Source organism: Trematomus bernacchii, unplaced genomic scaffold, assembly GCF_902827165.1.
Source record: "Trematomus bernacchii unplaced genomic scaffold, fTreBer1.1, whole genome shotgun sequence".
In the NCBI taxonomy this organism is placed as follows: Eukaryota; Metazoa; Chordata; class Actinopteri; order Perciformes; family Nototheniidae; genus Trematomus; species Trematomus bernacchii.
In genome coordinates, this window is record NW_022987581.1 from 504,722 (window position 1) to 576,810 (window position 72,089).

The window sequence follows — 72,089 nt, forward strand, 5'->3', positions numbered from 1 at the left end:
AATAACATTTAGCCTCGTTATAACAGAAGGATAGCAAACAGAGACATAACCTTACACCTATATTAATACATACAGAAACATAGTATTAATTTAAATGATATTTAACAACTTTGTAATCTGTCATGCCCACATCAACATGTTATCTCCATTATAATATGTGCTTAAGTGGCTCTTACACACGTTATTTTAAGTGTCTTCTTTACTTCACTGCACGAGCCAATATGGTTTAGCCTCTGACTCGACTGAAATGTTATCTTATTATTTGTTTGTCTTGTGCCCAAAGGTCGAAGCACTTTGAGCTGCATCCTGTGTATAATAAGTGCTATACAAATAAAGCTTAGTTATACTAGTGTGTTAATGGAAAAGGTGCGAACATGGCAGCAAAACAGCTAAACAAAAGGTCCAAAAGTCGACCCTGTAATTGTGACTAAGAGCCCGCTGAGAACGTAGTGATGAAAGAATGCTGGTTTCCTATGAAGGCGGATTAAAGCTGTGATGAGAGACGGCACTATTCAGGGAAGAGGTGACATCCCTGCAGGACTATAACTATGATGATGAGGATGATGATGATGATGGTGACCTTTCTCATGCTGTCAGCAGCTCTGACTCATGCCTCTGTTCCCAGGCTGTGTGTGTGTGTGTGTGTGTGTGTGTGTGTGTGTGTGTGTGTGTGTGTGTGTGTGTGTGTGTGTGTGTGTGTGTGTTCACACTCTGCCGGGTACATCACAATGCAGTGGTGGAATGTATAGGTACATTTACTCAAGTATTTAAGGCCAAATTTGAGGTGTTTCTTCATTAACTGGTTATTTCTTAGTTCATTTCTAAAGGGGAATATTTTACTCCAACATATTATTTTATCTTTTCCTATTTAACATAGAAAATCTGAGCAATTAAACTACAAACAGTGTGTAGAGTGGTCAATCTTGACTCCTGACAATGTTAAAATAACAGGGAAGAGACCATAAAGGTTTTTATAGCGTAAAAAAACACAACTTACAATATGTTAATCGTGGAAATCTTCACATAAGTGACTTGAAACAGCTTATAGATTATTGTAGAGAAGTGCAGATGTAAGAAAGAACAGACTCACGGTGTGGCTATTTAAAATAATGATTTATGATAACTTTATTTAGGGTTGTTTGACTAGGGTGGACTCAGGTGTTCGCGATCTAACAGGTGAGCGCTTTGTTTTCTACTACCTTTCTAAAAATATTAGTCACATGATTTAATAAAAATACTTGTATCTTAACTAAGTATATGACAAAGGGATTCCAGCGTGTTTTAGTGCGATTTTAGCTGCTTTTTAAGCATATTTAGATGATTATCGGGAAAATGTCGCACTTATTTTGACTAGGATAACCTCGAAATACCTACTCAGAATGCGGCTAACATTCTATAAATAAAAAAGAATAACCTAATGCTAGAATAAACAATTATATAACCCTGACGACTGCATATTGTTAAAATGATGTATTTACTTTTACATTAGTGACATTTTGAATGCAAGCCAAGTACTTTCTCCATGTAGTATAATACTTAAAGGGGACCTATCATGCAAAATGCACTTTTGTACGTCTTTTATACATGAATATGTGTCCCCGGTGTTCCAGGGAACTCACCAAGTGTCAGAAAACACAACCCTCTCTATTTTCCTCCATACCCAAATCTCTAAAAAAGGGGCTGCAACGGATCTGATAAAAACTGATCCAGATTTGAACACTGTCCTGACGTCAGGACGGTGGCGCTACGGCTATTGGGCCAACTCCACCAATCAGGAGGAGACAGCCACGGCCATTGCCGCTCGAAAGCGCTGGAGATGCTGTAGTACATATGCCAGGCCTGTAAGTGGCGCTGTAGTCTGCCACAAAAGCAGCGAAGAAGACTTCCCGCCCATAGTTACCATGGTTACCCTTCTGTTTATTCTCCACTGTGGCTTTTTTTCTCCCTCCCCGAGCCAAGCGTTTGCTCCCGCTGCAATGCAATCCCTCCCCGTCGAGGCAAGCACTGTAATTCTCTCCGGTTAGTCCACCAGCAGATGACAAACACCCACCTCTCCGCCTCTTCCAAGGAACGAGGGGACCGTGCGGCAGAGTTTCAGTTTCAGTTTGTTTCGCCGGTCAAGATGTCCGTTAAAGTTGAAATCTTCCGGACAAAATTAGAAAAGTGCCGGTCAAAGGTCTTCTTTGTTATTTATTGAGCTTTGAAACTAATGAATAACGACTCTATATAATAAAACACGGAGGACAGAGATCTCTTTTTCTCCCCCTCTTCTGACAGCCCAGCAGCTGATCAGAGCACGTCTCCCCTCTCCTGCAGGGGGGCGTGGTCAGCAGAATCAGACCCGTAGACAGCAAACAGCACATAGAGCGAAATGAGGCATGGCTAAAATGCATGATCTGTTTGGTATTTTGAAAACAGAAACGTATAAATATACCTTATATAGGTATGGCCCTACAATATATCATTTAAATATAGCATGATAGGTCCACTTTAAGTAAAGGGAAATCTAAGTGCTTCTTCACTTCTGATCCTGTGTCGCTCACTCACGCAGTTAGTAAGTTAATTAGCCAACAAATTGTCCATTTAATTTGACAAATGAAGCTTTAATAATCTCTTAAAATCTGTAATATCTTCACATGCATCTTGACTCTTAACACCAACAAGATCCTTGTCAGAAACGTCCAAAACGCTCACATTTCTTCATGTGTCAGCCAGTCTGATTTCTTACTACCAAGTAAAAATGTAACAGTTTTGCAATACCTGTCAAACCTCACCCCCCCTCCCCCCGCTCTCGCTGCTCCTTCACAAGCACTCATATTATTTGGCCACTAAAACCTACTTTCCCCTCCAAAACAATCACTTCCCTCACCGTGTGATCTATCACCATAAGTGTGTGTAAAAAGCTGTTTCCAAAGCAAGCACTAAACCTGGACTCACACTGGAATGAGATGCCTAAACACATCACATCACAGCCGGTTTAATAACTCTAAGGGGCAAATAAAAATATCTAAATGAAGGAAACACTCAGCACATTTTTAGAACGTTTTAATGAGTTAGCATTAGCAGCATTAGCAACAACAAGCTTATATTTATCCAGCAATATGCCATAATGTCTCCTTATATGGACCTAAATATGTTATTAACCACCATTCGACCAATAACCAAACTGATTAGATTTATTTTTAACTAACACTATCTTTAGGTGACTCTGATTTAGGAATAAATAATAAAAATAGTGCCATAGAGGAACAACATGAGCACAACTAGCTTATTCAGGGACATCCCATAATGTCTCCATATATGGACCTAAATATATCATATTAACCACCATTTGACCATAAACGTGTTTTTTAACTATTTATCTAATGTAAAAGTGAGTTTTATTCAGGAATAAATAATAAAATAGTGCCATAGAGGAACAACATGACCACAACTTGCTTGTATTTATCCAAAACATCCCATAATGTCTCCATATATGGACCTAAATATATAATATTAATCACCATTTGACCATAAACGTATATTTTAACTATTTATCTAATCTAAAAGTGAGTTTTATTCAGGAATAAATAATAAAATAGTGCCATAGAGGGACAACATGACCACAACTAGCTTGTTTTTATCCAAAATGATCCTATAATCGTCCATATATGGACATAAATATATCATATTAACAACCATTTAACCAAAAACTTATATTTGAACTATTTATCTAATGTAAAAGTTAGTTTTACTAAGGAACTAATATTGAAATAGTGCCATAGAGGGACAACATGACCACAACTTGCTTGTATTTATCCAAAATGATCCTATAAATGTCCATATATGGACCTAAATATGTCATATTAACCACCATTTGACTAAAAACGTATTTTAAAACTATTTATCTAATGTAAAAGTTAGTTTTATTCAGGGTTACATATTGAAAGAGTGACATTGAGGAACAACATAACCACAACTAGCTTGTCCAAAATCATCCTATAAATGTCCATATATGGACCTAAATATGTCTTATTAACCACCATTTGACCAAAAACGTATTTTTTTAACTATTTATCTAATCTAAAAGTTAGCTTTGCTCAGGATTAAATATTTAAATAGTGCAGTAGTGGGACTGTTTACAATGTACGTCATCACACTGACCCTTGACCGGTTCACTTGATGTATCAATGCGCCATCATCAAAACCAATATTCAGGTAAATATAGTCCGTTTATAATAAAAATACACTTAATTAAAGTAAAATAAAGTAAACCTACCTTACTCTTGACCTCTGCAGAAAGACCGAAAGCAGGTCCGCTCCTGAAATGTGTTGTCATCCTGTCGTTTTCTTTTTTTGGGGTCTATTTACAGTAGAAATAAGTGCTTTAAAAAGAGGAGAAGCAGGAGGGACACACAGGGAAAGTCCCGAACAAATCCGAGGGTATTATTACTTCACTTCTAATTATTGTTTTTATCGTCGGAGCGGATCTTGGAGCTGCTTCTTTGGAGGATTTCCGACAACTTTCCGACACTTTTCTGAATCTTTTTTAAACTCTTCCCATGTGTGTGCGCGCTGATTGGTCGAGCCCGCCGTCCAATCAGCGCGCAGCATCCTCAGAGTGATGTCATCGCTTGGGTATTAGATTTAATCAGTGTCACTTTTTCCACTTTTCACTCGATGTTCACATCAGGGTTCAGATCTGCTGCTGCTCTGATGTCACTGTCATGTTTAATGAATGTATCTGAGTTATCAGTCATAGCCCTAACATGCATTTCATGATAACTAATGATAACCTTAATATATATAATGTTATATATTGTAGTACAATCTTTATATATGCAGTCTATTAGTATAATGTGCACATGCTGAACTGTCACAAAACCCATTTTCTACAAGGATACATAATAACAATAAATAAATATAACATTATATCAGATTATATTAGATGTCCGATTTTGATCCTAAATTGGGATATACAGTAGTTTTGTTACAGCTGCATGTTTACAAGGCACACTTTAATCAAATAAAAGGAAGAATCAACCGTAGAAAGACGTATGAAATATATATAACACACCATATAAATACAATATACAATGTACTTCTTCCATCACTTTTCTTTATGTATACATCCATACATATCTGTGGGATTACGCAGCATATCTGACATCTGTTCCTCTGCTGACGTCACAGCAGTGAGTCGGTGTTCCTCTTTTACTCCAGAGCTGATCCTCCAGGGAGAGGAATGTGTGTGGTGTGTGTGTGTGTGTGTGTGTGTGTGTGTGTGTGTGTGTGTGTGTGTGTGTGTGTGTGTGTGTGTGTGTGTGTGTGTGTGTGTGTGTGTGTGTGTGTGTGCGTGTGTGTGTGTGTGTGTGTGTGTGCGTGTGTGTGTGTGTGTGTGTGTGTGTGTGTGTGTGTGTGTGTGTGTGTGTGTGTGTGTGTGTGCGTGTGTGTGTGTGTGTGTGTGTGTGTGTATGTGTGTGTGTGTGTGACTACCAGACACATGTCGTTGGAGGAAAGGAACGCCAGAGAGGAACATTATGGAAAAACCAGGGACAGATGAAAGGGTGCGAATAAGTGAGAATAAAAATACCATTGCTAGTGCTGAATATCGAATATTAATGGGTATAACATTAGCTGGTATGTCAGTTACTGGCTATGTTAGCCTTTGAACATTCATTTGTAATTTTCTACTTTGGCAATCCTTATTATTTTACTCATTTTACATTTTCATCATTTTTTGTTTAACTGTAAACTAGGCTACTGAGTATTTTAGCCTAATGCCTCTGCATTTGTCATTTTTCAATAGTTATCATAATTCTTGCTTTGTTTCTACTTTTGTATTCTATTGACAGGTATTGCAAAACTGTTATATATTTACTTGGTAGTAAAAAATCAGACTGGCTGAAACATGAAGAAATGTGAGCGTTTTGGACGTTTCTGACAAGGATCTTGTTGATGTTAGGAGTCAAGATGCATATGAAGATATTACAGATTTTAAGAGATTATTAAAGCTTCATTTGTCAAATTAAATGGACAATTTGTTGGTTAATTAACTTACTAACTGCGTGAGTGAGCGACACAGGGTCAGTATTGAAGAAGCACTTACATTTATAGTATTATACTACATGGAAAAAGTACTTGGCTTGCATTCAAAATGTCACTAATTTAACAATATGCAGTCGTCAGGGTTATATAATTGTTTATTCTAGCATTAGGTTATTCTTTTTTATTTATAGAATGTTAGCCGCATTCTGAGTAGGTACTCAAAATGAGTGCGACATTATCCCGATAATCATCTAAATATGCTTAAAAAGCAGCTAAAATCGCACTAAAACACACTGGAATCCCTTTGTCATATAGTAAACGGATGTATTGGAGTACATGGACAAAGGACAGTAAGGATGGCAATGGAATAAATACTTCATCGTAAATGATGTACTTTCCTGACGCAAAGGGCCTTCAATGATAACGAAAACAAGTAGTGGCGTCAACTTTTCCCAGTTTGATTCCTTTCATTTTCGTCTTTCAGGAGTTTTCCTTTACCGGAAGACAAATTATCTCCTCCCTCTCTCCAAAACAAACAGACCCAATGATTAGACCAGCAAAATGTGTGTTTTCCTGGTAGAGAGGATACTTCTAGAAAGGCCGAGGATGAATGAAAGAGTGACACATCGAGCTGACTCCTGGTATGGATTTATGAAAGTGTGCAAATGCAAGATTACTGGACACACACTGTTACCCAGCAACTATGCAAAGGGCTTCAATGGATTTACCCTCGCACGCACGCACGCACGCACGCACGCACACACACACACACACACACACACACACACACAGCTTAAAGTAATTACCGCAGAGCAATGGTCTGCATGAGAGACTCCGCTGAACGCTATGTTCACAATGTGATGTTTCTCTCCATACTAATTAAAATGCCAGCGCACTGAACAATACAACATATACATTATAATTTGTGCAGGAAATATAGAAACGTTTTCAGGAGTCCAGCACCTGATTTATAATGATCCTACAGCATCACATGCATTCTGTAGCATGATGGATTCATCTGATAAGTCATGTAAATTGGTTTATAAAAAGATATATGATATCTAATCCCATCTTTAGGGGCTAATCGTGGGTAACTGAGCAGCCTGGTGAATCTTACGTACCCTTACAACCAAACAGGATTGTCAATGAGATGTTTTATCTGGGGCTGTGTTTGTTTTTTACGGATCACAAATATGTTTTAATCAAATTCTGCGCAAATCCACACATGGAGTATAGGTCAGGGTGTTTGTATCGAGTGAGAAATGAAAAGCTAACATTGACTTATTTAAACCTGCGTACTGTACGTAACTTATGGAACAAACATACTTATTTTAGGACAAACCATGGTCGTTTACTAAAACCTATAACGTAATTATTTTTGGTATTTGGCTATTTTTGTTTTGTTCGACGATTCTCAATATTACAATTCGGTCCATAAACCAGGAAAATTAGGTTTAGTTGTTTGGGAACGTAACTTATAAGAGACATGAGGGCTAGTGATCTTAAACCTGTATAGTCAGAGTCAGTATTTTTTTTTTTTTATAAGAAAGGACACCTAATTGTGACGTCTGTAGTCAACACACTTTAAAAGACTACAACTCCCACGGCGCCTCCTCTAAAGTGACAGTGATGGGCAGCAACCTGCCAGAAAGACACCGTAGAGGAACAGTTTTTAACCGTTCAATTACCCTTTAAGTTATTAAGTTATATAAGCCTTATCAAGAAAGAAAGAATACCTAAGTTGTTTGTTATTTTATTTTGAGCCAACACATCGCATAATATCATCCAAACCATCGGAGGCCAAGCAACTCTTCAACTGTAAGTAATATAAAGGAAAGAAAACAAGTTAAAAATGTCTGTTTGAAGGCGTCTAGTGGCTTGAAAGAAAAAGAAGGAAGGAAGGAAGCCACGACATGTATAGTTCATAAAAGGTCCCATTACACCGAAAGCCCGGAAAGTAATTGAAATGTTCAATGATAGTGATGTGACGTTCGCGAACGATCCGATTCTTTTGAACGGCTCTTTGGTACGAACGAAGGGAACCGAGTCGTACTTGGTGAGAGCCGTTCATTTTATCGTTGGTTCACTGCCTGCCATAAATCCACTCGCCTTTACAGGAACTTGCTTTCCTGAATGCAAAATGTTCCGTAGATGATGGCATAACGCATGCTGCTTGCGTAGTAGTTGGGCTGGCTGAGAGATGTAGCAAGTTATACATTTTTTCTGTGAGTAAAAGTAGATTTCTGGCAATACAGTCAATCATTATCCTGGTGATTATTTTGCAGATAAACCTAGTAACCCCGCCCCCTTGAAAAAAAAACGGCTCTTTTGAACGGCTCTCGGAAAGGAACGGAGCCATAAGATCCGGCTCCCTTCAAAGAGCCGTAAATCCCATCACTATTCAATGATGCTGTAAATACACAGGGTGCGTCTCACTTCGGTTATTTTTCATTTCCTCGCTCCTCGGGCTCGGTATCACCGGAAGTTGATTTGTCTGCGCCATCTTGAGTAGCGTCCCAGTGGCCTTATTTTTGCCGGAGGATCGAGGATCGAGGAGTGATAACGGAGGAACTACCAGACCATCCTCCGGTGAAATCCTCAGACACTCGCCCCGCCCCCTTACTGTGTATCGCTCACTGATTGGACGATGCAGCGCATGCACTGATCTGGCTGCTGTCGGACAATCAGCTGTGCGGCGTCATCACAAACGGACGTCGCTTCACGTAACGCTCCGGAGGAAACGACGTCCCATTGCTCTTAAAACTAATTTCCCTGCTTCCCGTGGTTTCCTTGCGTCTCTCCATGCTTCCCTGGTGGGAGGGACTAGTCGCAGGGAAACCACGCAAGTGAGGGACGCAAGGAATCCATTTAACCGAAGTGAGACGCAGCTCCAGTTGAAGCATTAGTTGGTATGTAAGCACTTGAATCGTGCTCATGCTGTTGTAACACATGGTGGGTTTTGAAGGTAGATTTAGGCCTATAGCTTTACTCAGAGAAAAGCAAACGTGTTCTTAGGATGTTTGCAAGTTTAACCAACTCTGAATCGACACTAGCCCCAAAACAAAACTTTAACAGAACTTGCTTTGGTGTAAAAGAGTGCAAAGACAAATGCTATTTCTCTCAATAGTTAAACTCGCCATATGACTTGGATCCGCTGCTAAATGTATTTGGTTCTTCCTCGGGGAACGCTCCACCCTTTCATCAAGTTTCTTGGAAATCGCACCTTTAGTTTTTCCTTAATCCTGCTCACATACAAACAAACCAAAACAAAGACAAAACCCGATAAAGAGATTTAGCGTTAATCCACCAGATCTCCTGGCAGATAATTGAAAGGTTAAACGTTTGAAGAAAAATCAAGAACACCTGTCCTGAGTGTTGGACACATGATGTCAGTATTTTATAGTCCCAATGATCTCAGTACACCAATAACCAGATAATCAAGTTAAACAAATACAGGAACAACGTAATTGACCTCATAAAAAACTTTTATTTTATTTGTAATGTTTCTGAGATGAATCAAGAGGTTATTAAAGTACAGCAGATTACCATAAACAGCCTCTTGGAATAAATAACCCTGCATTCAAAAATGTGCAGAAAGTGAACTCGATTATGCACAGTCGCATTCCCTACACACATACACACTGAACACATACACACACACACACACAAAGCGAGGGTCTTATAAACATTTCACGGAGAGCAGAAGAAGAAGCACACACTTGGAATTCGGACACTTTATTTGGGCATGATGGGAGAAGGGAAGGGAGGGAGAGATGTAACGTCTGGAGGAAGAGGAATCCCTCACACTGAGAATCAGAGCTCCAGGCTTCACATATTCACTGCGTGGATCTCACTTCATTTTAAACTCTGGCTAACAGGATCCTTCTGGGTTCATTTATTGAGTTGCAAAATGTCTGCTGCTGAATAAAGAAACCTTGTTTGAGGAAAAGACAGTAGTTGTGACACAGCTTCATCAACTGGAGGGAGTGAATGTGTGATAAAGTGTGTTTTATATAGAATATTCTAACTTTAAATATATGATTTATGAGCTACGGTTGGATGGCAAGACCGTAAGCAGTCCAAACAAAGGATCGCTATGAATGAATTCTTAATAATTCAAAGGATTAAAATACTTTATCAGATGTACAATAGCTAGAGCGCAGATTTGGCAATAAGAAATCTTAAATCCTAGGCTCTGAAAATAGTGCAATTAAATACACAAGGGAGCCATAAAGTGGTGGAAATAAGAAAGTATGTAATATAGAATAAGATAAAACAGAGTAAATAATTAAATACTGCACTAAGATTAGGACTGTATGTCATAATATATATGTAGAAATGTGAAATGTATGATGATTTGAAATGTCTTATTTTAATGGGACTAAAACATACACAGGAGCACATTTAAAGGTGGGGTAGGTAAGTTTGAGAAACCGGCTCGAGATCGCTAGAATTTGAAAATACACAACCGGAGAAAATCTGCCACTTCCTTACAGAGCCCCTCCTCCAACACACACGAACGCGCACATGACCAATGAGGGCACGAGATAAGTTTGTGCACAGATGGAAGGCTGACAGGCAGGTAGGCCATCCAGTTATTTTAGCGGGGCCGGCTCAGATGATTGGTCGTACTTTTTACAGTATTACGGCTTCCACAGATGACATTTTTTTATGGATTTTTTGTCAAAGCACTTAAGATATTCATTGCTATCGGGATGTTAAGAGCATTCCATGGAATATAAAAAGTGTATCTCGAGCCGGTTTCTCAAACTTACCTACCCCACCTTTAATGTAATTTATATATAGAGTGAAGCAACACAGAAGTCGTTCTGAATCATTATTTAAATGTGTATCCATGAATCCGTCTTATTGCTCTGTAGACATAGTGCATACAACAAATATATTTAACATAAAATATTTACAATTTACAATTTCTTTTAAAGAAAAAGGTGTTTGCTACCAAATTCGTCTTCATTTTTCCGAGTCCAGTCTTAATCATCATACAGATTTTATCATGACTTGTTTTTTCATAGTATGTATTTAGATTTAATTTTAATATCTATTTGTTCTTCATGAGACAGCGTTTCTCAAGAGCATTTTAGGGATTGCAAGATCGTTGGAAATCTAAACAAAGGAACGGTATTCGTTTGATGATTTGCAATTTGCTATTTGAATGACACTGAAACGCACACTATGACACAGAGAAAGTAGTTGAGAAAGGAAAGCTACATCATCATCATCAGACAAACTCAATGTCAAACACGTCTAGGAAGCATGAGTCAGGATGAAAAGACAAATTGCAGACGGAGAATTTCAAGGTCTAAAACTCCTTCGGAAGAAAGATTTTTTTTAAAACACAGAGATGGAAGTAAAGGGGGGGAGATGGAGGGGGAGATAAGTGCTGTTTCAGAAACCCAGAAGGGCATTTCTACAGTAAGCCGTCTCCCTCTCCTCACTTCACTCCGTCTGGCTATTTATGGAAGAAGTCCTCAGAGGAGTTTCTGCAGACTGAGTTCATGGCATCGTAACTCCAACCTGTCGCTGCAGTGGGACAGGAAGCTCCAAACAAACCTGCATTTGGTCAATAAAACCACCGGCGTCAGCTCAAGCTACTCAGTCACAGTTGGTGTGCCTGTATTGGGTGATTTGTGTTCATTATATTGATTTATACCTCTGATTTAATCTAGTTTGTTACTGCTGAATCAACCAAAAACACACGCTGACCTGTGATATAATGGCAAATATATCACAGGTCCAGAGCTGGGAGAAGTACTCAGATCTTGTACTTGAGTAAAAGTAGAAGTACTCAGATTTTGTACTTAAGTAAAAGTAGAAGTACTCAGAGTGTAGGAATACTCTGTTACAGTCAAAGTCCTGCATTCAAAATGTTCCTCAAGTTAAAGTATAAAAGTATTCTCATCAAAATATAGTTAAAGTAGCGACAGTGAAAGTAGTGATTGTGCAGATTGGTCCATTTCAGAATAATATATATGATATGTTTTATAATGATTGATCATGAAAGTGTTCTCAAAGCTGGTAAAGGTGCAGCTAGTTTGAATGACTTTGTATACTGCAGGGTAGCTTGTGAATTTACTCCAGGTGGAACTAAAGTCTGATTTAACACTTGATTATATTTCACATCATTCATCCACATCTGTAACTAAAGTTATTGGAGTAAAAGTACACAATTTACCTCTGAACTGTAGTGGAGTCGAAGTACAAAGTAACATAAAATGGAACTACTCAAGTACGCTACCCCAAAAACTGTACTTGAGTAAATGTACTTAGTTACTTCCCACCTCTGCTCAGGTCTAAAAATGTAACTCTTCTTTCAGCGCTTAAACTTCGCTACTGCTACTTTGATAGCATCACAAATTGTACCAAAGTAAAGTTGAATTACTTATGCACCTGGTTTACAAAGCTAACTAGTAGCGCTATGATGTTCGCTGGTAACTAGCGTTTCTTCCCAGCTCCATCTTCTCATAGAAAATGGTAATTTCTGCCTCCAAAACACAAGAAGCTAAAATGCCAAACTTGATTACGGATGCTACTGGTTTACCAAGCTGGCTAAGTAGCGCTAGCATTTGGGGATAACTTAGCCTTTCTTCCCAGTTCCTATTTCTAATTGAAATATGGTTGTGGCTCCAAAAAAAAAGATGGCAAAAGCTAAAAGGCCCAACTTACTCAATGCTTCAAATTTGCAGTCCACTAAACTACTTATGTTATATAGTTTATGACTTTAACTGCTACTTTCATTTCTTTGGGTAATAGTATTTTCATCGGCCATCTCTAATGTTTTCTACCACAGTTAAAGGTGGGGTAGGTAAGTTTGAGAAACCGGCTCGAGATACACTTTTTGTTATATTCCATGGAATGCTCTTAACATCCCGATAGCAATGAATATCTGAAGTGCTTTGACAAAAAATACATAACAAAATGTCATCTGTGGAAGCCATAGTACTGTAAAAAGCACGACCAATCATCTGAGCCGGCCCGGCTAAAATAACTGGATGGCCTACCTGCCTGTCAGCCTTCCATCTGTGCACAAACTTATCTCGTGCCCTCATTGGTCATGTGTGCGTTCGTGTGTGTTGGAGGAGGGGCTCTGTAAGGAAGTCTGAAGGAAGTGGCAGATTTTTTCCGGTTGTGTATTTTCAAATTCTAGCGCACTCGAGCTGGTTTCTCCAAAATTACCTACCCCACCTTTAAGGTAAATTACAGATGCCACTGGCTTAGCCTAACAAGCTAGCTATGTAGCATTAGCATTTGTTAGTAACAACCACTTAAATGCCAAACTTGAGGCTTCAAAATGGTAACCCACAAACCAATGAATGACACATGCCTGTAAGTTACTGCTTTCATTTGTTTTGGGAAATAGTATTTGATCCACTGTTTTCTATTTTAAAAGCGCACAAATGTACATTTTCAACTGACGCCAGCCTTTTCTACTTAAAATTACCTTGAAACGTGATAAATCATCTCTACCTCGTGCCACCAGAGGAGTGGAAATGCAGGAACTGTCCAAAGCTTTCAGACATTTTCACACCTCTGTATCTTGGCTGTTTCTCAGGCTCATGACATCTCTGGCTGAGAAAGGTGGTAACAGTTTGGTGCTGCTTGTTAACAAACTGGGTAAGAAGTCATTCAGGCAGCTTCAGCCAAGGCTTTAAGTACCTTGTAAAATCCGCTCCGTTTATAGCTTCTCCAAAGTCTGGATAGGAATGTTGATTTTATTCGGTGTGTTTTTGTTTCCCCACGTCTGGGAAGGGTCTACGGCATAAATTCCTCCTGAAATAGGCATATCACTAAAATCTATTTATTTTTACATAACTGTTACTTTCTCAATATGGTGACTCATGAGAAAAAATACAGAGAAATTGGAGGGAAAGAGGATAGCTTCATAAACGTGAATTAATCAAGTCGAAATGTCTTGAAAACACACACATTTTTTTAAGGTAGGTAGCTAAGAAGGTAGGAAGGAAGGAAGGTAGGTAGGAAGGAAGGAAGGTAGGTAGGTAGGTAGGTAGGTAGGTAGGTAGGAAGGTAGGTAGGTGGGTAGGTGGGTAGGTGGGTAGGTGGGTAGGTGGGTAGGTGGGTGGGTAGGTGGGTAGGTGGGTAGGTAGGTAGGTAGGAAGATAGGTAGGAAGGAAGGTAGGAAGGAAGAAAGGTAGGTAGATAGGTAGGAAGGAAGGAAGGTAGGTAGGTAGGTAGGTAGGAAGGAAGGATGGATGAATACAGTAGATGGATACTTTATTTATCCCAAGTTGGGAAATTGTTTTGTCACGGGAGCATTTTCACAGTCAGTGTACAAGAATTACAAAGTGTCTTAAAAATAGAATAAAATAAACAAAAAACCTAAGACAGTTTTGTGAAATTTGTTGACAAAATACACTTAATTAAAGTCAACATTTCCATTTTTTCAGTGTATATGCATCAGTAACTCGAGGGAAAACAGCTGAAATCCGGATGTAAACTGCATACTTCTCCATGTTGGTAATGCGGTAGTGATTGTGTTGAATAAAGTGACGACAGACGGTGTGTTTTTGTAACATGCAGGTGTGTTTTAGTGTCAACAGCCGACATGCAGGTGATGATTTTTCCTCCTGTGTGTGAGTGAGGTTCACATTGTGTGTGTGTGCTGTAGTAGCGAGAGGAGATTTCATTGAGTCTCTGTTATGTGACCATGTTTGGTAAAGCTCTTCAGGCAGTCTGACCAAACCCCTTGACCGATTGGCGCGCACACACACTTACACACACACACTGAGAGGAGATGGTTTCACTCACAAACCCACTGTAGCTCAGAGTCAGACCTCCCCCTCCTTCTTATATAAATCTCTCACTTTTCCACGCTTCCTTCACATCCCTCGCTTCGTCTAATCCTCTCGTTGCACCCTTTCATCTCGTTCTGAAAGTCTCCGTCTGTGCTTCACCTTTGCTCTTTGAATATCTCACATAATTCAAAAGAAAAGATACACATCCAGCCACCACGATCAGTGCTGGACTAGTTTAATAAGCTTCTGTCTGGATGATTTGCACTGAATAATGCAGGTTATCCCCATTGCTGACTTCATTGATATGAATAGACGGCTGCAGGTATCTAAAAAGCCCAGAAATGAGTCAGCGTTTTAGCATTTCTGTTAGCTTGTCTCAAAGTCAATGGGGTTTTGTTAGAAGTCTGAAGTAAGGTATGTGGTTAACACACGTTTAAGAGACTTCTATGTTTTGTTATACAACATAAAATACGTCAGTAAATACCCCACTTGTGAATGTCTGAAGGTTTTACGTGTCTTAATAACAGCAGATGCTAACAAGTGTCTAAACATCATCACTGGGTGGAAAAATCCTATTAGCTTTTTGTCGAGGGAGGCCTTGTGATTCCCAGGATGACCAACAAAAATACGTCATCCCTGCTCCAAGCTATACTGTAGGAGCAAAAGTAAAAACTGGCATTGTAAGAATGAACATTTAAACGCACAACAGGTCATTTTTTTTACGTGGGATAATATCATGGGGATTGTTGACTTTACCACCATTGCTGTCCATTTCTCCCGGTTAACGTTGGTTAAGTAATTGTTGTTCAGAGGTTTTTTACTGAAGCCAAATTATCCACAGAGGTCTCCTCCTCTTCAAAACAAATGGACCAGGTGATTAAAACTGATGAAAACACAGAATAAAGCAGTTTTACGTTAAAAAAAATATATGGTGTTTTACTGGTGGAGATAGGACACTGGGCCTACTAGCTAACCGCTAAAGTTAGCTTAGCTTGTTTCTGTAAGAACTTCTGTCCAAGACGTGCAATGACATATATTTTGTCTGGTTAACATATATAGTTAAATAACAACCAAGATCTAAAAGTATAGCTTACAAATGTAGCTTGAAATCAGATAAAAAGTCAATTTGTGATAGCTTCTAGAAGATACCAATGCTAATACATACAGGAAGATTTCGCTAGGTTTACAAATTGGTCAAAACATTTGGGATGATTGAAGTAGGCAACTCAACAAAATATCTAACATAGGTGCAGGGCCGTCCCTGGCCAACATGAGGCCCCACGCAGTTATATGATGAGGCCCTCTGTTTCGCGAGCGTCGACCGGACGGGACGGGGCGGGGTGCTAGTGGAGCCTTGCAACGGCGAAACCACACTAATTGCAGCGCATAGGTGCGCCGCATTTTCGGCTCAGTTGAGGCCCCCTCCGCAAGATGAGGCCCCACGCAGTCTGCATGATCGGCCTGTAAGGAGGGACGGCCCTGCATAGGTGTAGTAGTATTTTAGATATTTAAAATGCAGAATGTTATATATTTAACCTGTAAGTGTAGAGTAAGAATGAAAGAGCCAGGCAACCGTTTTCTCTTGGTCTTCAACTTTATTGAAGAGCAACACTTTCAAGTAAGTCTCAACTTCCAGCACTACAGTTACATGATCATTAGTAGTGGTCATTGTAGACGACGCTCAGACGAGGCCTGCGTGTAGTGTAGGCTGTTTCACATTAAAATCTCCAGAACACAAAGAAATGAAAGAGATTGCATTAAAAGACAAAAATAAAAACAAGTCAAAGAGGGGGAAACAACAGAAGCCACACTGGCAAGTCAATCAAAAGAAAAATCATATTTGCTGTCAATTTATCCGCAATTTTTCCAGTCATTTTCAATCATTATACAATTCTTAATCCGTTTTATTTAATAGAATCAAACTTGACATCAAAACTGCCCAAGTACCAGGTGTAAGATTTACTGTTTGAGTACCAGATTCTGATGCAGCTCTGTTTTAATGTACCTAAGAAAGAAGAGAAATTAAAAACACTCAAAATTCGTTTAATTGGTACAGTGTGCATCAGTGTTCAATACTTTGATATATACAGGTTTGTATATACCTTAATAATATATATATCTTTAAATATATTCATTATTTGACATAATGAACGTTGGCCTCCCCAAAAAAAGAACGAAAAGGCAAATGTGGTTGTTCTAACCTGATACGATTCAGATCCCGGCCTTTACAATAGCAGCCTTTTTTATTTTTTTAATCCATCAATTCGTTCTGTCCGAACATCCCCAGGGTGCGAGACACATATATCAGGTGTTGAAATATATTCTGTAGAAAACCCTGAAACATACAAAAACTCTCTCCGGTACATTGCAATTCTCGTGAGTGTCGTTTTACTCTGTGCACGAGCAGTTTAAAAAAACAAACACAAAACAAAAAGAAGAAGTGCACCTGCTTCTCGGCTCATTCCCCACAGTGTACTCTGATTATTATAGTTTTGATATTACAGTTTCTTTCTACAACTATTCACAGCTTCGAGATTAGGAGGCTGGAGAAATGAGATGTTAGCCTCCCCGTTTACTAACCTGTCGTAAAGTGAAAAAATATAATTTCCATTCTGACCGCCTCGGGACACTGAGCGCATCATCACTAAATAACTAAATCACAACATTCATAGAGACACACCTCCCTGTATTTCAGGAGAAAAACACAAAACTCCCCGAGAAAAGGGATCAGCTTTGGATTATAATACTTGGCCGGATTAATCATTGTGCAGGCAAGAGGTTATAAAAATATATACAAAGAGTATACATGTGGAGTACAGAGGAGATAATCACTGGGTATTACATTAGAAAGTCATGCTAATCCAAAACCTGGCTGCATCACATCCACCGTTAGTGTTAAAAAAGGCACAAGATACTGTAGCCCCTCCTCTGTGGTGATGACAGACAGACAGGAGGTCGTCTCCATAGCAACACAGTGAGATATTCTCCATTATCTGTTCCAATTAAATGCGTAAAGGGGAACTCCACCGATTGGACACAGGATCTGTTTTCACGTCTTGGGAAGTGCCACTACATAGGTTTAAAAAAAAAAAAAAAAAAAATGGGTTTGTTTAGTACAACTATATGTGTAATATACAAATAAATATAATTGGGCAGTATGAGCTGCTACTTCCTGTTTTTATGTGCTTTGTAAATTGGCAAAAACAAATAAAACCTGACTGACAAAAAAAGGCAGAATGAGCCACCATTAGAACACCTGAATCGCTAGAATGAAGTGTTGCATTATGGGTAATGTAGTACCAAGTTGTGGAATAAAGTGTTACATTTTTTTTTTTTTTTTTTTTTTAAATATGTTTTAATTGGCATTTTACTTTTGTGAAATAAGAAAACCTGACTGGAAAAATTTGAAATAAACAAAAACGGCATAATTAGCGGCTACACACCTGAATTGAACTGTTGCATTATGGGCAATGTAGGCAAAAGGTTTAAGTCAAAGAAAAAAAAAAGTTAAATAAAACACTAAGTGTGTATCTGTTTTAATACACATCTTAAAATTGCAAATCAAATTGGAAAACACGGATACATTTTTATTTAAAAGTGTGTCACAGTGACGTCCCTGAAATGCATTTACTCTACATTGAAAAGTTAATAAATAGTGACAGAGAAAATAAAAATAAAAGTCACCTTCATACAAATAGCAATATCGCTTTTCCATTATTGTTTTATTGACGTCACTTTGACACACCCTCTTTTTTCTCCTTATATTAACGTGAAATTCTTGCAGATTTTTTTTAAGCTGTAGTTTTGGTTAACTTCATTCAGATGGAAACTTGACGAAAATCGGCATCGTTTTTGAAACCGCGATTTCCCCATTTTTAAATCGGTGGAGTTCTCCTATAAGCAACAATGACATTTATACATTTCTTGTAGTGTGACAAAAGCCTGATCTGAACCCCGCTCTTGTATCTCTGTCCGTCATCATATCAGCGATGTAGTCTTAGTGTACAACGAGTAGAGTTCATGAATTTGTAAAAAAAAAAAAAACTGCCACACAGAGAATGTGGTTAATGATTAGTGAGTCGGCCATACAGCGCTACTGTATGAGAATTAACTGTACAGACATGCAGCGAGGAGGAAAGTAAAGAACATGCATTCAGTCTGCTCCGAGAGGCGAGACATTTTGGAAGACAAACCCCTTCGGATTAACGCAGTTTCATATCTAGATGTTATTCATCTATCATGACTAGTCGCTAAGGCATCACAGAAATATGTTACCATGCTCTGAAGTGATTTACAGTTTATACAGAAAAGAAAAATAAACAACATGCAGATTGCCATAAATTGATACATCCAAATTATGTAGAAGCGTTTGGAAAGAAATTGTCGTATTGCTAGCATTCCTACTGCTGACATTCTGCAAGAAAAAAAGAGCACCATGTCAGTGTTTCTGAAGGGCTTCAATTATATCGTTCGCACGCTATGATTGTGCCAACTTGTGGAAAGGAAGTGGGGGGGAAAAAAAAGTCCAAATGTTTGTGGACTTTTCCCTTTCCCTTGTAAGATTAGATTCTCAAGAGTCACGGAGAACAAAAAAACGTGATCAGAGGAAATATAAAGACTTCCATTGGGGGTGAGGGTTCTTTAGAAAGACACACTTGACTGCATTGGCTGGGTCGAAGAAGTCCCTCTGAATCAGTGATATCACAACAGATAACATATCAAAGGCTAAAATCACTAGGTACAGTAGAAAGAACGACAAAAAAAAAAAAAAGTTGATTTGTCTCATGACGACGGGAGGTCTTTGTAAGGCGGGGGGGAGAGGTAGAACAAAACCAAAAGCTGGACAGTGGAGTATCCAGTGAGGCAGAGGGTTGCGATGGGTGTCAAATGAATTGGATGTAACTTCAGGGCGGGTAAAATAAAAATACAGCGGGGCAATGCCGACAATGAATACTGAAAAGGCAAAGAATTGTCCTGTGAGAAGCCCGTGTCCACAGAGCGGCTTGTTCTCTCTTTCTGTCTCTTTCTAAAAAGCTCTACACCCATCGTCTTATTTCTAAAAAAGCTCACCCTCTGTTTTCTGTGTGGCCGCTACAAACGCTCCGAGTTGATATTCACTTGACTGACTTTTCAGAAATTGACGTGACTCTTGAAATTGAAGGAGAAGCTTGATTGTGTTATTCAGAAAGAAGCAATTATATAACAGAGACGAAAAAAAAGCGAATTTGTTGTACATGAATGTTGCTGCCAGTGAGCGTTTCACTCTCACATGCGGATCGCCCTCCGTAGGATGAGGACAATCACGTGTTTGACCGGGTCTTTCAAAATCGGAAACGATCATTACAAAACCCATAAAGCGAATTTGTTGCACACGGATGTTTTTCCGACGGTGAATGTTTTCTCGGCAGAACTTTTGTTTCCATACACGGATCACTCTCCGTACGTGGAGGAGAAGCTTGTTTGTGACCAAGTCTTTCGGCCATTGAAAACCCCCAAAAGCTCATTTGTTTTGAATGGATGTTTTTCTACGGTGAGCGTTTAATCTGTAGAACTTTTATCTCCATCTCTTTATCGTAGATTTCCCCCCCGTACGTGGAGGAGAAGCTCGTTATTGACAAAAACCGAAAAGCTTATTTGTTGTACATGGATCAGCTATTGTCAAACTGTTATCATATCACACAGACCACCCTACGTATGTGGAGGAGAAGCTCGCTTTAGACCGTGTTTCTCAATTATCAAAAAGACAGAAAAGCGTATTTGGGTGTCTCGCGAATGCCCTCCGTACAAAGACGAGAAGTTTTTGTTTTTTTTACCATGGAAACAGCTATAACTAAACCAAAAAAGCTCATCTGATGTACATTGATGTTTTCTCCGGTGAGCGTTGATCTGTACGCGGATCGCCCTACTTTCACGGATCTTCCAGTTGATGTCAAATGGGAAAAAAACTCAAAAGTTGTGGAGATATCATCCCAGAAACATTGAACACTGCTCAGTGCAGAAAAAGACCTACTATGTGGACCTACAGGGTGTTAGAGAGTGTGTCTAGTCTGTCCTGCATGCATATTCTTAATATTTTAATATATATATATATAATCCGAATTGTTCAGGGGGCGTTGGAGGGGCATGGCTGGTGATAATAGGCAGGTGCCACTTTCTTACAAGGAGGCCACAGCAGGTGATACTGTAGAAGAGGCATTATGGTGTTTTTCTGTCTCTTTCTGTATATCGTGAGGTCTGATGAGTTTTAAGACGAGAGCCCTGTAGATTCACGAACACTGTACACGGGAGCGTCTCCTCGAGCGTGGACGGAGTAGATGAAATGATGTTCGGGGGGGGGGGGAGAAAAAAAAAATCAGCGAGAGATGGTCGTCTTCTGAAGGCTCTGTCAGACTTTGCGATCCTGCAAAAAAAATCCTGTCTTTCGCAGGCGCCTTCAGAGGCCGAAGGAGGGGACATGTGACGGGTAAAAGGACGAACGAAAAGGTGACAGACGGAGTTAAAAGTGTGCTTTCTGCCTCGGTCCCAACACTGAGCTGCAAAGGCTGGAGCTCGAGAGTCTCTTTGTCTCGTGTCGGGACTTAAAGGACCATCACGTGGGTCTGTGAGGATTTCCCCCTTCCTCCTCACTTCGTGTTTCTACATTTCCTTTCGCTCTCTTCAGTCCGTGTGGCTGTTGACGTGCTTCCCGTCTTTTTTCTCCACCTCCTTCTCCGTTACCACCTCCTTCTTCTTCTCCGATACCACCTCCTCCTCCTCCTTTCCTTTCCTCGCCCCCCGTCTTCCTTTGATCACCTTGTAGCAGCCGCGGGCGATCTTGTACATCCAGATGACGTTCAGGATGTCCAGCGCGATGCAGGAGGAGATCCACGCCACTTGAGCGGCGAGGCCCAGCCTAGCGAAGGCCTCCGTGCCGAAAGTGGCAAAGACGCTGGACCAATAGGACGGCATGACGGCGCAGCGGACCAGGAAGAAGACGACCGCCATGGCGACGCCGTTTATAACGACGAGGCGGTGAGAGCGAGGGTACTTTAACGCCTCGAAGAACCACCTGCAGGGAGGAAGAGGATTTTGTCAATTTGTCAATTAAAAATGTTTTGCATTCTTCTTTTCTATCTTTATCCGTTCATTGTGTCTTTAGATTAATTTAAAAATAGATAAAAAAAAGTTTATATGATTATATTTGTTACTTTTTGATTAAAGTGATTAGTTATTCTAAAATGGAGCAATATTCACTAAGTTGAATTGAAGTAAATCAAGTATTTTGATCCCAATTACTTTCCCTCAATTTCCGCTGCAGGACTTTCCGTATTGACAGACAGAGATAGAACACGTGTTGCTATGCATTCTGGGATATGTTGACAGATAGAGGGTAAAGTGATGCTGACTCACCTTTGGTTCACAAACGGTGTGGACAGCTCTGAAATGAGGCGGAAGTTTGCAAAGTAGGGAAGCACGCCTCGAGTCTGCAATCAAATCAAACTTTATTTATAGACAACTTCTCAAACAAACACGGTAACTCAAAGTGCTTCACAAACCGAACACAGAGACAATTTACAAAACATAAACAACAACAACACTATCTCCCCCTTCCCAGGGAGTAACCAGAGTAGCTTTGTGATTATGACCTTACACAAAGAGAGAGGAACAATTAAACATTTGGACATAGGAATAGTGCCATGTCTCCAATTGCTATCTAAGTCAATACAATGGTCAGAGGTGTAAAGTAACTAAGTACATTTACTTAAGTACAATTTAGAGGTACTTGTACTTTACTTGAGTATTTCAATGTTTTGCTACGTTGTACTTCTACTCCACTACAATTCAGAGGTACATGGTGTACTTTTACTCCACTACATGTATTTAATCCCTTTAGTTACTTTACAGATGTGGATGAATGATGTGAAATCTAATCAAGTGTTAAATCAGACTTTAGTTCCACCTGGAGTAAATTCACAAGCTACCCTGCAGTATACAAAGTCATTCAAACTAGCTGCACCTTTACCAGCTTTGAGAACACTTTCATGATCAATCATTATAAAACATATCATATATATTATTCTGAAATGGACCAATCTGCACAATGACTACTTTTACTGTCACTACTTTAACTATATTTTGATGAGAATACTTTTCTACTTTTACTTGAGGAACATTTTGAATGCAGGACTATTACTGTAACAGAGTATTCCTACACTCTGGTACTTCTACTTTTACTCAAGTACAAGATCTGAGTACTTCTCCTTTAACTCAAGTACAAGATCTGAGTACTTCTACTTTTACTCAAGTACAAGATCTGAGTACTTCTACTTTTACTCAAGTACAAGATCTGAGTACTTCTACTTTTACTCAAGCACAAGGTCTGAGTATTTCTACTTTTACTCAAGCACAAGGTCTGAGTACTTCTACTTTTACTCAAGCACAAGGTCTGAGTATTTCTACTTTTACTCAAGCACAAGGTCTGAGTACTTCTTCCACCTCTGACAATGGTAATACATTTACTGAAATAAAGCTGGTACTTTTCACTGTGTAGCTGAAGATTGAAGAAGAAACTATTATACAGTCAATTGAACCGAACGCTCCGTCTACCCCTGAGTTTTTACACCCTAAATCTGAAGAGTGATCTACTCACCAGAACATATCCGTATGCATACAGCGCCGCCAAGTGGTGGCAGACGAAGAAGCCGTCGCCCATCGTGCTCCAGTTAGTGGCCAACAGCACGAGGTCTGAGGACAGAGGGACAGAGAGCCAGTCAACACCATGAAACCACTGTTTTATAAACATGACTGCCTTTAAAACAGGTGGAAACAGTGGAACACATGTAAAGCTGACATGTTATAAGACATCTGAAGTGTGGTCGTGACCTTTCGAGCAGCGCTTCTCAAAACATTTTCAGTAGTGTACCCCCTTTGAAACATTTTCTCAGCCAAGTACCCCCTGACCTACCCCGAACATTTTTGATAGAAAAAGCCTATTTAAATAATTACAATATAGTGATGTTCCATCAGTGTGTGATTGATGAACTCCTTCATGCATGAATTACAACAAACTAAGGATATTTTCATCTTTATGCATGAAAAAAAAGCGAGTTTTTTCAATTGAAGTAATATATGTTTAACAAACCAATGAACAAAATGATATATTATTAAAACTATAAAATACAATACACACATTTGACATGTTTATATGAGGACCCCCTTGGTGGTTCTAGGAATATTTTATATAAAATGTTTTCTATTTAACTTATTGTACTAAGATTATTTTTGTAATCATGCATGGTATTTTTTTAATTAACCTATCTCCCGTACCCCATGCAGTACCCCAACGTACCCCTAGGGGTCCGCGTACCCCCATTTGAGAATCACTGCTTTAGAGTAAACTGAGTAGAGAAAATACTCCATAAACACGACTTTATAGTTTCTGTTTCTGTCTCATGTCATTTTGGTTTATTTCTCTCATTGCTATTACTGTAATGATCTTTTTATGTTATTATCATTATTGTTTTGTCATATTGTTTTTTTTTTTTTTTAAATATAGCACCTGCATTTGTACTGTGTATTTTATCCTGTTATTGTGTTATGTGTGGGAAAAAAACAATACATAAAAAAACAGGACTTATAGCTTATATTGTCCCCATTTTACTCATTAAAATCAATCAAAAAATAAATTTAACTAAAAAAATATAAGCGCTTTGAGCACCAGGTCACATGTTCTGAATCGACCAATCAGAATCGAGTATTCAACTAAGCCATGCAATAAATAAATGTAATTTATTTATTATTATCATCATTAATAAAATCAGTGTTTGAAAGGTGTTGTGGTGCGTAATTGATATACAAATGAGCACTTTGTGGGTGAAGTGTTCCTTCAAAGCTGTAAAATGTCATAAAAATAAGCTGTGGTCATGACCTTTGCTTTCTAGAATAGTCCGAGTTATGTACACAGGGGAGATAACAAAATACTACACCGGATTTTATGACATTGTTCACTTATACAGTACGTAATAATGTGTGTGTTTTTGGTTGAATGCATGTGTTTATTCACATATTAAAGTGCAGATCGGGTGTTTTTTTTTAAACCTGACATATTGGTGTTTCTACATATAATCAGTGAAATTCAGATTAAATTCCGCTTTTCTTTGTGTGCTTACACTGTATACATTGAATGACATGGACTTTGCACTAGTGGAAACAGTACAAACAGAAATCATCTCACCATAAAGGAGATAGCCACAGGTTATGGCTACATTTAGTTTGACGAGACTGGGATCACCCCTGCAGAAAACAAAGAACACGTTGTTAAAAAAACATTCAACACACAGCTTTAACTACAACAGGGGGTATTCAACTAAAATTCAACGAGGTTCAGTTAGAGAAAATCTCCCCATGCAAAGGTCCGGAACATCAAAATGTCTAACTTGCTTTATGAATTAGTGTGATAGATATTGAAGTAGCCTAGTAGCTGTATCAAAGTCAAAGAGTAGTCCAAGTCAACTTTACTGTCAATCTCAAAATATGTTTGTACACACAGAAAGATCAAAATACTGTTTCCCACAGACCCAAGGTATAAAATAACACATTAAAATACAAGAACACTCAATAATTGCAAAAACACACAAAATAACTGTTTACTTCAACGTCTGCATGTAATCAACAACTGACTGCCAATCAAATAAAGAAAGTACAATTCAAAAACAACAATATTTATTGTCAATTAACATTGAACTATACAGATATACACTAAAATACTGTGGATATGTATGTGTAATGTTCCTCTCGGGCTTTTGAAAATGTGTGCGTCTTAAAAAGTGCTTAATTTCAGATATAAAATAAAGTGTAGCAGCAGCTTGAGCATCATGACTTAAAGGTCCCCTATTATACTGTTTTTCATCAATATATCACAGGTCTCAGATATATAAAGAACCTGTCTCTGATTGGCTGAAACACCAAACAGATCATTGCAGCATCCCATAATCCCCTCTGTTTCAGCCCTGTTTCCAAAGTGCTGATTCTCTGTCTGTTACTTTAGATGAAAATAAGGAGCCCCTCCCCACGCCCCTCTGAGAGAGATTTGGTTACAAAGAACTCAATGGTGCTCTAGGAGGAGATTCAGGTGATAAGGTGGGGGGGGGGGGGGGGGGGGGGGGGGGGGGGTTACCTTGGTTGGTGATTGGCTAATGGTTACACAAGACAACACATCGTTATGACATCATAAAGTGGCCAAAATGTGATCAGCTCATTTTCAGACAGGTTTTTATAGAAATGGATCAGGACAAAAAGAGAGAGAATCTTTGTTCCTGAAACTTTCAGAGTCTCTTTACACAGAGGGGACACATGTTGATGTAGAAGAGACATGAAGAAGAGGGGACACATGTTGATGTAGAAGAGACATGAAGAAGAGGGGACACATGTTGATGTAGAAGAGACATGGAGAAGAGGGGACACATGTTGATGAAGAAGAGACATGAAGAAGAGGGGACACATGCTGATGTAGAAGAGACATGAAGAAGAGGGGACACGTGTTGATGTAGAAGAGACGTGAAGAAGAGGGGACACATGTTGATGAAGAAGAGACATGAGGAAGAGGGGACACATGTTGATGTAGAAGAAACATGAAGAAGAGGGGACACATGTTGATGTAGAAGAGACATGAAGAAGAGGGGACACATGTTGATGTAGAAGAGACATGAAGAAGAGGGGACACATGTTGATGTAGAAGAGACATGAAGAAGAGGGGACACATGTTGATGTAGAAGAGACATGGAGAAGAGGGGACACATGTTGATGAAGAAGAGACATGAAGAAGAGGGGACACATGCTGATGTAGAAGAGACATGAAGAAGAGGGGACACGTGTTGATGTAGAAGAGACGTGAAGAAGAGGGGACACATGTTGATGAAGAAGAGACATGAGGAAGAGGGGACACATGTTGATGTAGAAGAAACATGAAGAAGAGGGGACACATGTTGATGTAGAAGAGACATGAAGAAGAGGGGACACATGTTGATGTAGAAGAAACATGAAGAAGAGGGGACACATGTTGATGTAGAAGAGACATGAAGAAGAGGGGACACATGTTGATGTAGAAGAGACATGAAGAAGAGGGGACACATGTTGATGTAGAAGAGACATGAAGAAGAGGGGACACATGTTGATGTAGAAGAGACATGAAGAAGAGGGGACACATGTTGATGTAGAAGAGACATGAAGAAGAGGGGACACATGTTGATGTAGAAGAGACATGGAGAAGAGGGGGACACATGTTGATGAAGAAGAGACATGAAGAAGAGGGGACACATGCTGATGTAGAAGAGACATGAAGAAGAGGGGACACGTGTTGATGTAGAAGAGACGTGAAGAAGAGGGGACACATGTTGATGAAGAAGAGACATGAAGAAGAGGGGACACATGTTGATGTAGAAGAGACATGAAGAAGAGGGGACACATGTTGATGTAGAAGAAACATGAAGAAGAGGGGACACATGTTGATGTAGAAGAGACATGAAGAAGAGGGGACACATGTTGATGTAGAAGAGACATGAAGAAGAGGGGACACATGTTGATGTAGAAGAGACATGAAGAAGAGGGGACACATGTTGATGTAGAAGAGACATGGAGAAGAGGGGACACATGTTGATGAAGAAGAGACATGAAGAAGAGGGGACACATGCTGATGTAGAAGAGACATGAAGAAGAGGGGACACGTGTTGATGTAGAAGAGACGTGAAGAAGAGGGGACACATGTTGATGAAGAAGAGACATGAAGAAGAGGGGACACATGTTGATGTAGAAGAGACATGAAGAAGAGGGGACACATGTTGATGTAGAAGAGACATGAAGAAGAGGGGACACATGTTGATGTAGAAGAGACATGAAGAAGAGGGGACACATGTTGATGTAGAAGAGACATGAAGAAGAGGGGACACATGTTGATGTAGAAGAGACATGAAGAAGAGGGGACACATGTTGATGTAGAAAAGACATGAAGAAGAGGGGACACATGTTGATGTAGAAGAGACATGAAGAAGAGGGGACACATGTTGATGTAGAAGAGACATGAAGAAGAAGGGACACATGTTGATGTAGAAGAGACATGAAGAAGAGGGGACACATGTTGATGTAGAAGAGACATGAAGAAGAGGGGACACATGTTGATGTAGAAGAGACATGAAGAAGAGGGGACACATGTTGATGTAGAAAAGACATGAAGAAGAGGGGACACATGTTGATGTAGAAGAGACATGAAGAAGAGGGGACACATGTTGATGTAGAAGAGACATGAAGAAGAAGGGACACATGTTGATGTAGAAGAGACATGAAGAAGAAGGGACACATGTTGATGTAGAAGAGACATGAAGAAGAGGGGACACATGTTGATGTAGAAGAGACATGAAGAAGAGGGGACACATGTTGATGTAGAAGAGACATGGAGAAGTGGATTTTGCATAATAGGTGACCTTTAAGAGTCTCTGAGTGTTTTCCTCTGATGGATAATCTGCTCCTGCAAAGAGAACGTGATACAATTCCTGCAAACGTCTCCATGTAACCAGACTAACACCGTGAATCACGTAGAAAGCTCATTTAGGGTCGGATAATTGTCTGACGCTGATGAGCTCGCTGTGATACATGATTAAGTTCTGATTAAACAGAAGATGAGTGTGTTTGTGTGTCCGTAATGTGACAAACGGCTCTTTGAAGAACATGTTAGAACCGGGGTTATTTTTAGTAACCTAAAACTAAAAACAGGAATTAGCTGTAAAAAAATGTACGTAATAAAATAAATTCCTTTGAAAAAAATTAAACTGTAAAGATATCGCCAAGTACAAATATAATAAAGTATGTTTTTTTTAAGCTTTTGTACCGTAAAACGCATTGAGACATTGAACCACACAGAAATACCAATGCTTCAAAATGCAATATTTATGAAATAAAATACGTGACCATGGTTTAATTCAGGGTATATGCAGGAATCCTGAAGTCAAATGTAAAACCTTTTAAGACCTTTTTTAAGACCCTTTCCATACATTTTAAGACCTCATCGCCACTTGGAGTTCTAACCGGTTACCTTGGCGACACACTTTACCTCACATTGACTATATACAGTATTGATTGTCCTTCCTCCTTATCTTCCAACCATTTGGACGCAGACTTGCATTTCCCCATAACGATGTTGCTTAGCAACCGGCGTAAACGGACCTTCGCGCGCTATCAAGCAGTGAGCGTGCGATGTCCTGTTCAGATGACGTCAAATCCAACGGGATGCCATAAATAAACTACACAGAATCACACTACACACCTACGCAATGATTATATTCACACTGTAGAATACAACCTCTTTGGACCATTTATATACTTATTGGAAACAAGCTACAAAATGTAATACCTTGGAAAATGCCGTTTAATACTTTTTAATAGCCTTAATTTTCGCTAAATTGATTTATCAACTTTTAATACTTTTTAAGACGCCCCGGACACCCTGGATATATTGTAGTTGACTTTAACCGAAATGATATTGCTTAATAAAATAAAAAAATAGTAACAATAGTATACAAATTAAGGCAAATACATTTTTGTTTTGAGTTTGTTATACATTAAAAGAAAAAGGGGAATGGATGAATTTCCTTCAACTCTTGTGCGTTAAACCACAGAAATGAAATGGCTTAAAAGAGTCCAGCAGATGGAGCACAATTAATACTTGTTGTTATTCACATATGGGGTAGTCATACAGAATTACATAACATATGATTTAGATAGATCGTACTTTATTGATCCCAAATTGGGAAATTGTTTTTGTTACAGCAGCATTTATATATTAATACAGACTCAAGAATATCAATTTACAAGATTTAAGTATTAGTGCCGTTACTCAATGTTTGTCGTTGCATTTGCACATTGCCACATTTTACTGAGATATTATAGCTAAAACCAACTAAAACAAGTCCTAATTTCTGAGTTTATAAGTTGTTGTAATTGATAATTGTGATTATTGCTAAAAGTGTAATGGAAACGTTGATATTTAATACAGAGTTAATGTTCGACTTGAAGCAGAGAACATGCAATAAATGCCCATCGTCTTGCAATAAACAAACATCTCACAACGTTATTGATATGATCTGTGTCTAGCTGCTCCACCCTTCCAACCAGTTACATGAAATTGGACCATTCTGAAAAAAAACTAAATAAAAAGAGCAAACACTCTGAAAGTAAAATAAAATGGAAACCAACTGAACATTTAAACCGAGTATAACCTTGACTAGAACATCTGTGACATCCATTTTTGTTTCGGAACAAACAGTAATTTAGCTCCGGTAGGTGTCCTTGTAAATAACATCTGTTCAAAGTAACAATGGAAGTGTCTCTGCCTCAATGGACACCCGATCTCCACACACACACACACACACACACACACACACACACACACACACACACACACACACACACACACACACACACACACACACACACACACACACACACACACACACACACACACACACACACACACACACACACACACACACACACACACACACACACACACACACACACACACACACACACACACACACACACACACACACACACACACACACACACACACACACACACACACACACACACACACACACACACACACACACACACACACACACACACACACACACACACACACACACACACACACACACACACACACACACACACACACACACCTTTTTTTTGAATGAGTTTTTGGCAACATGCCAGAAATGAGGTCTATGTTTAACACAAGCTAACAAGATTTGTTTTTGATGTGTGTGATAAAAAAAGTGTCTAAATGAGACGACTAAACGTTCAACATTAGCCACCTTTAGCTTAGCGGTGGTGACGTGAAGTCATGTGACCGTGCTGTAGTTTCTTTAAAACCATAACGTTATCTTTTTACTTCTGGAGATTGCATTTAAGCTTCAAAATATATAAAAGTGATGTTAATATGTGGAGATTATCCTGCTGAATTAAAACATGTGAGTATCATAAATGTGTGTTTGCCACGCTGCTTATTTTCTGCAATATTTATAAAAATACGTCATCACTGCTTGGTTTACGTTCTTACCAAAGCTTTCTCCTTTTCTTTCTCTGATTATGTAACTAATCTGATGCCTGATTTACAACCATGTGCTCCTCCTGTTAACTGATCGGCTGTATCTCGTTACCTATGCACTCAGAACCTCAGCGAGCAGATATAAGATTGGATAACGCCCCTCCTATCTGACAGAGTGATAGTCACAGAGTCCAAAGGCTTCCTGATAAAATGTACAGAGAGTGAACCCACGCTCCTCTAACAATGTCAGGAGTGGGATATGGTCTAGAGAGGGAGATATGGAGGTCTTTACCCAGGAAGTGTGAAACATGAGTGCCTAGTCATGCAAAAACTGCTTTCATTAAGTTAAGTTAAATACATTTTGTAGTCCAGGACTTCGCTGCAGCGCCACGATAGTTCACAGGTTTTGCTTTTACCAAATATTTTTTAATCACTGTGATTTAAATATTACAATTTGAATAACATCTGGTTAATTTTGCATCCCTACGTTTGAGATGTCAACAATAAATGAAGTGTCAACGTGTACTTTTGTAGCTTCACATGCATTCAATCTAAAAATGACCAGTATTTAACTGGATTTAACTAAAAATCAAAAGTTACTTAAAGCGAAAAGTATTGAAAAAAAAGTGTAAAAGACAAGGAAACACCCGCACAATGATCACTACTTCCCAAACACATATTTTAACTCAATCCTTACTACTTAACACACATCGTTTATAGAGCATTTCCACGTTAGACATATTTTTTCTTCAATGCTGTTTGCTCAGCTTGCTTTACTGATAAATAAATACATTTAAACACATTCCCAGATGTTAATTCCCACCGTCTGTTATGCTACAAGTCAAAGATATCAAGTGGAAACAAGAGCAATAGAGAAGTAAACAACGTAAGATTTTCTGTCTCAAAACCCACCCGTTTTAACTCAGACTTGGCCAATTTATAATTAAATAAATCTGCATGTAGCGCTTAAAATGGTTCGGATATTTAAAAGCTAATATACTTGCAGGTTTCTTGCTTTTCTTAGTTTGTATCTACTCGTTTTATTGCACTTATTGTACGTTGGTTTGGCTAAAAGCATCAGCTAGTAACGTAATGACAAGAATATAAAAGTGTTCTTGCAGGAGTGTCCATGTTACAACAAAAACTACAATAGAGAATGGCCCACAAATTAAACTCGTGCTTGTATTGTACTGTACTTCTTAAATATATATGTACACATATATTACTCAGTAGTATTCATGTGTTAATAAGACCACTTTTCAAACAAATTCCGTCAATTAAAGTTGGAAACATGTTCTATCAAATTTAAGTTGATAAGAAAAAAGCCCAATAACTTAATTACACAACAACCTTGAAATATACCCTTCCTATTTCCCCTTATTATAATCAATCTGAGGCTTCTGTTTTAAGGAATGACCTGCCAACTAAATAAATGAAACCCTCTGGAGAGCTGTGATTGTTTTTCTTAAAGCATATTCAAGTATTAAGCACCATTTACCTACATTTGATTGATTTTGCTAACTTATAACTTAACTTATGAGGCAATAAACCTCACCTCTAGTGAGTGGCCCAGCCCTTCGTATATTTTTCGGTGTCTTCTCATTTCGCCCCTTTTGTACATTAGGCCACATAAGATATTATACTTGTTTTGCTTGGTCGTGGGTGTTATGGTTAGGGTTATGGTTAGAGTCTATAGATCTGATGAAGTCTGTTGACAAATCAGAGGCTGCTGTTGGGGCGAAATGGGAAAGCGGCAAAATGGGAATAAACCATATTTTTCTGTATGTGGCCCTCGGTGAAAAAGGTTTTGGACACCCCTGCCTTAACTCATCCCATTGCTGTACGTGTTGAGTCCAGAGAAGATAACCAAGAAAAATGCAGCACTTGTTAACAGAAGGGATTATAATAACAGCCGGGCTGAGTGACACTGAAAGCAGGCTCTCGCTCTTTATTCAGAACAATGCGGCTGTGTGAAACCTCTTAATGATGCTGCAATACAACCAGATTGACTGGAGAATTATCGCTTGCAACAAGGTGAGCTTTTAGAGGCATTAGGACATAAGGTGCAAGTGGTCAGAGGGGGATAAGTCGGGAAATGTAGCAATGGAAAGGACTGAGGAAACGCACAGTCATAGCAAACTGTTGAGACTTAAGTAGGAACACAGATATTACGCCAACAAAGAAAACGTTTCCTAATATAAATCGCCTTTTCTTCTTAGGAGCTGAAGGAATTAAAATAGGCGCTTTCACACCGGAGTACTTTTCCCAGGAATAGTTCCGATAGTTCCTGGGATTTTGCGTTCACACCAAAAAGATCTGGAACTAGAACTTTCTTTTGCGAACCTTTTCATCCCTTTTTAGTCCCTGCTAGAGAGCAGGTACTTTCATGGGGAGAAAAGGGTTCCAATTTCTGATCGGAAACGTTTTGTGAAGCCGCCATTGTATTTGCTGGCATTAGCATTATTAGCATTAGCATTAGCCCAGCGCACCAACGGAGAGAGACTAACTTATGGCAACACAAAAGAAAACATGGGAGCGGTGGAGATGAGGAGGTGTTGGCGTTCTGGCGATTTACTCGGAAGGCTTCAGTAGAAGCTTCTGGGAGTCCCAGCAGCTTCTACTGAAGCCAGTCCCCAACTCCGGGGACTTCCGGCCGGAAACTTCGGGTGGCAGTATACACCGTGAAGTTGTTTGTGGCCTGCCAGTAAACCCAAAGCAGAAGAAGAAGAAGTGACGTCAGCGGCTTCATTTGACTAATCCTCCCTCAGGGAATTTATTCCGGTGTGAACGCGATCGGCTCTTTAGTTCATCAGAACTAAAGAGTTCTGATGAACTAAGTACGGCAAAGTACTTGGTGTGAAAGCGCCAAATGATGGGAAAAAGTCCATAAAATCTTGGAAAAATAACTTGTAGGGGTGATTTTGACTCATATTGCCATGCTATTTCAATCATGATAATGGAGGGAATGCACATTTTGCATCATTGTTATTGAAAAATATGATAATATGTAAATACATTCTTTAAAAAGGATCTTTATCAAACTAATATTTCAAAAAAGGGCCAGGATATCTCAGCAAGTCCAAAATAATTGAATAAAACTAGAATTTTAACAACATTTTTGCATTTATTCAAAAAATGTATACGTGTTTCAGGTTAGTCAGAAGCAAAATACAGGAATTTTAAGTCAATTCTACTTAATATTTTTGATTTAAACTAACCTAATAACCCTAATACAATCACGTTAAACAAGTGCACGAAATACATTTTATTAAATTTGCTTTTCGAGTGCTAAATATTGTACATTTAAATATAGCACTATTGTAATTTCTATAAACTGTATTAATTGTGCAGCCAGTATTTCCACGTACAAATCGCCATTTCTTTGCGGCAGATAAAGCCATTTAATGATAGAAATAAGTGCATTTTCCTACACAATAGGTTAAAACAAAGAGCCTTGCTTACAAGACATTAAGCACCTGAACAGATGATGATTTGTAGCGGGAGGAGGGAGAAAAGCCCCCGTTTTGTTTCTCTTCTCCCATCTCCTCCCTTAGCTGTTTACCCACCCCCCACATTTATCTTTTCTCGCTCCATCAGCGACACGGAGACAATAAGAGCGAGGAGGTGTGCGGCATTGATTCGACAGAAGGAGATGCCGGGTACAACGGACAGATAGAGGAGGGGGGGTTTCATGACGAGAGAGAAAGAGGGAGGGAGGGGGTTTAAGAGCACTAGGCTGCTGTTGTTTGCTATGAAAAGGATCCTTGTTGGAGGATCTCTAGTAAAGAGTCCTCTCCTGCTGATGTTCAGGTGTATATCAGTATGTAGTGTCTCTACTTTAAAGAGTCCTCTCCTGCTGATGTTCAGGTGTATATCAGTATGTAGTGTCTCTACTTTAAAGAGTCCTCTCCTGCTGATGTTCAGGTGTATATCAGTATGTAGTGTCTCTACTTTAAAGAGTCCTCTCCTGCTGATGTTCAGGTGTATATCAGTATGTAGTGTCTCTACTTTAAAGAGTCCTCTCCTGCTGATGTTCAGGTGTATATCAGTATGTAGTGTCTCTACTTTAAAGAGTCCTCTCCTGCTGATGTTCAGGTGTATATCAGTATGTAGTGTCTCTACTTTAAAGAGTCCTCTCCTGCTGATGTTCAGGTGTATATCAGTATGTAGTGTCTCTACTTTAAAGAGTCCTCTCCTGCTGATGTTCAGGTGTATATCAGTATGTAGTGTCTCTACTTTAAAGAGTTCTCTCCTGCTGATGTTCAGGTGTATATCAGTATTTAGTGTCTCTACTTTAAAGAGTCCTCTCCTGCTGATGTTCAGGTGTATATCAGTATGTAGTGTCTCTACTTTAAAGAGTCCTCTCCTGCTGATGTTCAGGGTGTACTGTATATCAGTATGTAGTGTCTCTACTTTAAAGAGTCCTCTCCTGCTGATGTTCAGGTGTATATCAGTATGTAGTGTCTCTACTTTAAAGAGTCCTCTCCTGCTGATGTTCAGGTGTATATCAGTATGTAGTGTCTCTACTTTAAAGAGTCCTCTCCTGCTGATGTTCAGGTGTATATCAGTATGTAGTGTCTCTACTTTAAAGAGTCCTCTCCTGCTGATGTTCAGGTGTATATCAGTATGTAGTGTCTCTACTTTAAAGAGTCCTCTCCTGCTGATGTTCAGGTTCATATCAGTATGTAGTGTCTCTACTGTGACATGTCTCCATGCTTTAATGTTCAAAAAGCTCTTTATTGTTCTCATACTGCCTGTGCTGCAGCACCTCTTTTCCCCCTCTGTCTGAAACCAGAGCCCAGTCTGCTCTGATTGGTTAGCTGGACGGCTCTGTTTTGATTGGTCAACATATATAAACACACCACAGAAAACCCAAAAAGCTAAATAGGGCCTCTTTAAAGGATGATCGAGTTATTGGAAAGGAGGGATTTCATGTTCTTGAAGTCAGCGTTTTTTTTTTTAACTTGGAATAAGGTCCGTGGTTAACACAAGCCTACGAGAAGTTCTCGGTATCTTCTACGACATAAAATACGTCAGTAAATACCCCACTGCTGAATGTCTGAATCTTTTATATGTCTGAAAAACAGCAGTTGCTAACAAGTGGCTAATTGAGACTACTAGACGTCATCATGCCAAATATTAACCGCATTTATCTTAGCGGTGGTGACGTGAAGTCATGTGACCGTGCTGTAGTTCCTTTATAGCCCAACATTAGCCTCCTTTAGCTTAGCGGTGGTGACGTGAAGTCATTTGACCGTGCCGTAGTTCCTTTATAGCCCAACATTAGCCACCTTTAGCTTAGCGGTGGTGACGTGAAGTCATGTGACCGTGCGGTAGTTCCTTTATAGCCCAACATTAGCCACCTTTAGCTTAGCGGTGGTGACGTGAAGTCATGTGACCGTGCTGTAGTTCCTTTATAGCCCAACATTAGCCACCTTTAGCTTAGCGGTGGTGACGTGAAGTCATGTGACCGTGCTGTAGTTCCTTTATAGCCCAACATTAGCCGCCTTTAGCTTAGCGGTGGTGACGTGAAGTCATGTGACCTTACTGTATTTCCTTTATAGCCCAACATTAGCCACCTTTAGCTTAGCGGTGGTGACTTGAAGTCAAGTGACCGTGCTGTAGTTCCTTTATAGCCCAACGTTAGCCGCCTTTAGCTTAGCGGTGGTGACGTGAAGTCAAGTGACCGTGCTGTAGTTCCTTTATAGCCCAACATTAGCCACCTTTAGCTTAGCGGTGGTGACTTGAAGTCAAGTGACCGTGCTGTAGTTCCTTTATAGCCCAACGTTAGCCGCCTTTAGCTTAGCGGTGGTGACGTGAAGTCATTTGACCGTGCTGTAGTTCCTTTATAGCCCAACATTAGCCACCTTTAGCTTAGCGGTGGTGACGTGAAGTCATGTGACCGTGCGGTAGTTCCTTTATAGCCCAACATTAGCCACCTTTAGCTTAGCGGTGGTGACGTGAAGTCATGTGACCGTGCTGTAGTTCCTTTATAGCCCAACATTAGCCACCTTTAGCTTAGCGGTGGTGACGTGAAGTCATGTGACCGTGCTGTAGTTCCTTTATAGCCCAACATTAGCCGCCTTTAGCTTAGCGGTGGTGACGTGAAGTCATGTGACCTTACTGTATTTCCTTTATAGCCCAACATTAGCCACCTTTAGCTTAGCGGTGGTGACTTGAAGTCAAGTGACCGTGCTGTAGTTCCTTTATAGCCCAACGTTAGCCGCCTTTAGCTTAGCGGTGGTGACGTAAAGTCAAGTGACCGTGCTGTAGTTCCTTTATAGCCCAACATTAGCCGCCTTTAGCTTAGCGGTGGTGACGTGAAGTCATGTGACCTTACTGTATTTCCTTTATAGCCCAACATTAGCCACCTTTAGCTTAGCGGTGGTGACTTGAAGTCAAGTGACCGTGCTGTAGTTCCTTTATAGCCCAACGTTAGCCGCCTTTAGCTTAGCGGTGCCTAACGTTAGATTTTTACTTCTGCCTATTTTCCATTTAGGCTTAAAAAAAAATCATAAAGTGTTGTTAATATGTGGAAATGATCCTGCTGAACAAAATATGCAAGTATCATAAAAGTGTGTTTGCCATTTATTTCCTACAATATCCCCAAATCCAAAGTAAAAAATCCCATAATCTTTTTGTCGAGGGAACCCTAGCAATGCTAACTTTTGAGTGTCCTCATTAAATCCCTCTTCTTGCAGGATTCATCGATGCAGATAGCAGCGAGAGTGGAAGACAGAGAGGAGACAGTAATCAGAGGCTAAATCCACTCAGTGCACGACTCTCCGGAGACTTTGCTGACACATCAGATCCACCCGCATCTCTCCAAAGGTATTAAAGTGACGATGCTTCACTACCTCCCACCTCCCATCGTCATCTGTTTCCTTCCCCATTCCCTCGTGAGCTAGTCATGGCTCCCGGTCGGAAAAGGCAGATGTGAGGAGACAGGTTCCTCCTAAAAAACGCCTGAAGCTTTCACACATTTTTTATTTACCCTGCCAGAATGACAAAGCATAATGTGTTGGTGTTCACAGTATCAGAGTGTTTAGAGGGTTGTATTTGCTTGCATGTCTCACATTATCCTGCTTTATTACAGTGTATGACATCGCTTGTAAGAGACAAGGTGATTTTTCTCAAAGTTTCCCTATATTTTTCCTCAAAGGTGTACATTTGGAGTCAAAACTTTTGCATTTTTGTCCATTAAAAGTACAGTAATGCTAATGGAAAAGTATGTTTTTACTGAGTTTTGAATTTAAGCTTAATATGAAACATTTACAACAATAATAATAACAATAGATTACATTTGTATAGCGCCTTTCAAGGGACCCAATGCCGCTTTACATGGTGAACAAACAAACAAACAAATAAGAAAGTAAAAAAATTAAAATGAATGAATAGTAACAGTAATTGCGTACTGTCACTTTAAGAGATCGTCTCCTGCCACATCTACTCTCAGTGGATTTTACCTGAGATAAACATTGCTTGCCATTTCTTTAATACAGACTTAATAAAACCGTTTTATTTCTATTTTGAGATGTTTATATTTTAGAATTATTTGTATTTCTACTCTTTTAAATTTGTCATTATGTGCAATGCCTTTCCCAAAATGTCCCAAATTGGGATTCATAACTACATCACATAGTCGCGTGTAGGAGTTGATGATCAGCTAGATTTAATTTCTGCTGCTACTGTGTTGTTGGAGGTTTTGTTTATAAATTAACTTTCTGTTCCTCTTACCAGACGGGATCGGCGTTGACCACATGATCGAACCACAGGATGTACAGACAGAACAAACCCACGATCAGAGCGTGCACAGTCGACACCAACCTGCAAATACACAAACAAAAAACATATTAAACAAATTGTAAACATGATGACAGATCAATAGTTCAGTTTACAGTCAGTGGATTTGATCAATAATCCCTTAAAATTGTGAATGGGGGGGGGGGGGGGGGGGGTTGGACTTCTTCTCTCTTGTTGAGTACAGTGTAATTGATCACATCAATGTTATCCATGCCACGTGGCGGTGACTCCCTCTTTATCCTGATATAGTATGACCTCTGACCTTTGGAGTGTTTATCTGGGCCACTGAGCGGATACTCAGAGGCTCTTATCTCTCGATGCAAGAATCAAAGTTCCTCAACTGTCAACATGCCGCCTCCGAGGGGACAGAAACCCCCGAAAGACCCTGGCTCTTTGCCGTTAATAACTGTGCAATATATACTAGGGATGGGAATTTGAAAGCAAATTTATATTAGAATATTGGATCCCCAAAAAAATGATAATACATTTTCAAATATAGAAACCAAACCAAGTTTTCTTTGATATTTTTCTTAAAGGTTTCCTATCATGCTATTTTTAGGCATAAATCAGGGTATATGCAGGAATCCTTAAGTCAAATGTAAGATATTTTAAGACCTTTTTTAAGACCCTTTCCATACATTTTAAGACCTCATCGCCACTTGGAGTTTTAACCGGTTACCTTGGCGACACACTTTACCTCACATTGACTATATACAGTATTGATTGTCCTTCCTCCTTATCTTCCAACCATTTGGACGCAGACTTGCATTTCCCCATAACGATGTTGTTTAACAACCGGCGTAAACGGACCTTCGCGCGCTATCAAGCAGTGAGCGTGCGATGTCCTGTTCAGATGACGTCAGATCCAACGGGATGCCATAAATAAACTACACAGAATCACACTACACACCTACGCAATGATTACATTCAGGCAGACTTTAGAATACAACCTCTTTGGACAATTTATATACTTATTGAAAACAAGCTACAAAATGTAATACCTTGGAAAATGCCGTTTAATACTTTTTAATAGCCTTGATTTTCGCTAAATTGATTGATCAACTTTTAATACTTTTTAAGACCCCGCGGACACCCTGTAAAGGTATTATTATTCAGATTCAGACCCTCAGCCCCTCAGTGACTGCATGAGTCCATTTTTACCACTGAATCAGAGCGAAGTGTCTAAAAATGGAACGGACTCGGAGGAACTTGGCTAAAGGAAGTGGGAAAGAACTTTAATATAGCCGTGTGTGTAGGTTATGTTACCGCTCATGCAGCCACTCTCCGGTTGTTATTTTGGTATGTTGTATATATAAATAAACAAATGCACGCGATTACTTTAACTACTAAGGTTCATATGAGTGTTTTTAAATTGGACATTTAACTTAAACTTCCTAAATTATATAAATATGTGTATTCAATTTGATCTTTTATTTGACATTTTACTTCTTTTGTTTATTGATTATTAAATATTATTATTAATTGTATTTTTTATTGGACATCACATTTACATTTTGTATGTTTATATAAATCATTTTGGTAATTTATTTTCTTTTTTCTTTATATAATGTTTTTAAATACATTCTATACATTTCTTATTGGACATTATACTCTAACCTTTGGTGTTTGTATAACTAATGAAGCTCAGTGCAAGTTCAACCAGGACGACCTTCTTTACTCATTCATTTACTATTCCTATGTTACTACTCTCTCTCCTCTCAATAAGTGATCGGGGGCGTCACTCCCCAGCTAACCAATCACTTCGCTCTATTCTCACAAGCCTATCATAGCGCTCTGCTAACCCTTTTAACTCTGCTCTCCCCCCTCTGACAGCTGTCATTTCAGGTGACCCGACGCAACCCTCCTCCACCCCTTTTCACCTCCTGTCCCTCTGAATCCAGGGTCAAGCTAAGCCACTCCCCTTCAGACCGACCCCAACTATCCATTCACCACCACCAGGGTCAAGCTAAGCCACTCCCCTTCAGACCGACCCCAACTATCCATTCACCACCACCAGAGTCAAGCTAAGCCCCTCCCCTTCAGACCGACCCCAACTATCCATTCACCACCACCACCAGGGTCAAGCTAAGCCACTCCCCTTCAGACCGACCCCAACTATCCATTCACCACCACCACCAGAGTCAAGCTAAGCCACTCCCCTTCAGACCGACCCAAACTATCCATTCACCACCACCAGGGTCAAGCTAAGCCCCTCCCCTTCAGACCGACCCCAACCATCCATTCACCACCACCAGGGTCAAGCTAAGCCACTCCCCTTCAGACCGAACCCAACTATCCATTCACCACCACCAGTGTCTAGACCCCGGGGAGTTTCATTGGATCGGGTCTCCCCTCCCGAATGATACTCCTGCACAACGGGGCCTAATCGCCAAAACTCCATTACATTCATTTGTGTATTCCTGGCAATAAATATGTGTTCTTACATCAACACGTCTCTCCTGATTGAATTGTTGTGAAATGAAGCAGCTCTCATAAAACCCAATTTCCCCCGGGATAAATAAAACATCCCGACTCCGTTTCTCTCGTTTGCATTGAGAGGTCCCTCCTACATACACTTGTAGAAACCATTGATTGCACGAAAAGAGAGTGCAGACAACAACAACAACAACAACAACAGTCTTTTAGATTATGCAGCCGCGCTCGATACCAGACCGGCTGCCTCTCTTTCTTTGGGAAAGCTTTCTCTCTGCTCTCCTTGCACTTAAGTCGTTGTTACATAAACATCAGACTGTCACACTGAGAGCAGCGTTACGCAACCGCTCTCTGAAGTAAACCATCAGCGCCTGGCCTTTGCATTTCAGTCCACAATACTTTCAAAATAAGGACACAAAGGCAATTTTGAGCTATATGAATGAAAGCTGAGTCACAACGAGAGAGAGAGAGAGAAGCATATTGAATTGAGGACAGAGAGAGAGAGAGACAGACATATTGAATTGAGGAGAGAGAGAGAGAGAGAGAGAGAGAGAGAGACATATTGAATTGAGGAGAGAGAGAGAGAGAGAGACATATTGAATTGAGGAGAGAGAGAGAGAGACATATTGAATTGAGGACAGAGAGACATATTGAATTGAGGAGAGAGAGAGAGAGGAAGAGAGACATATTGAATTGAAGACAGAGAGATAGGGAGAGAGAGAGAGACATATTGAATTGAGGACATATTGAATTGAGGAGAGAGGGAGAGAGAGAGAGACATATTGAATTGAGGAGAGAGAGACATATTAAATTGAAAGGAGAGAGAGACATATTGAATTGAGGACATATTGAATTGAGGAGAGAGAGAGAGAGACATATTGAATTGAGGACAGAGAGACATATTAAATTGAAAGGAGAGAGAGAGAGACATATTGAATTGAGGACATATTGAATTGAGGAGAGAGAGAGAGAGGGACATATTGAATTGAGGAGAGAGAGAGAGAGAGGGACATATTGAATTGAGGAGAGAGAGAGAGAGAGAGAGAGAGAGACATATTGAATTGAGGAGAGAGAGACATATTACATTGAAAGGAGAGAGAGAGAGACATATTGAATTGAGGAGAGAGAGAGACATATTAAATTGAGGAGAGAGAGAGAGACATATTAAATTGAGGAGAGAGAGAGAGACATATTAAATTGAGGAGAGAGAGAGAGAGAGAGAGAGAGAGAGATAAAAGAAGCTAATAACTAAGAGTCATTCTTAGAGACCAAAAGAAAAGTGCTTCTCAGAGAGTCTTTATATCTTTATGCTTTCTGCCGGTGAATCCCTAACATCTAGAGATGAAATGTTTAGTGATTAATACACACAGTATTTTGTGAAATATCTGTTCCTACATGACAACGTTTAGGAGATGGTTAGCACATTGCATCCATGGTTTAAAACGCTACAACAAAATGTTGTTGTTTGTTGAAAAGCTCAGAGAAATGTGTTTTACACTTTGGGAAATAAGCGTATTAACTCCCTTTCCAATAGTAAAAAGGGTTGATTACTATTGACAACAAATGAAGCTGGAGATAGCGGTTTAGCATAGCTTACGACAAAGACTGGAAAAAGGGGGAAGTGAGCTTCAGAGGAGCGGCAAGGTGGAGTTTTGTTAGTAAAAGGAGCTCATAACTAAGAGTCTGTGAGAGATGTTATGTAACTACGAGTTCTTGTTGGCCTCTGAACTCCACCCTGAGGGTTTCTTAAAGTACAGCTGTGCATGTGAGGAATGATGATGAGCTGTCCAGAGGCACGTCAGGGGCCATCTTTAAAAAAGAGGTGACGGAAAAGTGCTATTCTGGGGGCGTCGTGGCAACACTTCTAACACTTCCTGTACGAGTGAGCATCGAAAGAAAACTTTTAAAATTCACTTTTTTATTGATTTAAACCAGGGGTGTCCAAACTTTTTTTTTCTCCGAGGGACACATACAGAAAAATATACGAAGGGCTGGGCCGCTCACAGGAGGTTTATCGCCTTATCAGTTCAGCTATAAGTTAGCAAAACCAATCAAATGTAGGTTAGTTATGCTTGATACTTTAAAAAAACAGCTTAAATCAAAGCTCTCCATACGGTTTAATACATTTTTTGGGCAGTTCATTCCTTAAAATGGAAGCCTCAGATTGCTTATAATCACTCCACCTGATCCTGGGTGTGGCATCATTATCTGGTGTTATCATTACCTGGTGTCATCATTGCCAGGTGTTATCATTGCCAGGTGTTATCATTGCCCGGTGTTATCATTGCCAGGTGTTATCATTGCCAGGTGTTATCATTGCCCGGTGTTATCATTGCCAGGTGTTATCATTGCCAGGTGTTAAGGCCGCTACACACCCACCTGAGACCAAAGAACGCGTACCGAAGGCGTCCCGACTTTTACGTCAGCTACGCCGCCCGCCTACGAACACACCGCAAATACTTCAGTCGACGAGTGGCAATAACTGTCCTTACCAGCAGGCAGCGGTAGTGTGAACAGCCAATCAGAGTGATTGCTTGGGCCGACTTTCTCTGACCTTTGTTTGCGGTGATAACTATTTATATAAATAAGTAGATTGCAAGATGACAAACAGGAATGTTTATCGGGGCTCTTGTATCCACTATCTTGTTCTTTCGGTCATGCCCTAATCACATATAAAGTGTGAAAGAGAGGTGTGTGTGTGTGTGGCCTAGCATTACTATACTTGTGGGGACCTAAATCTGTTTACACAGTCACGTGTGGGGACTCGCCTCCCTTATGGAGACAAAATGGAGGTCCCCATGAGGGGAATCATTAATTTTAGGGTGAAGACTTGGTTAGGGTTAGGCATGTGTTGGTTATGGTTGAGGTTAGGATAAGTCTCCAGGAAATGCATGTAAGTCAATGTAATGTCCCCTGAAGTGATGTATACATGGTGTGTGTGTGTGTGTGTCTCACCTGGAGTTCCACTCTGTGTGTTTGTTGAGAGGAAGCCGTCCATACCCCGGCGTGATGATCCAGGAGAGGTGAGGGCTGGCCACCGAGAAGAGAAGCTGGAAACCCACGAAGCTGCCAGCGACCACGGTCAACTCTCTCGTCTCCATCACTCACCTAAACACCCGACAGAGGGGGAGACAGGAGGGGGGGGGGGAGGGGGCAGGAGAGGGCGGTACACAAGGACAGGTTCAAATCGATGACTATCAGTCATCCTGAGAAACGGAGGCGGCGGTAGAAGTGGATATAGCGCTTTTCCTGGTGCTCAAAGTAAAGAAGAAACAAAATAACAACAAACGTAAAAAGTGCTAAGCTAGGTGGAATAAGGGCGAGGGGTTAGAGCAGGGGTGTCAAACTCAATTTCATCTCGGGCCACATTAGCATCATGGTTGCACTCAAAGGGCCAGTTTTATATATATAAGACTATATAAAAATACATATATAAATATTTAATATATATAAAATAATGTATTATATTACATTATTGCCTCTGCATTGGATTATTATCGGATAGGGTAATAACTTAGTAATTAACTACGTCTGAAAGCAGAAGTCTAGGGCAAATAATTGCAAGTCTCTTCAGTGAGCATTTAACAAAGTGATTTAAAAAGAAAAGCCAAATTCTGGAGAAAAAAAAAATGACATTTTGAAAAAAAAGTAACATTTTGAAAAAAAAATCAGATTCTGAGAAAAAGGCAAATTCTAAGAAAAAATGAATATTTTGAAGAAAAATATGAAAATAAGAAAAAAAGGCAAATTTGAGATGCATTGTGGGACATGTAGTTTATGGGCAACGTGCTTCTGTAAATCGGCATCTCACCGTATAATATACATATTATATTCTTTGCAAGCTCTTGTGGGGCCACAGAAAATGAAGTCACGGGCCGGATTTGGCCCCCGGGCCTTGAGTTTGACACCCCTGGGTTAGAGGATTGGGAGTTGAAGGCAAAAGTGAAAAAGGTGAGATTTGAGGGATTGTTTGAATAATGCGAGCGTGTTGGCAGATCTGACGTTTTTTTTATTTTGTTGATTAAGCGGTCTTTGGCTCCTTCCTGCTGTAACAACGTACATTTCCCCTCTGTGGGACGAATACACATATTGTGATTGTGATTCTGTGAAGCTGGCACCCTGTGTGGTTCATCCAGTCCACAAAGAGAGAGAGAAAGGGGGGAGAAACAGGAGGTGGGGGGGAGAAAATGTCCAAGCCTGTCTAATGCAAGTGACATGAGAGATTTAGACAAGCTTACAGAGAGGGGAAATGAAACAGTCGAGGAGAAAGAGTGGAAGAGTTATTGCTGTGAATAGTGAATACGGTGGAACAGCATTCACATGTGGAATTAAAGGACTCCATTTATTTGCATATTTTGCAACGGGATTACAGAAGCGATTTGATTGGAGCAAAGCAGAAATCCCTGAGAAGAAAACAAAGGCTGAGCTAAAAGAAAAGAGGATTGTCCAGATGGAGCGATAAGTTCAGCTCATGAGAAATAAGACTGTGGAATACGTTCTTAGTCTGTATTTGACTGAAAAGATGCACGTCTGTCGACTAGGGCTGTGCGATTATGGCAAAAATCATAATCACGATTATTTGGGTCAATAATTGATATCACGATTATTAAATACGATTATTCATTGACTTTGAAAACATCCATTTAATGAACTTTAAAACAAATACAAATAATAATTTGAACAGTATATTTGTAACTGTTGATTACCCTGAACGTATAATTCAACTGAAAAACCAATACACAAATAAATAAAATAAATGATACATTTAAATAAATATCATCAAAATAATAAATACCAATAAACAAGATCAACAAATATTTTTGGAGCGCACTTCCCCAAGCTACTAAACATATATAAATATGATAAATACAAATAAATGAGACCAAAATTAATTAGATAAAATATGTTGCAGTGACACAACCTAGCAAAGCAAAATAATTGTTTTTTCCGATTATGTTGTTTTCGTAATTGTGGCAGGCCAAAATCGTAATTGCGATTAATTGCACAGCCCTAGTATCAACTGTACATAATGGTGCAGGAATGAGTCCTAAAACCCAGAAATGTGTTAGCATTTTAGTCTGTATTTGACTTACAAGATGCACGTCTGTCGACCCTTTTCTAGGTTTAAATCATCTGTTTGCCGGTGACACTGTCATTTATCTCACAGATTTATTTCAGTTTCATAAGTACTTACTTCAACAATGTTTATTTGCCCTTATCTATGTTTGTGTCAACTGTATAAAAAGGTGCAGGAATGAGTCCTAAAACCCAGAAATGAGTTAGCATTTTGTCTCAAAGTTTAGTGAACGTGTTTTTGATAAGAAGCCTTAAAATAAGGTCTGTGGTTAACACTTTTAATACATCAGTAAATACCCCACTGGCGAGTGTCCAATGTTTATATGTGGCTTTAAAACATCAGATGCTAACAAGTGTCTAAATGAGATGACTAAACGTCAACACGCTAACATTAGCCGCCTTTAGCTTAGCATCATGTGACCGTTCTGTAGTTCCTTCATAGCCTAGCGTTAGCTTTTTACTACTGGAGATAGCATTGATGCTTCTAAAATCATACAATGGTGTTAAAATGTGGAGATAATCCTGCTCAACAAAACGTGTAAGCGTCAGGAATGTGTGTTAGCCACAGAGCTTATTTTATGCAATATTCTGAAATCCAATAGTAAAAGCCCGTTGCTTTTTAATCACAAGAACCATGTGATGCTAACTTTTTGGTGAGACTGCTAAAAATACATCATACCTGCATCATATTTTACGTCCCTTATTGATGACACTCCAATGTATCTCACAGATGTAGGTATTATCTGATCATTCTGCTGCTCTGTACAAGAAGGGACAGAGCAGACTCTTTCTGCTGAGGAGACGGAGGTCTTTCGAGGTGCAGGGGGCACTCCTTCAGACATTTTATGACTCTGTTGTGGCATCAGCCATTTTCTATGGTGTGGCCTGCTGGGGCAGCAGCATCTCGGTTGCTGACAGGAAGAGACTGAACAGACTGGTAAGGAAGGCCAGCTCTGTCCTGGGGAGTCCTCTGGACACTGTGGAGGTGGTGGGAGACAGGAGAATGGCAGCCAAGCTGTCCTCCCTGCTGGACAATGTGTCCCACCCCCTCCAGGACACCCTGTCCTCACTGTGCAGCTCCTTCAGTGACAGGCTGCTGCACCCCCGCTGTCTCACGGATACCGCAGGTCTTTCCTTCCTGCAGCAATCAGACTATACAATCAGCACAGCCCCTAGTAACACACACACACACACACACACACACACACACACACACACACACACACACACACACAACACACACACACACACACACACACACACACACACACAACACACACACACACACACACACACACACACACACACACACACACACACACCACACACACACACACACACACACACACACACACACACACACACACACACACACACACACACACACACACACATCACACACACACACACACACACACACACACACACACACACACACACACACACACACACACACACACACACACACACACACACACACACACACACACACACACACACACACACACACACACCACACACACACACACACACACACACACACACCACACACACACCCACACACACACCACAATGTGCAATATATAAATGCCGTTAATAACTGTGTAATATATACCTGGCTGCTAAATCTGTAGAACTGTTACAGGATGTAACTTAGTACTTTTTTTTTTTTTTAATGCATGTAACATATGTAACATATGTAACATTAAGCTGTCTGTGGCTCTTTGTCCTGCTGTAACTACGCAAACGTCCCCTCCGTGGGACTAATAAAGGTATTCTGATTCTGATCTGACAACAAACACGGGCGTGGTATGTAGAGGACGTGGAAGCAGCTGACTGTAGAACACATGCTTATGCTCAGGAAGAGATCTGTTTACTCTCACTCAGGTCAACAAACGACAGGCCTGTGTTTTCACATCCGAGGCAATCAGTGGACTGAAATAGCCCCATTGAAAACAGGAAAACAAGTTTGATCAAATGCCTTTTAAGCCTCAGTGAAATGACAAAATGATTAACTCATGGTAGATTGAAGTAACTGCTCTGATTGTAGTCTTTTATGATGTTGACAAAACAACATTCTGACTTTCCAGGGTCTCTGTTTTTCTCTGGGTAGCGCTGGAGTATTAGGACTAATCAGGGAAATGTACCCTTACATCTAAGATATAGAAATTAAGGGGCAAGTAAAGTAGTCCGAGCCATTTGTGGTCTTCAACTCCGACTGAGGAACAGAAACAGCCTGACATTGAAAACACTTTGTTACTCATTTCCATTTTTTGTTATGTCTGCAGATAAAACTAAAACGTCTGGCTTTTTTGTTTAGCTTCCAACCGTCTGCCTATTCACATCTGCACTTACAGAAATTGGCCATATAATAGAGCATAGAGTTATTGAAATGTTAAATGGGAAACACAATAAGTAATAGTGCAATATCGAAAGGCAAAATATGTAAACAATTATCTGAATGATGTCCGACATTCGAGCAGAAAATAAAATCCTGGTTTGGTACAGATCCTCTGGAAAATAAGTAAATAAACACACCATGAGCATTTGTATCTATTTCTCAACGATAATGTGAATAATGTTTGAACAATTATCATTTCTGCGACGCCATATTGTTCAATTGGTAAATTAAAAAAATAAATAATACTAATTAAAATTAAAAATTAAGTCGATCCTCATCTAGGGCTGCTCAATTAATCGTATTTTAATCGCAATTACGATTTTGAATTGCAACGATTTTGAAAACAACATAATCAAAAAAAAAAATGTAATTGGTTTTTCAGTTGAATTATACTTAAAGGTTAGGGTAATCAACTGTTCAAAACATACTGTTCAAATGGTTTTTCCCAATAAATGGATGTTTTCAAAGTAAATGGATAATCGTTATGAATAATCGTGATATCAATTATTGACCCAAATAATCGAGATTATGATTTTTGCCATAATCGAGCAGCCCTATCCTCATCATGACCTCTCACTTGTTCTTTAGGAACGTAAATCTGTTGCGACACACCGTGCATACGTTGTCCTGGACTCTGGCCTGAGAAACGTACTGACTCTCAGATTAAAGACATTACACAAGCCATTTAAAACCACTTATTCCAGGAGGCTATTAGGAAAGCAGGAAACCTCATATTATAATGTAGTGATACATGTTGGGAAGGCCTTCTGTTTCGCAAAGACACTCACGTCATTCAGCCTATGGAAAGGCACATGACACTTCAGGAATGCAGCCTACATTAAGTTCTATTTTTACACTTAAAAAATGTCCAAAGTCATGCATGCATACTGTTCTGTCAGACACAAGGAAACAAAAGCACCCCCCCAAGACAAAGTGCCACCAACAAAACACAACATGTGAAATAATGCCGTGAAGATTATATCTTTGCAACCAGAGGCAATCTCCAGAACAATGTTACAGAGCTCGAAGAAGTCCTCAGGCTTTTCACTCAAGTAAACGTCCGTCAAAGTACAAAAGTATTGGCAATAAAATATACTTAAAGTACCAAAACTCAAAGTATATTATAAGAGTAACGGCCCGTTTCAGAATCATATATATTACTGGATTCTGATTAATGTGTTCATCACAGCTGGTGGAGGTGCAGCTAATGTAATTAACTTGTTATACTACTGTTGGGTGTAACCTATAATTATATGTCAATGTGTTTATTTAGAAGTTGATTTATAGTTTGAATTAGTTTATAATCTGAATCGGGAAAGTGTAGTGGAGTAAAAAGTACAATATTAGCCTAAGAAATATAGTGGATTAGAAGTATAAGTAGCATACAGTTAAAATACTCAGGTAAAGTACCTCAGCATTGTACTTGAGTACTTCATAACATCCCAACACTGCAATTTCCACTTCAGCTTAAAAATATATTTCTGATAGATTATGAACCGTACGGGTATGCTCTCCGTTCAGTTATTATGCTCCAATAACGGTCACCTCTTTCAAATCAAGATTTTTCCTTTTGCCGCCGCCTTTTTATAAATCAAATAACTATTCAAGTCTTACCCTGCACTGTATGTTTTATTCTTGTAATATATACACGTCTTCTTCCATTTGAGCTTTGTCTTATTGGGATTATTTTAGCTTTTTTAATGACTGTTTTTGAAATGCACTTAAATAACGTGTCATTATGCTTGTGTTTTTTTTGTAAAAGCACTTTAAATTGTCTTGATACACACATAAATTGCCTTGCCTTCAGAATCAACAAAGAAATGGATCATAATAGATGGGATTTCTGACAACTTCCTAATACAGGTTTCCCACAAATCAGAGCATCTGTAAGACAGGCCACCCCCTACTCCATTATCCATTTCAATTCTCAAAGACAGTTGCATCACCAGGGATTCCTCCTCCACCTTTTTCTTTTTTTTGTCCCCAGCAGCTATGCTCTTTCCCCGGGCCACGTTGATCATATGCAGCGTGTTCCTGAATAATTCATGGGCATTCTTCACCTGGCAGGCTGCTTCACACTGCCCCATGGGGAGAGACAGCACACACACACACACACACACACACACACACACACACACACACTCACACACACTCCTCACTGCGGCTGACAGCCCGGACAGGAGAGCTGCTCTGCCGTCCACATTTGACCTTGTTTCGCCGGACTACATCTTGCTGCTGTCAGCAAACCGTGACCCCGTGACATATCGACCAAACATAAATAAAAAAGCGGTTCAATTTCTCCCTCTGTTCTTCTGGAAATCTACACCGGCCTCGGTCTGTAATCAATGTACCGCATTGCTACACCATTGCATTGCTTCAAGGCGCAAATCTTGCCCAGCCTGATCTGAAGAATCTCTGCAGGCAGGCAGGCAGGATGGGTCATGACATGAATACTGATAATTAAGTGCTGATTACATTCCTTTTATCGGACAGAGGTGTTAGCAAGTTAGCCTGCAGACTCTCTTATAGCACAGTGACAACTGGCAAGTGAAAGGCAAAGTCAAAGCAGCTGAAATTGGCTTTTTATTCTACTTATAAATGGAAATTATTGCACAGAGGGAGATGCTAACAGGTTAGCATAAACTCAGCATCTTGTGCTGCTTTTAGCAAAGTAGCAACTGAGATTATTGCCCAATTTATCAGATGAAAATGTTAGCAGTTAGCATGACAACTCAAGAGTATTGTGCACCTTATAGCACAGTGAACTACAAAGGTTTGGTCATGACTATATACTGATAAATGACTGGTGAGTATTGTGCACCCCATAGCACAGTAACAACGTTGGGGTGAAATGCAAAGTAAAAGTAGCTGTAATTGGCTAGCAGAGGTTAGCACATATACTCAGTATCTTGTGCACCTTTTAGTGAAGTAGTAACTGAGTTTATTGCCCAATTAATAAGACATAAATGTTCCCAGTTAGCATGCAAACTCAAGGGTATTGTGCACCTTGTAGCACAGTGAAATGCAAAGGTTGGGTCATGACTATATACTGGTAAATTACTGGTGATAGCTGCCCTTTTAGCAAAGGCACTCTGAGAGTGTCGTGTATTTGAAGCTAATGCTCCAGCACTTAAAACGCTTTTTGAAAGGAAATGTACTTGCAGGTTTCTTGCTGTTTTGATTTTGTATCTATACGTCTGATTGCACTTTGGGTAAATGCAATGTAATGTATGTGAAGGAGTAGCAGTGGTTAGCCACCTAGCATGTTAGCATATACACTCAGCATCTTGTGCACCTTATAGCCAAGTAGCAACTGATATTAGCAGTTAGCATGATGCACCTTATAGCACAGTGAAAGGCAAAGGATGGGTCATGACTATATTCAGTTTGGTTTATTTGAAGCTAATGCACCAGCAATTAAAAATAGCTTTTTGTAAGGGGATGTACTTGCAGATTTCTTGCTATTCTGAGTCTGTATCTATATGTGTGATTGCACCTACAATATGTCGCTTTGGGTAAATGTAATGTGAAGGAGTAGCAATAATTGGATACCTAAAACTAGTGATAATTGCCCTTTAGTCGGACATACTCAGAGTATGTTGCACCTTGGAGCACAGCAGCATTTGGTTCATTTGAAGCTAATGCACCAGCATATAAAATGGCTTATTGAAAGGGATGTACTTGCAGGTTCTTGCTGTTCTGAGTTTGTATATTTATGTATGGCTGATTGCACATATTGTGAGTATAATGTAATGTGAAGGAGTAGCAGTAATTCGCTACCCCTCCTTGATAAATCTATTATGCTTTGCAGTAAAGGTGGAAACACAGTGAGGCACTGCAGGGGGAATGGTGACTCAAATACAGGCCACGTTATCAATAAGGGTTACCTAGCTTTAAAATACTGATATATATATCAACAAGGAGCCAAAATAAGATAATACGCAATCCCTTTTTTCGCACCTTGATGCTAAAGCTACGTATGCTGTTGTTGACGAAGCCCAAGACCCGTACGGTAAAGAAAAATGTCGTAAAAAATAATAATGTGAAATAAACACAACAAAAGAGGATATTTGATGAGATGGAAAGCAGTACAAGGAGAGCTGTGTTACCTGTTATCCGTCGCATAGGTCTGTGTAGGCGGATAAAGCTCCCGTTTAGCCTCCGTCTTCTCCACTTTCTTTACGTTAGCTAGCAAGTCGGCTAAAGTGATACCCGCTCGCGACCCCCGGAAAGAACAGAGAGAAAAAGCCTCGCGCACAACGCCGGGTGCCAAACACCATTACACCCGGAAGTAAATAAGCTTTTTTTTAATCTAAGCTGTATTTTCTTTCACTGCCATGTGTTTCCAGGACCGAGAGAAAAGTTTTATCTCGTTTTATTTTGGCTTTCACAGTATAAGGACCAACCGGTGATGTCTATACGTTGCCACCCCTTTGCACACGCCCCCCCTCCCCCCAAAGAGAGAGAGGCGACACCCACAATGAACAAAGACCATATGCAATATTTAGTCTTTTATTTAACAGAGGCATTAAAGGTCCCATGTCATGGCCATTTCTACTGATCATATTTCCATTGTTGAGGTCTACTAGAATAGATTTAAATTGTGCAATTTTCCAAAATTACATTGGTTTCTCATACAGCATCTCTGTATAGTATGTGTATTCACCAGGTATTCACTCTGTCCTAAACGGCTTGTTGGAGCTCCTGCCCCCCCTCCCTGTGAGCCCAGTGTGCTCTGATTGGTTGGGACGTTGCGAGGCTCGTTGCTGCTCGCCGCTGCTGCGAACTGCTGCGAGGAGCGGACAGGTTTCCGGGTCGGCGATACAGCGAGAACAAGCGAAACTCATCCTGAGCACACACAAACACTCACGGCCCGTCCACACAGCAGCGTTAAAAACATCTTCCAACGCTTCTGCCCATTCACTTTGCCTCACTTTTCGCCGAACTGCATTGTGGGAAGCAAAGCGGAGATTTCCAGGCATCTCAGGCTTCAAAAGTTGAGCAATGTTCAACTTTTGAAGCTGAGGTGGAAGCATCAGCCAATCAAATCCCGTTTATGCAAATCTGACAGTACAAGCGCTAGCCAATGAAACCGCGTGTATGCTGGGAGAGACATACCGCAGGTCATTTCCTCATATTCCAAAAAATGGAGGAGAAATTAATTATAGCGGTAGGGAATCACCCGGTGCTTTATGACCAGTCCCGATTTACCTACCGGGATACAAACCGGAGGAGCCAGGCATGGCGGGATGTGGCAGAGACAGTGGTAGGTTTTCGCCTGTTTGGGGAGTTTATATCCAGTTTACTTCGGGCTTTTTTGCTTTGTATGTCGGGGGTGGGAGATTCATGTGATTGGTTGTTGGTCGCGTTGCTCGCAAAAAATCCCCAAGCTTCAGATACGCCCACCTCCAAGATGTTTTTAACGCTGCTGTGTGGACTTACCGTCACAGCCGAAGTAAAAACAATAAGTGTGGCTTGATATTGAGTAAGAAAAAGGTTTATAACGCTGTGAGCATGGGTCTGCGGAGAGCATTTCTCCGCGATCCCAACTCGGCTATTACCAGTGTTCAGAGAGCTCTATGCAAGTCAATAGGCACGTTCACACCGCAGTACTTTTCCCACTTTAGTTCCGATATAGTTCAGAAATGTTGCGTTCACACCAAAAAAATCCGGAACTAAAATTAGTTAATGAGAACCTTTTTACCCCCTTTTCCATCCCTGCTAGAGAGCAGGGACTTTCGTGGGAGAAAAAGGTTCCTATTTCTGATTGGCTGGGCGGATTGCAAACCACGCCCCGTAAAACTCCCAACAAGTTTTGTGAAGCCGCCATTTTATTATCCTCGCATTAGCATTATTAGCATTAGCATTAGCCCAGCGCACAAACGCAGAGAGACTAGCTTATGGCAACACAAAAGAAAACATGGGAGCGGTGGAGATGAGGAGGTGTCGGCGTTCTGGCGATTTACTCGGAAGGCTTCAGTAGAAGCTGCTGGGAGTCCCAGCAGCTTCTACTGAAGCCAGTCCCCAACTCCGGGGACTTCCGGCCGGGGACTTCGGGTGGCAGTATACGCCGTGAAGTTGTTTGCGGCCTGCCAGTAAACCCAAAGCAGAAGAAGAAGAAGTGACGTCAGAGGCTTCATTTGCCTAATCCTTCCCCAGGAACTTATTCCGGTGAGAACGCGATCTGTACTAAGTTCATGAGAACTAAAGAGTTCTCATGAACTAAGTTCTCATGAACTAAAGTGGGAAAAGTACTGCGGTGTGAACGCGCCTATGGGCCCTTTAATAAACAGTACTGTAAATGCACCAGTGAGTCGAGAGGCTGCTGTTCTCTGTTATATCTGGACAACTCAGATGTTTGAAGGTTGCCCTAAAAACGCATTATAATATTGGATTGACGATGATATGCATGTATACGTATATTTTTTTCTTTTTTTTAATATATATTTGTAGTTATTATTCCTAATTTCCTTTTTATTTTATTAAATTAATATTTTATTTTGTTTATATATATAATTTGGTGTCATATATTATTATTATATTCATTATGCATGACCATATACATGTATACATATATATATATTTTTTTATTTGCTTTGAAAGTCTTCATTTATTACTACTTCATTTATTCATCATTACCATATAGATACAAAAAACTGCATTTGAATTTAAGGACAACGATGGCATGTTTTTTGGTTTTGTTTTACCTATACTGCCAGTGCCAGAGTAGTATAAGTATATATGTATAAACCAAGTCAATACATTTTACAACCCTACATGTATTTAATACCTTTAGTTACTTCACAGATCTGGATGAATAATGTGAAATATAATCAAGTGTTAAATCAGACTTTAGTTCCACCTGGAGTAAATGCTCAAGCTACCCTGCAGTATACAAAGTCATTCAAACTAGCTGCACCTTTACCAGCTTTGAGAACACTTTAATGATCAATCATTATAAAACATATCATATATATTATTCTGAAATGGACCAATCTGCACAATGACTACTTTCACTGTCGCTACTTTAACTATATTTTGATGAGAATACTTTCCTACTTTTACTTGAGGAACATTTTGAATGCAGGACTTTTACTGTAACAGAGTATTCCTACACTCTGGAACTTCTACTTTTAATGTAGTACAAGATCAGAGTCCTTCTACTTTTACTCAAGTACAAGATCTGAGTACTTCTACTTTTACTCAAGTACAAGATCTGAGTACTTCTACTTTTACTCAAGTACAAGATCTGAGTACTTCTACTTTAACTCAAGTACATGATCTGAGTACTTCTCCACCTCTGTTATAATGCAACGTAGTGAAACAAATGTGAGGTTGGATTAACTTGTCTGACGAGCTGCTGCAAGCTGATCATATATACGTCTGAAGTTGTAACACGTGTGTGTGCGCCTCTGGCTGCAGCTAGCAGGATGTGTGTGTGTGTGTGTGTGTGTGTGTGTGTGTGTGTGTGTGTGTGTGTGTGTGTGTGTGTGTGTGTGTGTGTGTGTGTGTGTGTGTGTGTGTGTGTGTGTGTGTGTGTGTGTGTGTGTGTGTGTGTGTGTGTGTGTGTGTGTGTGTGTGTGTGTGTTTACACAGCAACGTAAGGTGGCTCTGCTTTATCACTGTTAAAGGTCAAGGTGACTTTCATTTAGATAGTGGTTGTTTGTTTGCACGTGTCATAAACTTTGGCTATGCTTTTAGTTTTAGTTTTAATCTAAATCCACGCAATTTGTTGTTTCTGCATTGTTGGGTACTGCTAAGCAATTAGTAACCTGCATTTATATTATATAACAGTAGCATATTAGCCCGGCTAATCTCGTCTTTCAGTAATACAGTGAGCTTTTTGTTGTTTGAGGTGTCAAAGTAGCAACGTGCTCTAAACAGTTCCTGTTCTGTGTGTATAAACGTATATAAATAACGTCTTCTGTGGTGTTTAAAACAAGTATCAGCCGATGTGTACAAGGCAAGAGCGGCTTCTATTTATATCCATTTCATAGTTTCATATCCCAGCAGCGATGCAAATTCTTTGTTGCAAAACTTGTTCTAATAAAGGTTCAAACAATTATGCGCATGGGTATTATTCAGAAATAAATTATGATGTAGTATCAGTCTCTTTTTATTGGGCTTTCTTATCAAAGTGCTCTTTGAGTTTCTTAGGGTATATACTGTACTGTATGTCAAGGGTTTTCATTATGATGCTTTTTTGGAGTGTGAAAACAAACCAAAACTGTACCTTGTTAAAAATAAATGTAAGCTTTTCATCAATAACATTCCTTGCACTATTTCTATTCAATTTTATTTGTATTTGCTTGCACTATTGGAGGAGCCTGTGCCCTAAGATTTTCATTGATATATCTACACTGTACAAAAGCCAATAAAATCCTTGAATCTTGAATCCTTAAAGGTGGGGTATGTAATTTTGGAGAAACCAGCTCGAGTGCGCTAGAATTTGAAAGTACACAACCGGAAAAAATCTGCCCCTTCTTTCAGACTTCCTTACAGAGCCCCTCCTCCAACACACACGAACGCGCACATGACCAATGAGGGCACGAGATAAGTTTTGTGCACGAGATGGAAGGTTGACAGGCAGGTAGGCCATCCAGTTATTTTAGCCGGGCCGGCTCAGATGATTGGTCGTGCTTTTTACAGCGCTACGGCTTCCACAGATGACATTTTTTTATGTATTTATTGTCAAAGCATTTAATATATTCATTGCTATCGGGATGTTAACACCATGGAATATAACAAAAAGTGTTTCTGAAATAAATTACATACCCCACCTTTAAGTAGCCTATTCATGACATAAACAAAAGTTCAAAAAAATGTATTTAACTGCGAATAAACAGCTTTAAAAAAACACCCCAAATGCAAAAACTCCTACACAAGCACAGTGGTATATTCCTTTCAATAACAGAGTAACTCCATCCTCCTGCTGCACAAGATTTATATCACAATGAGGAAGTTATTATCTTTTGTCTTGGTTTGAAAGGTAGATTAGGAGCAATTGTGTGTAGCCTATCCCAGAGTTTTACACTGCAGGGAAACGCCTTCTATCACCAATTGGCTTTTGACTCTGTGAGAGAAAACGTGAACTCATGTGTGACCTTTGCTGTGATGGTACTGTACAAATGTGATTGACAGCCTCCTGATAAGTCGTTTTTATTTTAGGGGGGGGGGTTGTTCTTTGTCATGTGATCTGCTGAGTCAAGGTTGTCCGTCTGGTTCCACTGCTAACAGGGTAGCAGGAGTTTTTTTTTGCTTATGTTCACGTACAGGTCTGTATAGAAATAGAAACCGGTATTATTTTTTTGTTCACTCTGTGTTTTATTGGTAGCCTTGGGCTTATATTGTGTGTCATCCAGAGCTCAGTGCTAGGTGAAAACACACACAATGACTTCCATTTGATAGTTACAAAGGTATTGGTTTTTATTGAATTGAAAATGAATCACTGTGTTTGGGTTTGTTGTAACAAAGAGAGAGTGAGAACTGGATCGTGCCCTCTATTAAAGGAGTGAGTGAGTCAGAAACAAGCGTAGAAATCAGACAGAGAGGTGCAGGAATGAATCCATAGACACAAAAAGTACTTAGCATTTTACCACTTCTGGTTCCCTCTTCTCAAACGTTTTTTCGGTTAAGTTATAAAGTAAAAAGCCTGAAATAAAGTATGTTTCACTGCGAACATTAGCCGCCTTTAGCTTAGCGGTAGAGACGTGAAGTCATGTGACCGTGCTGTAGTTCCTATATAGCCCAACATTAGCCACCTTTAGCTTAGCGGTGGTGACGTGAAGTCATGTGACCGTGCTGTAGTTCCTTTATAGAGAGGTGAAGTCCCTCCCCTTCCGGTGGGACTCATGGGACCTTATTTCGGAAAAAGTTTGTATTGAAGTCAATGGAGAGAGAAAGATTATCTTTCGATCCCGTTTGAATTGTGCCATGAATTACACATATGATGTTTGTCAATCTTAAATAATAATTTCCATGTAAAAAAAGTCACAGTTTGTCGTAAAACTGTTGAAATATAAGACTATGAAAAATACGCAACTAGAAAGACTACGAATCCCAGAATCCCGGTCCCGCATGCTGGCTCTTACGGAACCGACTAACTCCCCTTGTGTGTATGTACAGCTCTCAACATGCCCAGACTTGGAGTGATTTTCACCTCTTTTAATACTTTCCGCCTCATTCTGAAAGAAAGAAGTGAAATGTGCCAACGTGACGGCCGTCTTGGTGTGTGGTGCGAGACGGGAGATGTAGTCCATTGAGCGGTTTCACACAAAAAAAGTGTTACTTCACAGTTTTACGACACATTTTTATTTTTTTGACTTGCTAAATTATCTTTTAAATTGACAAACATCAAATGTGTAATTCGTGGCACAATTCAAACGGGATCGAAAGACAATATTTCTCTCTCCATTGACTTCAATGCATAACTTTTCCGAAATAAGGTCCCATGGAGCTCAACCGGAAGGGGAGGGACTTCGCCTCTCTATAGCCCAACATTAGCCGCCTTTAGCTTAGCGATGGTGACGTGAAGTCATGTGACCGTGCTGTAGTTCCTTTATAGCCCAACATTAGCCGCCTTTAGCTTAGCGGTGGTGACGTGAAGTCATGTGACCGTGCTGTAGTTCCTTTATAGCCCAACATTAGCCGCCTTTAGCTTAGCGGTGGTGACGTGAAGTCATGTGACCGTGCTGTAGTTCCTTTATAGCCCAACATTAGCCGCCTTTAGCTTAGCGGTGGTGACGTGAAGTCATGTGACCTTGCTGTAGTTCCTTTATAGCCCAACATTAGCCGCCTTTAGCTTAGCGGTGGTGACGTGAAGTCATGTGACCGTGCTGTAGTTCCTTTATAGCCCAACATTAGCCACCTTTAGCTTAGCGGTGGTGACGTGAAGTCATGTGACCGTGCTGTAGTTCCTTTATAGCCCAACATTAGCCACCTTTAGCTTAGCGGTGGTGACGTGAAGTCATGTGACCAGAATGTGGTTCCTTTATAACCTAACGTTTGCTTTCTACTCCTGGTGATTACATTAAGCCTTCAAAAATACTAAAAGTGGTGTTTATATGTGGAGATTATCCTGCTGATCAAAACGTGGATGTATCGTAAAGGTGCGTTTGGAACAATCCAATGAAAAAATCCTATTGGCTTTTTGTGAAAGGGAACTAGGTCGATGCCAATTTCTGGATCATCCCATAAAAAAATATATGAAGCATGCAATTCTCACTAATGGTACAACCAGATGCAACCTTAGAAATTAATACAATTTGCTGCAGGAGACCTTCAAGGCTTTATTGTTCGATAACATCCACAATTATAATTAGATTGTGAGATAAAATCCAAGACAAATTTAGAGAAGATAATTCAAATTGAATGTGAAATTTGAAAGCAGAGACATAAAACGGGCATTGTGAATGTGTGGGAAAGCAAACAGAAATGGGAAACTGGTGTTTATGTTGATAGAAAGAGTGTGTATACAGGATGAATCTAATCCTCTCTCTAACAATGGAGACTCTCGCAGATTTACTAAACATCAGCTGCTAATTAGAGCAGATCACATGCCAATCACTGGAGCGTCATGGTGAAGTAAAGATGACATCTGACAGGAGCAAGCATGCCAACAGGGGTTGATGAGACTTGATTTGATATGAATTGTTCAGTACAAAAAAGTTGATTGTTATTTGGATAAACTGGCACTTTGAAATGCATGTTAAAGCTTCACCTCGCAAGGAGCAAAAAGAGAAGATGTTTCCTATCATTTAGAGGCAGACTGACTCTTGGCATTGGACACAAATAAACTTATTTCACAATATTTCAAACATTCTTAGTGATTGTTAAATTATAACGTTTCTTTCCATCCCTGTGTGAGGGTTACTGTATTTGAAAGTGATGCAAATATTCACAGTTTTTACCTGAAATTGGCTCACAAATAGAAAATAAATGGATGGGAATTTAGCAAAATATCAATATGGACTAGTCCAATACTCATATCAAAGAAGGATATTTGTTGAAGAGGACATATTATGCTAATTTCTCATGTTAATATTAGTATTTTGTGCCTCTAATGTGACATGTTCAGTGCCCATTCTGCTCTAATAATAAACGTATTTGTTTGGTACCAATAATGATCAATCAGTGCGATTTTGTGACTAATTTCACACTTGCAATATCAGTCAAAATAATCCCAATTAATGATTTTTTACAAATTGTCAGCCTTAGAAAGGACTTTGAACTCTTTACTGCACTTTGATATGCAGGTACACGATTACAAAAAAGGCACAAAAAGACAAAAAAAACAGAAAGTCTCTCTATGAAGTCAACAAATAGCATAATAGGGCCCCTCTAAAGGCTACATATGTGTTAAAATACCATTTTGAATGAAGTATTGTGGATGTTTAGAGATATCCAAGCCTACAAATGGAATTCTACAGATTTAACTAAACGTATTGTTTGGTACAAATTCGCTTAAAAAATCAAAGTGTAATTATATTTATATATTTTAAAATGATAATGAGAATAATGATGCATAAACGATCAATCCCTCCAAAATTGTGAATCATCTGTCAATTCAAAAATAATCACAAACATTTTTTTTTTCAAATTGTTCAGCCCTAGATGGGATTTGAAGTTCTTCCTTTCACTTAGATATGTAGCTACACAATTACAAAAATTAGACAAAGACACAAATAGAAAAAGAAAACGAGAACATGTCTCTATGGAAATCTCAGAGGACTTCTGGAAAGCTATTGTTACGCGACTGATTCAATTAACTCGGTCAGACTCACTAAGCAAATCCTTAATTTACATTTTCTAGCATGCAGATTTCATGTCCCCGATGACTTCCTGTAATTAACCTGTAATGATGATAATGAGCACAACAACGACACAGTTTATTAAATTAGGAGAGTAATTTAATACAGAGGGCTTCATCATCTCACTGCAGGCCAGAGGGCAGCCACAGCAGGTTGGAGAAGAAAACCTGAAGAGTGTTTGGGTCGCTGCCATCGCTGTGGGTTCGGTTTAAAGGGGACCCATCATGCAAAATGCACTTTTTGATGTCTTTTCTACATAAATATGTGTCCCCGGTGAGTCAGGGAAGAAAATAAAACCCTCTCTCTTTTCCTCCATACCCAAATCTCTAAAAACGGTGGAACAACGGAGCTGATCCAGATCTGCGTCTGATATGATGTAATATCTGAAATGTGGACCCACGGCACTATCAGAAAGTTGCTTTCAGAAACAATGCGTGACGTGTTTTGGGCGTAATATGGTCTTTGTTTACATTAGCAAGCATCGCTAACACTCAGAGCTAACCTGTACTGGAGAGAGCATCATACTGTTTCAGAAATAATCCTTGATGTGGTTTGGAACATGATGGCATTTAATCACGGCAGAATTTAATTGTTAATTACATTTTCAAGCTAATCTCAATCTCAATCTCAATCTTTATTTATTTATATAGCACATTTAAAACAACCTTCAGTTGACCAAAGTGCTGTACAGGCAATAACTACAATATTAAATAACACAATGGGAGTACAATAATAAAACAATAATTAAAAACATGATAAAAAGCACAATAACTAGAAACATATAAAAAACCCATACAAATGTAAAAATGTAATGTTCAACTAATATTAAAAGCCAGTGCAAAGAGGTGAGTTTTTAGCTGAGATTTAAAAAGTGCAATAGACTCAGCAGTCCGGATATGTACTGGGAGGCTGTTCCACAGTCTGGGAGCTGCAACACTGAAAGCCCTGTCACCTCAGGTTTTTTTCCTGCACAGAGGAACCACCAACATATTTTGCTGAGCTGAGCGCAATGCTCTAGCTGGAGCATGGGGGTGCAACAACTCAGACAAGTAATGTGGTGCCAGTCCATGCAATGATTTAAAAACAACAAGTAAGTACTTGAACTGGATCCTGTAATACCCCATTCACACCAACGGTGTTTCAGGGCCGGTTCGGAGCTGGAGCTTGAAAAGCACCGGGTTTTCCTGTTCACACCGCAGCGGAGCAGCCTCTAAGCTCTGGAATCCAGTTCGTTTCGAGCACCAAAAAGTTGTCCGTCTAGAAGCAAGAACCGCATACATCACCCTTACGTCGGAGGGGGGCGAGATTAACCTAAGCTAACAGTTAAGGCGAGTACGGCAAATAAAAGTTGTAACCAGCAGTAGTGCTGAGCAAAGTGACTAGAACGCAACCACACACTTGTAAAAAAACACGCTTTATAAAGTCAGGCAACACTAACCAGGCTTCGTGTGATTCTGTTTATTTGTACCTTACTTTGACCATCCGTTCGCTGTTATTGATCATTGTGGAGAGCAGGCAGACGTTTTGTTTGTTATTATAGCAGCTATCGGATGGAATCAATACATGGGCTGCACAGGTTGTCATGTCCGACTATCACAAGTAGAATCATAATGAAAAATACGCCGGTAAAAAGTGCCTGTAGAAAACGGCTTAGCAAGTAGTCAGTTTAGCTTCGGTTGCTATGCTAACATCACCCATGTTATACCAGAGAAACGTTCATAACAGCGTTCAGACTGACACCAAACAGCGTAAATTCAGACTGACACACATTCACTTAAGGGGAACTGGGGATATGTATCAGCTGCTTGTGTGACAGTCAGACAGTGAATACTTTAGAGCCGTGTGAGCTAACCCGGAGCTAACGGGAGAATACACTCCCGTGGAAGAGCAGCCAGCACTGCAGCGGTCGGTAAATGCCGCTGAAACACATTAATAAACAATGAACCACGGCACTCTGGAGAAAAGTATAAGGTTGGAGAAGTCGTTATTTAATTTAATCTGGCTTCGTATGATTAAAAGCAACACGATCATCGACCCGACGCAGTCCTCGGCCCGTTGTTGTCGTGAGCTCCGTTGGGAAGAAAATCAGCGACGTAAACTGTGACGTCATGACGCAGCAGGGGCAGCACCAGTCGGGCTCTGAGCGGTGTGAACAGAGCGGGAGAACCAGAAAAGCTCTAGCACGGAGCTAGAACGGGAAAAGCCTTGGTGTGAAAGGGGTATAACTGACAGGAAGCCAATGAAGATCTGCCAAAACGGGTGTGATGTGGTCATAACGTCTCTTCCCAGTAAGAAGGCGTGCAGCCGCATTTTGGACCAGCTGCAGGCGACGGATCAAACACTTATCAACACCAATATACAGGGAGTTACAATAGTCTAAACGAGACGTTATAAATAGGTGGATTAGCTGTTCAAATTCCTTACTAGGAAGATAGGCCTTTACCTTCCCCAGAAGCCGCAGCTGGAAGAAGCTTGTCTTGACAACTGAGCTTATTTGTTTGTCAAATTTAAAACAGTTGTCAAAGATGACTCCAAGATTTCTGACAGAGGGACGCTAAGGACCCAGAATCAGCACTTTAGTAACAGGGCTAAAACAGAGGGATATGAGGGATTTCTAAAATGCATGATCTTTTTGGTATTTTGAGCAAAACACATCATAGACATGTTTTTTATATTTTTTTGTATATCTGAGACCCATAATATATGACTAAAAATAGCATGATAGGAGACCTTTAAACGAAGCATCAAGTCTGTGTGAAGTTTTTTTTTTTTTTTTAAATCAACCTTGAGGGCATTTTCTGGAAGGAGAAAGCTGGTTGGCTCATAGCCCAGGAGAAAGATGTGATTGGTTTAGCAGCGGATGACCATATGCTGAGCAGAGTGGTACATGTACTGCATATATACAGTAATAATTGATGCTACGTTATACTTCTCCTCCACTACATTTTTAAGGCCAATATTGTAGTTTTTACTCCACTGAGTGTTTACAGATTCCTATTATTAGCTAATACAAAATAAAAATCCACACACATAAATATAAAGATATAATTATGGGTTAAGATATCAAGCCGGATTAACTAAAGATAATAAAATTAGCTCCACCTTTAGCAGCTGTGATGAACACATTAATGCATCAAAATTTGTTAAGAAAAAAAGAAAATGGAGTAGTATCAGTTATGGTTTGGATCTTTTATAATGCGGGAGGTGAGCTTGTAAAACACACCACGAGGAGAAGGATGCAGAATTGAGTCCTAAAACCCTGAAATTAGTCAGCATTTAACCACTTCCTGGTTTCCTCATCTGGAAGTCAACGGTTGTTGGTGATGACTAAATGTTATCACGCCAAACATTAGCCGCCTTTAGTTTAGCGGTGGTGACGTGAAGTCATGTGACCGTGCTGTAGTTGTTATAGCCCAACATTAGCTTTTTACTTCTGCATAAAATTATAAAAGTGTTTTTAATATGTGGAGATTATCGTGCTGAACAAAACGTGTAATTATCATAAACGTGTGTTTGCCACAGAGACTATTTTGTTCAATATTCCAGATTACAATGGAAAAATCAACATTGAAAGGGTTCTGTATATATATATATTCTATAACGATGCAGAAAAAGTGATCACAGTGCGAGAAACTCAGAATAAATCTCAAATAACACATTTTTACAAGCCTTTTTCAATGTTTATAGTGAGATTATTCTGAGGAGGCGGGACTTGTGACCCAGCTGTCGCTCTTGAGTTTCTCTAAAACCCTTCGACCTGCACGGGGGAAATCATGCACAATGTTTCTTGTGGCATTTCACCTGATTTTGATCCTGCTCATGATGTAACAGGGTTAAATAATAGATGTCTCTCCTCAGTAGAGTCGGACATACTGTATGTGCAGAAGCAGAGCAGCAGCCGTCGATGTAATTCTTCTTTCTGTGGAAGAGAGACTCCAGAGACGAACAGGAAATGTCAGATCTGAGCCCCGCGGTCACGAGCCGTGATTGGATCTTTTCTCAGATAACCTATAAAACACAATCATGCCCTGAGAGAAGGCCACGAACCATAATGAAATTATCTTGATAGCACGCATAAACCACCAGTAAGAGAAAGAGCAGTGATGGAGGGTTACTGAGAATGGCATTAGACAGAAAAGACAGAATAATGTTAAATAGGAGGGAAAGACTACCAGGGGAACTGTGTAAAAGGCCAACGCCAGAAACCTAAATAATGTAATGTTTATGTATTTTTGCAGCATGTTCTTACAATATATGTTAAATATTAATATAAGTGTGGCTATACTGTATGTCAGCTGGATGCAGGGTTGGGAGGGGTACTTTATTCTGTGACTCATTACCTGTTATAAAACAACCTAATCACGTGCTATATACATTATTTTCTATAAATACTGCTACTGACACCGCTGTGGGATGAATATTTTTGAAGAATTTCTGAATTTGATAAACGTAGTGTGACCCGATTACTTTATGGTACTTATGGGTTACCTGGTGTTATACTTATCTTTTTTAAATTAAAGAAAAGTAACGGGTATTTAATTACATCTTTTTCTAACGTAACTGTATCCGGATTACATAATCCTGTTACATCCATTACTCCCTAAACCTGTGGGTATGTGACCAGTCAGAGTACTGCAGAGGTGGGAGAAGTACTCAGACCTTGTACTTGAGTAAAAGTAGAAGTAGTCGGATCTTGTACTTGAGTAAAAGTAGAAGTACTCAGATGTTGTACTTGAGTAAAAGTAGAAGTACTCAGATCTTGTACTTAGTAAAAGTACTCAGATCTTGTACTTAGTAAAATAAAAGTACTCAGATCTTGTACTTGAGTAAAAGTAGAAGTACTCAGATCTTGTACTTGAGGAAAAGTAGAAGTACTCAGATCTTGTTCTTGAATAAAAGTAGAAGTACCAGAGTGTAGGAATACTCTGTTTCAGTAAAAGTCCTGCATTCAAAATGTTCCTCAAGTAAAAGTATAAAAGTATTATCATCAAAATATAGTGAAAGTAGCGACAGTAAAAGTAGTCATTGTGCAGATTGGTCCATTTCAGAATAATATATCTGATATGTTTTATAATGATTGATCATGAAAGTGTTCTCAAAGCTGGTAAAGGTGCAGCTAGTTTGAATGACTTTGTATACTGCAGGGTAGCTTGTGAATTTACTCCAGGTGGAACTACAGTCTGATTTAACACTTGATTATATTTCACATCATTCATCCAGATCTGTGAAGTAACTAAAGGTATTAAATACATGTAGTGGAGTACAAGTACACCATGTACCTCTGAACTGTAGAGGAGAAGAAGTACAAAGTAACATAAAATGGAGATACTCAAGTATCTCAATATTGTACTTAAGTAAATGTACTTAGTTACTTTACACCACTAGTACTTTATGCAAATCTTATAGGAGGAATAAACCCTCTTCATGCATGCACGAGCACGAGCATACTCACTTGCAGAAACATGCATCTTCATTAGTGTGTAAGTGTGATATAAACCCTATTCATGCACTGTTTTAACACATTTAACGCTCGTCCGTTGCTCTCTGTTTCATGAGGAGAGTTTGGATGCATTTGTAACAATAACATTGGTTGCATTCCCAAGAAAACATTTAGCGGAATAAATCATGGTGCTGCCGTCTTTAGTCAATTACAGTAATTATTAACCCCCCTCGGGCCGCGTGAGTAATGCTCCGACTTACCAAGGCTCCAAATATTTCATTATCTCAGGAGGAGACTAATTGGCACTTTATTGCAGGTAGTGAGTCAAAAACAGCCATTATTCAAACCAATAAACATGCAATTTAAAGTCTGTGTAATCTTTGTTTCAGCAGGAGGAGAGGGGGTTTATTTCGGCACGGTGTATGATATATAATATATGATGATAAATGCTGCATGTTCTTAAAGCAAAAATATCTTTGTGAGGATCCTACTGAAAGGAAGATAATCTGGACTTTAATTTCATTGCACATTCGTCCTTTAATTTATTATGTTGTATTAGTATTTGCATCCTTATTTTTTTATTGCACATTTGACTATAACTTCGTACGTTTATATAAATATATTTTCTTATTATTATTTGTTATATACTTACTTTAATTTATTATGTTTATACAAATATTCAATGTTCTTATTGCACTTTAAATTCTTATGTTCATATAAATATTGAATTCATTTTATTGCACAATTCTATTTAACTTCTTATGTTTATATCTTTATTTGTATTTTATTGCATATTTCTACTTTAAATATTAATATTTTTATTGTATTATTTTATTTGTATTGCACATTCTTCTTTTAATTTATTATGTATGTATTAATATATTTAGTTTTATTTTAAATTGCACATTCTTACTTTAACTTCTTCTTCTTATCTTTATTTTATTTCTATTTACCTTTGTATTGGACATTTAATACAACTTCTTATTTCATCTACAATTCGTTATTTTGTATTTTATTTTATCCTGTTATTGCACATTTTTCCTTAAATATTTGTACTCCATTGTATTAATAATTTCTGTCTTTTCCATCATGAATTGATTTGAGGTGTAATACTGATAGTGAACACAAGATGGCAGACTTGACACTGCCTTTAAAGAGTGGGGGGGGGGGGAGCTTTCCTTTTCATTCAGTGTGAGTTACATCAGTGCAACTCCAAACAAAGACCTGCATTTATTAGAAAGTGAAGATGAATTTTTTATCAAAACTTCCAAATCCCACCGGACACAACTCATCTCTGCGAGGCTGCATTTTAACATTGAGCTTTTTGCCACGTTACGTAATACTGGTGGTGCCAATGTAAAGCAGTTAGACTCGAGGTGCCAGGTCCCAGTGTGTGTGTGTGTGTGTGTGTGTGGGGGTGTGTGTGTGGAGGCGGCAGAAAAGAAAGGGGGGGGGCGGGGGGTGCCATAAGTTTGTGCCAATCTATTCTACGCCCACACGACTAAAGTTAGTGTAAAAACTAAACAAAACGAGGGAGAAAAGCTGCTCACGAGTACACAGAACGTGCAGAAACGCAGACACACACACACACACACACACACACACACACACACACACACACACACACACACACACACACACACACACACACACACACACACAGAATCACCTGTTATTCTTTATCAAGGAAACTATGGAGTGGTGCATTGATGACGTATTGTGTAGGAAGTTAACAAATGCAAGGGCTCCCCTTAACAAAAATCCAATGGTATTTTGCCATTGTATTTTTGAATATATCACAAAATGACCAAATGTTTGTGATACTTTAAGCTCATTTCCTAGGTTGGATCTGGTTGTTCCCAAAGTAAGCATTGCTAGCTTCAAATGTGTGTTCCACCCTGGTTCCCTCGGCAAAAAGCCAATTGGATTTTTCCATTGGCTTTCAGAATATTACAAAAGTAAGATCTGTGTCAAACAAACGTTTATGATGCTCACACGTTTTGTTCAGCAGGATAATATGCACATATTAACACCATTTTATGATTTTTGAAAGCGTAAATGCAATGCCAGAAGTAAAATGCTAACGTTAGGCTATGAAGGAACTACAGCACGGTCGGTCACATGACTTCCCGTCACCACCGCTAAGCTAAAGGCGGCTAATGTTCAGCTCATTTAGACACTTCTTAGCAACTGACGTTTTTAAGTCACTTAGAAGCTTCAGACTTTCACCAGTGGGGTGTTTACTGACATATGTTATGATAATAATAATGATACATAACGATGCATAAGGTGGTAGATAAAACCCACTGAATAGTAACATAATAATAATGCAGACACAGAGACACACATTTAGCTGTCATTCTTCCCTATTGTCAGAATGATTTAACCCCACTTGTCCTCCATACCGGGAAATTTGACGAGCGGCGTCAGACGAGAAGCTAGTCCTTCTTTTTTTGTTGACATGTGAACAGCTGGGGCCTTCTGTGTTATGACTCCCGCTGCCACATCTGCTGTGTGTGTGTGTGTGTGTGTGTGTGTGTGTGTGTGTGTGTGTGTGTGTGTGTGTGTGTGTGTGTGTGTGTGTGTGTGTGTGTGTGTGTGTGTGTGTGTGTGTGTGTGTGTGTTTGACGAATTCTGCCACATCTGGGAGGCGGTGCAGCTGTCCTCACACGTCTGGACGGCGTCCTGCAGACACTTAGCTGTCACTCCGGGTTACCTGCAGCCCACCTCACTGTTAGAGGCGAGACACATCTGCCCTGTGTGTGTGTGTGTGTGTGTGTGTGTGTGTGGTGTGTGGTGGTGTGTGTGTGTGTGTGTGTGTGTGTGTGTGTGTGTGTGTGTGTGTGTGTGTGTGTGTGTGTGTGTGTGTGTGTGTGGTGTGTGTGTGTGTGTGGTGTGGTGTGTGTGTGTGTGTGTGGTGTGTGTGTGTGTGTGTGTGTGTGTGTGTGTGTGTGGTGTGTGTGTGTGTGTGTGTGTGTGTGTGTGTGTGCGTGTGAGACTGCAGAGTGTGACACCGGGTACATGTATGTCCTCGGGGCTGAGGCTCCAGTCTTCACACCTTTCGGTTGAAAACACACCCAGAAACACACACCAGGCAGAGAATGTGGGTCACAGACTGCAGCGGAAAGATTACTTTACTAAAAAATACAAAATACAACAACTTTTAAACCGAGCGTTTAGCATAATAGTGTTTCTTTTTATACACCGGGCAACACAGCTGTGCGATTCAGCATTAATATCTATTTTTGATGCTGAAACACCACTGGATTGATTGTGTTTTATGTTTTTATTTGATTGTTTGTATAGCTTACTGCAAAAGTTCTACTTGTTATTTTCATATAAGAAGTAATTTATTTATTTTTGGACATGCAGTACTTACCTTAAAGGTGGGGTATGTAATTCACTTCAGAAACACTTTGTGTTATATTCCATGGAGTGCTCTTAAAGGTGGGGTAGGTAATTTTGGAGAAACCAGCTGGAGTGCGCTAGAATTTGAAAATACACAACCAGAAAAAATCTGTCACTTCCTTATAGAGCCCCTCCTCCAACACACACGAACGCGCACATGACCAATGAGGGCACGAGATAAGTTTGTGCACAGATGGAAGGCTGACAGGCAGGTAGGCCATCCAGTTATTTTAGCCGGGCCGGCTAAAATGATTGGTCGTACTTTTTACAGTACTACGGCTTCCACAGATGACATTTGTTTATGGATTTTTTGTCAAAGCACTTAAGATATTCATTGCTATCAGGATGTTAAGAGCATTCCATGGAATATAACAAAAAGTGTATCTCGAGCCGGTTTCTCAAACTTACCTACCCCACCTTTAACATCCCGATAGCAATGAATATATTAAATGCTTTGACAATAAATACATAAAAAAATGTCATCTGTGGAAGCCGTAGTACTGTAAAAAGCACGACCAATCATCTGAGCCGGCCCGGCTAAAATAACTGGATGGCCTACCTGCCTGTCAGCCTTCCATCTGTGCACAAACTTATCTCGTGCCCTCATTGGTCATGTGCGCGTTCGTGTGTGTTGGAGGAGGGGCTCTATAAGGAAGTGGCAGATTTTTTCCGGCTGTGTATTTTCAAATTCTAGCGCACTCGAGCTGGTTTCTCCGAAATGACCTGCCCCACCTTTAATATTTTCTTTATTCTATCCGCGATTACACATGAAGCATCTGTCACAGAACCCAATTTCTCCTCCGGAAAAGATCAAGTATTCTGATTCAGGTTTCTTGATATGACTTTCACACATTTTAAAGAAAGTTTGTGTTCAATTTGAATCAGCCAAACTTAAACATCCAATAATACATTCCCTTAAATCTAACCCGAAGTAATATGGTCCTTTTTCCTCCTGAACGGCCCAATCTCACAGTGACTTCATATTCTGGATCTCCGTGTTCCTGGTCACCTGAAAAGATGTTTCACACTCAGTGAAAGAAAGTCTTTAACCCCGAGGCCTCTCTGTTTTACTGCTGCTCCGTCACTTTGAACAGAACTTGTCGTATGCAATTTTATTTCAACGTTCTGAGGCCTTTAACCTTGGAGTTTGAAATGTTCCATCTTTCTGTATAAGTTTGGAAAATGGTCTTAAAGATGCAGATGGAAAGGGTTATTAATTTGGAGTTGAGATTCTTTTTATGCATCAGGGAAATTAAAAAGAGCGTGTTAACTTGTGTGATAAAGAAGGAGCTTAATAGAAGAAGAAAAAAAACAAATGCAGAAATATATGCTGGTGTATTTAGTGATTTATGTTAGGGACTGTATGTAAATGGAATGAAAAAGATTGTGTTCAGAAAAAGGGACAGTTTATCTCAATTTCTTTTTTACGTTTAGAATTAAAATAGTACATTTCTTGGGGGAAAAGCACATTTGTTTACCTACAGAAAGACTCACTTCTATTAGCTAGCGCTCCAACACATTGTACGTGCTAAGGCTAAGGGGCGGGACATCTCGAAGTGGTTGACCAATCACAACAGAGCCGGCCAGCTAACCAATCAGAGCAGACTGGGCTCTGGTTTCAGACAGAGGGTGAAAAGAGGTGCTGCAGCACAGGCAGTATGAGAAAAATAAAGAGCTTTTTGAACATTAAAGCATGGAGACATGTCAGAGTAGAGACACTACATACTGATATACACCTGAACATCAGCAGGAGAGGACTCTTTAAAGTAGAGACACTACATACTGATATACACCTGAACATCAGCAGGAGAGGACTCTTTAAAGTAGAGACACTACATACTGA

The 72,089-nt window shown here is 39.7% G+C and overlaps 2 protein-coding genes across 2 annotated transcripts in view; both read right to left on the reverse strand.

Moving 5' to 3' along the window:
- Window positions 1–4,502, reverse strand: part of cnn1b (calponin 1, basic, smooth muscle, b) — a 17,150-nt gene extending 12,648 nt beyond the window's left edge. The window contains exon 1 of the mRNA XM_034127135.1: window positions 4,259–4,502. Coding sequence (XP_033983026.1) covers window positions 4,259–4,318 — 60 coding nt within the window. The 5' untranslated portion in view covers window positions 4,319–4,502. The remainder of the gene's footprint in view (window positions 1–4,258) is intronic.
- Window positions 4,503–16,373: 11,871 nt separating this feature from the next.
- Window positions 16,374–52,995, reverse strand: tlcd4b (TLC domain containing 4b). Its single transcript, XM_034127127.1, has 7 exons — window positions 52,699–52,995; window positions 44,068–44,220; window positions 38,614–38,703; window positions 25,012–25,070; window positions 23,428–23,522; window positions 22,188–22,261; window positions 16,374–21,846 (listed from the first exon to the last, which is right to left on the reverse strand). Exons 2-7 carry the CDS (start codon window positions 44,211–44,213, stop codon window positions 21,456–21,458), a joined length of 855 nt encoding a protein of 284 aa, XP_033983018.1. The 5' UTR covers window positions 44,214–44,220; window positions 52,699–52,995; the 3' UTR covers window positions 16,374–21,455.
- Window positions 52,996–72,089: the final 19,094 nt, after the last annotated feature.

Coding starts and splice junctions, on each gene's coding strand:
- tlcd4b (XM_034127127.1), bottom strand. CDS start 44,213: ATGGAGACGAGAGAGTTGACCGTGGTCGCTGGCAGCTTCGTGGGTTTC. Junction 23,523..25,011: donor CTGTGGCTATCTCCTTTATG/GTGAGATGATTT, acceptor CTCTGTCCTCAG/ACCTCGTGCTGTTGGCCACT. Junction 22,262..23,427: donor ATGCATACGGATATGTTCTG/GTGAGTAGATCA, acceptor ATTTGATTGCAG/ACTCGAGGCGTGCTTCCCTA.